This window comes from Podarcis tiliguerta (assembly GCF_965153285.1).
Source record: "Podarcis tiliguerta genome assembly, chromosome: 11".
NCBI lineage: Eukaryota > Metazoa > Chordata > Lepidosauria > Squamata > Lacertidae > Podarcis > Podarcis tiliguerta.
Window position 1 is genome coordinate 42,361,209 of NC_139544.1, and position 72,089 is coordinate 42,433,297.

Here is a 72,089-nt window from a genome sequence, read left to right on the forward strand (position 1 = left end):
CAATCTTCTTTGGTTGCGACTGCTTCCTCTTTCCACCTATACGCAAGATCCTTCTAAAGCGTGTTCTCCAATAAATGAGAGCACGTGTTGCGGTGTGGGCCACCGGGCCAGGCCTCTTGTTGCCAGGCTGGTTAATAGTTATTGCCTGGCATTTGTGATTGGAAACCCGGGTTGCTGGGGCAAATTATATGTTGCAAATTGGGTGGGTGGGACCATAGTCTTTAAATATTGGTGCACTCTGGTTTCTCTTTCTCTTTGCAGAGTGCATCGGATCAGGAGCAATCTTCTCATTGTCTGGTTACATTTCTTTATTCTCCCCCTTCTTTTTAATCCTCTCTAGTCCCTTAATTAATTTAATTCCCCTCTCTAGTCCCTTAATTAATTTAATTCTCCTTTTTTCCTGTTTGATTTCTCACCCCACCCCTTTCCCTGCCCTTTGGGAAGATTCTCCCTGTACCTGTGAGCGCTGCCTGTGCATAATCCTCCTGGGCTTGCCTTTCCCAATAGGGAGAGAGCCCCCATTAGGGGCTTTCTTTTGCAAAGAGGTTTCCCCCATTTTTGCCTGTTTAATTGTGGGGCTAGTCAGGGCTGTTCCCAGCCTAGCTAGAATCACTTCGTTTATAGTATCCCCAGAGGTTGGCTTTATTTTGGTTGCATGCAGTGCTGTTGGCCAAGTTTTAATTTAGCCTTGGGCAGGAGCACTATATTGAGTTCCTTTAATATTGCAATGAGACAAAAAAGGCAGAGAGCAGAAGCAGGGAGGCCTTCACGGCCTTCTCGGCCTGCACATATCATTCAAGCCTAAGCCTGCTACAGTTAGCAGTACAGCAATTGTTAAGTCTCTGTGGCATGTGACTCACTTTCTCTATAAGAATTTATCTGTTTGCAGGCTCACTTTTTGCTAATGTATATCTTAGGCAGACAGAGTGGAACCAGAGGCTCTCTGTGCCTCCAGTGAGCACTCTGTGTATGCTCTTTAACTATGCTGTTTCTGAACAAGTTTATTTTCTTCAAGTTTGTTTGCCCTGATAGTGGCAACTGCCATTTTAGAGACGAGCCATTGTGGCTTAGTGGCTAGAGCGCAGGACTAGGACCTGGGAGACAGGGTTCATATCCCCCACTTAGCCATTGTTATCACATAACAAAACAAGCTGCTCCTTTTGGACTATTCTGTTGCTTGGTAGTTCGGCCCACTTGTGATATTGCTCCCAAAAAGAAGTTCGGGTTTCTTGAGGGCGTGCTTCCCTCTAAAGGGCAAACAGGTGTACCTGGACAGGTGGTGGGCTGCCTCGAGTTTGTTAAGTCATTGGAAACATTTATGTCTGGCCTAGCAGGTGATCTTAAGGCTTGGCCCGCTTGGCCCTAGAATTTGATGGCCTCTGGCAGTGTTTCCGGCCTGAATAGCTTCCCCATGTGGTGCACAAAGCATTGGTTTCACCAGTTCCTCTCATTTAGTTTTTTGCAGACTATGACAGAGCCTTTGCAGATGCCTCCAGAGTTTGCTTCTCCTGCAGAGGTTGACTTGCTGATGGCCTAGGTGCCTTATTCCAGAAGGAAGCATCTTCAGAGACGGCGATCCAGGAGCAGGGAAAAGGGGAGCAGGGATGATGCTTACACCTCCTTGCAGGTACGTCAACATCAGATGTCTACTACCAGACTTTTAGAAGACATCTAAGGCAGCCCTGTTTAGGGAAGCCTTTAATGTTTGCTGCATTACTGTATTTTAATCTGTTGTTGGAAGCTGCCCAGAGTGGCTGAGCAAGCCCAGCCAGATGGGCGGGGTACAAATACATCATCATCATCATCATTATTATTAATTATTATTATTATTATTATTATTATTATTATTATTATTATTATTATATTGTGGGAGAGTGGACTAGATCATCCTCAGGGTCCCTTCCACCCCACTATTCTTTAAGTTGCATTTCACTATGGGAACGTTAGATGCAGGGCTGCCATTATCCCCTCAGCTTGCTAGGATCACAGGGACGGGGACATGTGGACCACTTGCGCAGCTCCACATTTCAAATGGAAATTCCCTGAGCAATAGAATCTTAAGCTGTATGCAGGAAGCTGGCCCGGCAGCAGCTTTGTTGGGACTTTTTAGGGTTTCTGGCCGGCGTAGGCCCTGTAAATTTACACATCATGGTGGCAACTCAAGGCAGGGCATTCTGCCCAAGTGGGGGCTGGGGACTAGCAAGCAATAACTTGATACCTCTCACCCATATTTCCATAAAAATATCTTCCTTGAAAGCCTGGCTAAAAGGTTATCTAGATGGGTCAGTGGTTTTGTGCTTGTGAGAAGGGTTTTTCCCAAGGTTTGGGATTCCTCTGGCTTTTCAGCCAGTGGCTCAGAACACAGCAACTCAAAGCCAGTCAGAGAGCTACCTGTGGTAGCAAGTAAGAAGGTTAGGAAGCAGCTTTCATTGGGACGTATGGAGGTATCCCCTTGATTCTCCTGCTATTCCTATTTTCATTTATCCCCTTTGGGGATCGTCCCTAAGAAAGCCCCATATAATCCCCCTTATAATTTATCGCATCCCATAGGCACCTCAGTGAATGACTCTCTGGAATTGTTCCGTGAAATATGCATCTTTGGATCAGGCAGTTGAGCTTACCAACAAATTGGATGAGGGCCTGGTTGGCATTATGCGATATTGAATTGGCTGTTAGGCTGCTGCCGGTTCACCCTCTAGATTATATGCAGTTGGGCTTTAATTGGATGGTCCTTGCATTTATAAGGCGATGCCAATGGGTTGCACTATAGGCTGTGCAGCTCTCGAGTCCTTTAGCATCTTTCTGGATTGAACATTGCGAGTCAAGACTCGTTTAACTGGGGGTACCATTATTTGGATTATCTTACTGGCTGGTTCATGTGACATCAGCCTCTGCTAAGGCTTACTGTAGGCCCCTTTTATTCCCTGAGGAGCTGGGTGTTCCCAGTGGTTAGGACAGTGGCTCCACTGCCCCTTTAACGTATTTGGGGGCTAGCTGGATACCGTTGCTCATACCTCTGCTTGCCTGTGGAAAAACTGTTTGCCGTGAAGGACGTTATTCTTGTAATACTTCCTCTGATAGCAAATGTTGCTTTGTCAGATTCTATCATTGCTAGGTCAGTTTTAAAAAATAAAATAAAAATGGCATGCAGGGTGGTTGTTCCAGGCTGCCCCTTCCATTCCTGCTTGGCCAGGTGGTCTCATGGCCCTGGGTCCCTTCATCATCCTGTACAGTGGCCTTGAGCCTGGCAGGGCAAGGCAATCACATGTGACCTAACTTTTCTTGAGTTTTCCCCATTGTAGTGTCAGCGCACATCTGGACTGAGGAGTGCAGGGACCGTCGGGTCTGTCTTGGTCTGATAACCAGTCAGTGTGAGGGTCCTGGCAAAATGGTCCTCATGCTTCGGCAGTCTCCGCCCCCCTTTTATGTGCTTTCCAGCTGCACTGCTTAAGGTTTAATATTGCGTTTCTGCTCGCTTTATTACGGGATCATCTATTGTTTTCGCTGTCACGATATCCCGTTTTCAGTTGGAGAGCTTCAGATCCTGGGCTCTGGACGCCCAGCTATAGCCGGATTTTCTGGAGCTCCTGTGGCGCTTTGGCAACAATTGATAATTAAGAGGAGGAGTAGCTTACATTTCCCCTTCTGCTTTCAGGTCTTATGAGAAGGCCTGGACTGATTTCTTAGCGTTTAGCTGGCAGTCCTCGGCCATTCAGAGGAACTTGCCTCCATTCTCTGAGCAGGACCTGCAGTAATTCGCCCACCTGCTGCAGATCAGATGCACTGTTAAAACTATCAGAATTCAGTCCGCTGCAATGTCTGCTGGAGTAAAGCTTTAATTTTTCAGAGACCCTTCTAAAAGTGTGTCGTGCGCAGGGTCTCGGAAAGTTGGTAAAGGCTCCAGCCTTCACAGGACTGCAGGCAGGAAGCCGGTCAATCTTGACCTATGCAGTATCCGCAACAAGTTAATACTTGTCTCCTAGTTCTAGTTCTAGACGAGACTTCTTTCAGTATTCCATTGTAATTTTGGTGTACTGAGGGTTGGGGAAATTGTGTTGGAGCCAGCACGGGGCTGAGAGTTTGGAGGCTTATTGCCTCTGGATGTTTCCTTATCTGCTTTGGAGCTTGTCATAAGTGTCTGGAGCTCTAAGTCAAACCTAGTGGGCAGGGTTGCCATCATCGGGCTTCCAGTCACAGGTAAGGTGGGCCCTTGCCCTGTTATTGTATTCTAGAAATATTTGGCTTTTCGTTCCCCTGGGGGCTGGCCCGATTCTAGAAGTTGCTGGTTCTCGTGAGTTGCTGCTTCGGGATATATGTGTTTCCCTTTTGGAGTTGAGACTTGTAGTGCACAACTCCAAAAACTGACCAGCTGGGTCGGGGGGAGGTTTTCCGCCTCCCAGTGACTGGGGAGGTGGGCCCGTTCCCGGTCAAGGATGTAAGGAAGTACTTGGCCTTGAGACCTCCTGGGGACAGCCCCCTACTCATGCAATAAAATGGTCACCCTTTGGCACGACACCAGTTCACATAAGTCATACGTAAGGCCATCTCTGCTTGGGGATCTCGGCCTCTGGTTTCGCTCCTCATTCCTTTCGCATAGGTGCAGCGACTATGGCAGCCCATTGGGGCTTCTCAGCCGCCAGGATCAAGGATTTGGGGAGATGGAAATCGTATGCTTTCAAGGGTTATGTGCGAAACAAAATGCTGAGTTTGGTACTAATGCTTGTTGTTTCAACCCTTGTAGATCCCACGCTGGTCCGCGTCTGGATAGTGGGACACAGCATCGTTCATTGGGCTGGCAGCAGAGCGAGGCAGTCTGCAAGGGGAGCGTGTCTCAGCCTCCCACAGCACGTGCAAGTGTCATGGTTTTCCAGACGCGGAATGTCATGGGGAGAGTTTATGCCGCTGATTGGTCACCGGCTGCTATCGTCCAATCCCTGTCATGGGACCAGGGCCGCCCAATCCCTGTCATGGGAATCCTTGTCATAGGACCGGGCAATCCTTGTCATAGGAAGGCCATAGTGGTGCAGCTGGGAAAAAATGATGTGGCAACTATTGATTGCCTTGCTTTGCGCACCTCAATCCAAGGGATTTGGAGGCATTGGCAGCCTTATTACCTTCAGTGAGAATAATTTGGTCTCACCGGTTGCAGAGGCAAACCTGGCGCGGTGTTCCCGCCCGGAGGCCGCTGTAAGGGCCAGGAAGCGCATTAACTCTGCTGTTTGAGTGAAGGTATTGGAGCTGGGTGGTTTGGTGATTTCACACCCAGACATTAATTTTAAGGCTGAGGCCCTTTACCGGGCAGATGGAGTGCACCTCTCCAATTTGGGGAATGATGTTTGGCTGGATGTGGTGGCTAGTAAATTGGGTTCATGGTTGGGTTTGTGAGTGGTTGGCGGCGAGCGTTAGAGCTCGTGTGGCGGTTAGGCATTGGTTATAATATGCTGGTGGTGGAGGGGTCTGAACAGGCGGTGCCTGCCCCTCCTACTGCGCTGAAGGGAATTCTGTTAAAGGAATCCTGGGGCTTGCCATGTTTTCGTCCAATCCCTGTCATGGGACCAGGGCCGCCCAATCCCTGTCATGGGAATCCTTGTCATAGGACCGGGCAATCCTTGTCATAGGATTATGGCAAGCTTTCGGGGAGCTGCTGGGGAGAGCGGCGTGGGTCCGACGCTTAGCTCAGGTGACCCCCCAGTTTGACTTTCTCTTCTACTGGCTACCGATCGGACCTCGGGATGCCAGTTCTGTCCCAGGCGGGGGGACAGATAGTCATAACCAATGTCTAAACAACCACTCACTGATTTTGTATTTTAATAAAGTTGTGGCCAAAATAGTGCCCAAAAACCAAAACTAAATTACGTGTTATGTGTGAAGTTATTTGAGGGGTGGCCTGGGGACCTACACGCGCAAAGCGTGTTCTCCAATAAATGAGAGCACGTGTTGCGGTGTGGGCCACCGGGCCAGGCCTCTTGTTGCCAGGCTGGTTAATAGTTATTGCCTGGCATTTGTGATTGGAAACCCGGGTTGCTGGGGCAAATTATATGTTGCAAATTGGGTGGGTGGGACCATAGTCTTTAAATATTGGTGCACTCTGGTTTCTCTTTCTCTTTGCAGAGTGCATCGGATCACCCGCCCACCCGCCCTCTTTTCCGGTTGACCTTGCTTTGCCTGTCATGGGGGTCGTCTGCCTTGGCGCAGGGGCCTAGTAGGAATTTTGCCATTTGGTGATTGGCTGTGCCATTTGGTTTTTGCCTACTACTCTGCAATTCGTCACAACTTGTAAGGTTGCGGTTAGGCATTGGTTATAATATGCTGGTGGTGGAGGGGTCTGAACAGGCGGTGCCTGCCCCTCCTACTGCGCTGAAGGGAATTCTGTTAAAGGAATCCTGGGGCTTGCCATGTTTTCGTCCAATCCCTGTCATGGGACCAGGGCCGCCCAATCCCTGTCATGGGAATCCTTGTCATAGGACCGGGCAATCCTTGTCATAGGATTATGGCAAGCTTTCGGGGAGCTGCTGGGGAGAGCGGCGTGGGTCCGACGCTTAGCTCAGGTGACCCCCCAGTTTGACTTTCTCTTCTACTGGCTACCGATCGGACCTCGGGATGCCAGTTCTGTCCCAGGCGGGGGGACAGATAGTCATAACCAATGTCTAAACAACCACTCACTGATTTTGTATTTTAATAAAGTTGTGGCCAAAATAGTGCCCAAAAACCAAAACTAAATTACGTGTTATGTGTGAAGTTATTTGAGGGGTGGCCTGGGGACCTACACGCGCAACGGCATTTTTTCATCTCCACCAAGCTAAGCAGTTGGCCCCTTATCTCTCTTGCCCTGACCTAGCCACTGTGATCCACGCGACGGTCACCTCCAGACTGGATTATTGTAACTCGCTCTACGTGGGGCTGCCCTTGAGACTGACCCAGAAACTCCAGCAGGTGCAGAATGCCACGGCGAGACTCCTTATGGGGTCTTCTCTGCGAGATCACATTCATCCGGTACTATACCAGCTGCACTGGCTCCTGGTGGAGTACAGGATCAGGTTTAAGGTGCTGGTTTTAACCTTTAAAGCCCTATACGGCCTAGGACCCTCGTACCTACGGGACCGCCTCTCCTGGTATGCCCCACAGAGAAACCTACGCTCGTCAAATAAAAACATCCTGAAGGTCCCAGGCCTCAGAGAGGTTAGGCTGGCCTCAACTAGAGCCAGGGCTTTCTCAGCTGCGGCTCCAATCTGGTGGAACGCTCTGTCACAAGAGACTAGGGTCCTGCGGGACCTGACATCTTTCCGCAGGGCCTGCAAGACAGAGTTGTTCCACCAGGCCTTTGGTCAGGGCGCAGTCTGACTCCCTCCTCTGGCAACCTGCACAGAATTTTGCTTAACGGTTGCCATTAATTTGATTTTAATTAATTTTTATAATGAAATGTTATTAGAATGTTGGATTATTTGATTGTTTGATTATTTGATTGTTGTTAGCCGCCCTGAGCCCGGATTCGGCTGGGGAGGGTGGGATATAAATAAAATTTATTATTATTATTATTATTATTATTATTATTATTATTATTATTAACCCATTGGATCTAGCAAGTATAAAGTTATATAAGCCAGGCCAGCTTCCTGTGTTGAGGGGATAGCCTGGGTGATGGGTCATTAAGGGAAACAAATGAAAGAAACTCTGTGTGAGATTGCAAATGGGTGAGGCCCCCAGTTTGCACTTAGTTAGTGTCAGAGCAATGTTTGATTTAATTCCAAGGCTGCGGCTATGCCGCCGAGACCGCATAACACCGGTCTTGAAAGACCTACACTGCCTCCCAGTACGTTTCTAGCACAATTCAAAGTATTGGTGCTGACATTTAAAGCCCTAAATGGCCTCGGTCCAGTATACCTGAAGGAACATCACCACCCCCATCGTTCTGCCCGGACACTGAGGTCCAGTGCCGAGGGCCTTCTGGCAGTTCCCTCGCTGCGAGAAGCCAAGTTACAGGAAACCAGGCAGAGGGCCTTCTCGATAGTGGCACCCACCCTGTGGAACGCCCTCCCGCCAGATGTCAAAGAGAAAAACAACTACCAGACTTTTAGAAGACATCTGAAGGCAGCTCTGTTTAGGGAAGCTTTTAATGTTTAATAGACTATTGTATTTTAATATCCCCCAGAGTGGCTGGGGAAATAAATAATAATAATAATTTATTATTTATACCCCACCCATCTGGTTGGGCTTCCCCAGCCACTCTGGGCGGCTTCCAAAAAAATATTAAAATACTGTGATACATCAAACATTAAAAGCTTCCCTAAACAGGGCTGCCTTCAGATGTCTTCTAAAAGTCTGGTAGTTAGACTTGCTGTTGTTGTTGTTGTTGTTGTTGTTGTTGTTGTTGTTAGACCCTTTTGGGATATTAATGTTGTTATCCCCCTCCATTGTAGGCTCAGGTTGTATATATGTGCAAATAAACCATATATCATAAAGACACCACATTCTCCACGGTGCCTCATTCCCAAGGGGCCTTTGGGACCTCTGGAATCTCACACCACTTGAAGATTGGGATGACGTGCAACAACACATAAGCCTCTGTTGCCAAGGAAACATCTTTCTTTCTATATATTCTGAATGGCAGTTGAGTGCCAGTCAAGGCATCTCACAGTGTGGTCTTGATTTTTTTTTTTTTTTTTATTAAAGCTGAACAAAGAGGGAAAATACTTATAGGGAGGTCAAGAAGAGCTACCAGCACTAGAAGGAACAGCGATTGCTGGGGGACGCAGCGCTTCGAGGACTTGTCAACATGCACACCGAAATGTGTCTCAGTACATAAGGCTAAGTGCATCCAATGTGCTGTTTAAATCAAATTAAAGTCTGGTATCCAAAGATTCCAACTAGAGCACAATAGCACTTTGTGCAAAGGCCTTGGGCGTAGGTGAAAATCATTTCAAGGAAGAAATTGGTCAAAAATGCCAGCACACACTTATTGGGGTGTTCAGATGTTATATTCAACAAGTCTACAGTATGTTGTACAGAGACAGCTGAGCTGTGCCCTTGTACTGGTGCTGACCTTTAAAGCCCTAAACTGCCTCGCCCCAGTGTACCTGAAGGAGCGTCTCCACCCCCATCATTCAGCCCAGACACTGAGGTCCAGGGCTGAGGGTCTTCTGGCAGTTCCCTCACTGCAATAAATGAGGTTACAGGGAACCAGGCAGATGGCCTTCTCGGTGGTGGTGCCTGCCCTGTGGAACGCCCTCCCATCTGATGTCAAGGAAATAAACAACTACAGTGGTACCTCAGGTTACAGATGCTTCAGCTTACAGGCGCTTCAGGTTACAGACTCCGCTAACCCAGAAATAGTACCTCGGGTTAAGAACTCTGCTTCAGGATGAGAACAGAAATCTAATGACGGTGGCACAACGGCAGCAGGAGGCCTCATTAGCTAAAGTGGTACCTCAGGTTAAGAACAGTTTCAGGTTAAGAACAGACCTCCGGAACGAATTAAGTTCTTAACCCGAGGTACCACTGTATCTGACTTTTAGAAGACATCTGAAGGCAGCCCTGTTTAGGGAAGTTTTTAAAATTTGCTGTTTTATAGTGTTTTTAATATTCTGTTGGAAGCCGCCCAAAGTGGCTGGAGAAACCCAGCCAGATGGGCGGGGTATAAATAATAAATTATTATTATTACTACTACTACTGCTATTCACACGTAACATTCAACGAGTTTACAGTGCGTGCAGAATAGCTGAGATGTGCAAATCCACAAATCCACCACCTTTCACATGAACACTTTTACACTTGTTGAGGCAGCTTGCACCCATGTCCAGTGTAATGTATGAACAAGCCTTCTGTGTCCATTTTGCACTGCTTTGTTCTTAGGGGCAATTGCTGAATTGTATCTTACACATGCACTGCTGGGGAAGTGAACAGGTTATTCAAAGAGGAAATGTATGGTTGATACATCGCTGGTCCAATTAAAATGGAGGGAAATTCCTGCAGGAAACTTCTGGTCAATACTGTACTTCAGTGCCAAATTCCAGGAACATAGGAAGCTGCCTTGTATTGAGTCAGGCCACCTTCCCAGTCAGCTCAGTATTGCCTACACGGACTGGCAGCACTCCCGCCATCCTGCCACACCAGTTCAGTCTGTACATTTGTAAACGTCATTTTATTAACAAATTAATTCCTTTTTTAAAAAAATAATAATTTTTATTCATTTTAAAATATATTAATTGTCGTAAATACCACAAAATTTCACATCTTATACAATCTTTTGGACTTCCATCAGGACCTCTGATGATTCCCCCATTTTTATGATTTCTTCTGCATTTCTTAAATTCATATTGCCTTTAATTATCTTAACTAACGTCTTCCTTTTCATCCAATTATTCAATAATTCAAATTATTCACCTCACAAAACTTCTTGCAAACCTACAAATGTAATCTGATCATCACAATTACTTTTCAGATAGTCTGTAAATTTACGCCAATCTTCTGTGAATCTCTGGTCCCGCCAGCTTCAAATTCTTCCTGTTAGTTTATCTAATTCTGCATAGTCCATCAATTTCACCCTCCAATCTTCTTCCGTTGGTAATTCTTCTTGCTTCCATTTTTCTGCCAATAATATTCTTGCTGCCGTCATTGCGTATAAAAACAAATTAATTCAGAAGCATTTCTAAACTGCTAAGTGTTTAAAATTCTCTTATGCTTCATAAAAAGTACAACATAAAAACAGTAAATCGGTATCATAAAAACAAAGACACAAACGTAAAACCAATAAAGTTATTATGAAAGCAGACATTCAGTAATAACAAGGCTTAGCCTTGTGGGTCATGGAAAAGCCTGGGCAGAAAGATAGGTGAGGGCAATGTGAATGAAGGAAATGACACATGATTCTTCAGGTATGGTAGAGGGAAAGACATTCCAGAGTATAGGGGCAATGTCAGAAATGCCCATTTAAAGGTCCCAAGCTACGAATAAAATTTCCCCAGATGAAGGGGAAATTCAGGCGGTCTTCCAGGTCCCATATAGGGGTGGGCAGTAGAGATGAGTTATTCAATTCAATTCAGTGTGCACTTCACAAAACAATCTGCAAACCAGAATTTCCTTTGGAAATCTGCAGCTCTACAAATTCTTCAGTACAGTTCTCCAGCAAGTTATATGTACAGAAATGCATATACAGTGGTGCCTCGCAAGACGAAATTAATTCGTTCTGTGAGTTTTTTCGTCTTGTGAATTTTTTGTCTTGCGAAGCACGGTTTCCCATAGGAAATGCATTGACGGTTTCCCATAGGAATGCATTGACGGTTTCCCATAGGAAATGCATTGACGGTTTCCCATAGGAATGCATTGACGGTTTTAAGAAAAAGGCGCAAGACGCTTTCGTCTTGCGAAGCAAGCCCATAGGGAAATTCGTCTTGCGAAGCAACTCAAAAAACAAAAAACTCTTTCGTCTTGCGAGTTTTTCGTCTAGCGAGGTACCACTGTACTAGGGGAGATGGTGCATAAAAATTCATGTATTTGTGAAAATAGCATACCCTAATGCATTATATTGGGGGGAAATTGCCTTGCATGAAAGGTGTATGTTGGGGGGGGGGAAGTATACTAAAAATGTGTACTTAGGAGAAGTTTGCGCTAAAATGCTTATGAATTTTCACAAGGACTTTTTAAAAAAAGAATAAAATAAATCAACAAACTGATGCGGAATTATGGAGAACTGAATTTAGGACTGGAAAAATAAGAAAGCGAAACTGACAGAAGGCTATACAGAGAGGCCTCTGACCCCAGAGCCTGTCTTTGCCCATTGATGATCTAGCAGGACCAATCTACACCCTCATATGAAAAGCGTGTAGGCTTTTCCTTCCAAGTCAAATCTCTCACCAGCCCTGAACTGCACCTTCCTTGAATGGCTTTTGCCTGGCTGGAACCTCTTGTTGAACTCTGATTGTGCTTTTCGCTTGCTGGATGGAGGAACAGAGATGGATGGGTGAGTGGAAACAAAGGCAAAATCCCTATTCATTGTTCTACTCGCTATTGCATTTTGCCCTGCTCACCCCCGGCATGTGGCCCCCAGAAGGGAATGTGGACCTCAGCCTGAAAAAGATACCACAGCTCTGCCTTAGATGCCTCTCAGATGCCACTGATTATATCTTGGGCATGGAAAATGAAGGAGGAAGGACCACCAGCCCTGATCTAAACAGACAACCTCCACCATGTTGTTGTTGTTTGGTCGTTTAGTCGTGTCCGACTCTTCGTGACCCCATGGACCAGAGCACGTCAGGCACTTCTGTCTTCCACTGCCTCCTGCAGTTTGGTCAAACTCATGCTGGTAGCTTCGAGAACACTGTCCAACCATCTCGTCCTTTGTCATCCCCTTCTCCTTGTGCCCTCCATCTTTCCCAACATCAGGGTCTTTTCCAGGGAGTCTTCTCTTCACATGAGGTGGCCAAAGTATTGGAGCCTCAGCTTCAGGATCTGTCCTTCCAATGAGCACTCAGGGCTGATTTCCTTCAGAATGGATCGGTTTGATCTTCTTGCAGTCCATGGGACTCTCAAGAGTGTCCTCCAGCACCATAATTCAAAAGCATCAATTCTTCGGCAATCAGCCTTCTTTATGGTCCAGCTCTCACTTCCATACATCACTACTGGGAAAACCATAGCTTTTACTATACGGACCATGTTAGGCACTGCCTAACATTTGATCACCTCCGCAAACAGGAGCCTCATTCAGAAGCCCCACACAGTGGTGCAATGTTATTTCCCCCCCTGTCTGTTGCACTCCTGAGCCAAGAGTCAATCCAACTTCCATTGGATCAGGGTGAGTGTTAATCCAAAATGCAATCTGATATCTTTTTTTTTTACGATATAAGTGTAGCTCCATCTGCATGTTTGGAGTGCTATGGAGTAGCTTGCATATATAACTGGGTAATTTTTGTTTATAGGTACTGCAGGAGAGAGGTACTTCAGAAATGGTATAAAGTGTACGGCTGCTTTTTAATGGTACATTTCTTCATAATAATGCACTATAAATAAGCCGTCCTGTAAAACATCGTTGCTCTTTGAAAAACCCCAAGCACTTAAAAGCACTCTCACATATTCCGCTTCTGGGGAGGAGAGAGAGAGAAAAAAAGCACCACACCACCTAGCTATTAATATTTATATATTTGCAGTGGCGTACAATACGTGTAAAATCCAGAGCTTAAATGCTAGCTCTTCCACTCAGGTCAAAAAGGAACTTTTAGATCTGTCTCAGAGGATTTCTTGCTATTACCAATATGAAACCAGGATATTTAAAAATGAAAAAAAGAAGCAGCAGCAGCAAATTTAATAACACTGGGGGAGGGGGCAAGTTGTGAGAGGGGCTGCTCAGCTTGATGGCTCCAGAGAATGGAAGGAGATTGTGTTAAGGTCTAAATGGAGCTTTAACATTTTTAAATCCAGAAGGTCTAATCTAATCTAATTCTTTTCAATCCAATTTTTTAAATGCAGCCTAGACATCAGATTAAAGAAGCTAGGCTTTGCTCTTCGTCTTCTTCCTCCTCCTCTTTTAAAAAATTCTGTTTTAAGCAGACTCAGCATCTGTGCAGCCTTTCCCCCTTATTCAACATTTTGGTTAAAAAAAAGATAAAAGAATCTTAGGCATAGTGAAAGTATAATAGCAAAAACTGACAGAAAATAAAGCTAGTCCCATTAGGTCACAAATTGTCATGGGTAGGCAAACTAAGGCCTGGGGGCCGGATCTGGCCCAAACGCCTTCTAAATCCAGCCCGCGGACAGTCCGGGAATCAGCGTGTTTTTACGAGTAGAATATGTCCTTTTATTTAAAACGCATCTCTGTGTTATTTGTGGGGCCTGCCTGGTGTTTTTGCATGAGTAGAATGTGTCCTTTTATTTAAAGTGCATCTCTGGGTTATTTGTGGGGCATAGGAATTTGTTCATCCCCCCCCCCCCCAAAAAAAATAGTCTGGCCTCCCGCAAGGTCTGAGGGACAGTGGACTGGCCCCCTGCTGAAAAAGTCTGCTGATCCTTGGGTCACATCTTCCTGTTCAGAAATCAGGATCCCCAACATTTTGCAGATAAAAATGGGGACATGCTCTTTACATATACTACATTGTTGGGATTCCATTCCACTTTTTGCTGCAGACATGGGATTCTTGCATGTCACATTTCTGTTTACATTCCAGCACAGATTGCTGGCGTAAGCGGAACTTCCGCTCTGTATAGCTGTTGTTTTTAGCTCTCTCCCCGAGAAGATGGCAAGGAGAGACGACATGTTTCTTTGTCCTGATTTATGTTTAATAAATGCGTAGCTTAGTATGTATCTACAGCCTCAAGCCTCTACTGTTGCACAGTATACAGTGGTACCTCAGGTTAAGTACTTAATTCGTTCCAGAGGTCCGTTCTTAACCTGAAACTGTTCTTTACCTAATGCACCACTTTAGCTAATGGGGCCTCCCGCTGCCGCCGCACCACTGGAGCACAATTTCTGTTCTCATCCTGAAGCAAAGTTCTTAACCTGAAGCACTATTTCTGGGTTAGTCTGTAACCTGAAGTGTATGTAACCTGAAGCATATGTAACCCGAGGTACCACTGTACACTGCTAAGTAAAGTGTGCTCAAGTCTGCAAGCTTGAGTCGCTGATGTACGTTGGAGCAGAGGTCGAGGAAACCTTCGCAGCAGCAAGGCTAAGAGCGAGACGTTCCAGCTGGGCCGAGCCAGCTGGCCTATCGACCCTGAGATGCCAACATGGAATACAAGGCCTATTCCCCAACTCCAGCCTCCAATCATATTTGAAGTCAGAGGTGGCTCCACGTTTGAGGGGGTTAATATTACTTAGGCTCATGGACTCTCTCAAGCTTACTTAGAGTGATGGTGGTAGCACAACATGGAGGGAGGTGCCATTTAAATTTTCCACAGTGCTTGGGTATGCCTGCTGTAGTGCCACTCCAGGGCATTATGGGAAATGACAATGGAGGTTTGCATACACAGCTACTTGATGAGATGGGCCTGGAGCAAATATCAGGGCTGACTGCTGCCCTAGAATGCCAGGTGCTGATGCCAAACTCTACTGATGCCAAAGTCTCTACTCCACCTGTTCTTCGCCATATTATTGTACTCTGCAGAAGAGTTTAAAAACGAAGAGGTTGCTTGTTCTTTTGGCTAAGGATGTTCTGGGGTGGGGGGATGCATCATTGTCTGGTTCAGAGTATACTTCAGCACCTTCAGTTTGCAAAATGGCTGACTGTGCCCTGTGCCCTGTCTCTGTGTGCTTCATGCATATGCATTTATATGCACCTGGACAATTATCCTGTTGTCTCCCCTCCACCCCAGCAGCTTCCAGCAGAGCTTCTCTGCTTGTGTTGCAATTATGAACCAAGAAATGGGAAAGCACTTACTTGCACGATGCAATATCAATTTATTAAATTTGGGGCCAGAAGGTGTGGAGATGACTACTAGCTTAACTGGTCTGAAAGGTGATTAGATACTCCCCATGAGTTTTTTCTCAACAGAAGCTAGTTGTGACCCCTCCATCTTAGTAAGATTTGGTTATCGAATGTTACTGGTCCTGATGGCTATATTGAACTTTAAGATTCAGAGGATCTGGCTGAAGAGCAGCTTCTGGGGAGCAATTGTGGAAGACACCTATTGCCTTCCTGCCCTGCTTAAATGCTTCCCAGAGGTCTTTGAAACAATATTCTGACTGCCATTACTTGCTCACTGGAGCAATCTCTTCCATCCTTTTTCTGTATGTTTTTTTTAAAAAGGACATACCTGAATAAATCCTTTAAAAAACTGCACATACTGTAATTTATCCAGCAGAACTTCTTAAGGGGTATTATAAGGAACTTCCAGCTTGCTATTACCGCCTCTTCAAAGTGCATAGTTATAGCTAAATGTCCTTCTGAATGCAAAGGTTTTCCTGTTGGGGCTTTTTAAATGTTAAAAGTTCCATTTAGACATTAAATATTCTCTGGACCATGTAGCAGCAAAGTTTGGTTGGTTACCTCTCATGCAGCTGGCATTGCATAATTCTATCCCTTTTTCCCCTAGGTGGTAAGGTCTGCATTCTTTTTGTTTTTACTCCTGTGGATTCTCTTTTTACTCCTGGATGGTTTGACAGCTTTCACTTTTTGCTTTTTCACACCTGTCCATCCCAATGCCCATTTCCTTGAGATCTTTGCTACAGGGTGGCCTGCAGATAAACAGATAAGGAACAGATGGTTTCGTAAAGGTACATTTCTGGTGCTGGTCCCCAAGAATCCAAAACCTACCTAAACTACCTGCCACATTAGCTACTGTTTCTTTTTCAAATTGGATTATTTCCTGATAATTTCCATACTTTATGTGATTATGCACATGATGCAAAAGCTACTGCTGGAAATCTAGTGGAAGTTTAGTGCTCATTTCTTTGTTAATTGTGTGTGTGTGTGTGTGTGTGTGTATATATATATATGTTGTTAACTCAGAAAAACTTGGGAGTTTTGCATTATAATTTCATGTGACGACATTTGAGGCAATATCCTTGTATACAGTTCTTTCCCACCACTTGAAATTTAGAGTGAAATGACGACATATAAATCAAAAAGCCACAGTTTAATAATGCAACAGGTTCTGCAGTTTTAAAGGAATGTTAGAAATTGGGACAGAAGCGCTAGCATTTTAAACAGTAAGACTAACACAATAAGACCACATCTGTGCCTGCAGAGGACAGCTTTTTATCTCTTTTTGCTATCTCCATTCATCTTGGGTGTCCCTAGCTTCCTAGATTTATGTTTTTCCCTTGATGACACTATTTCACCAGTTCCTTGTCCTTGCTGTTCCAGACAGGAGAAGCAAATTTGATCTTTGAGTACTACAATATATCAAAAACATTGGGAGAAATTGGAAGTATCTCAAAAGAGAAGATAGACAGGGACTGGAAGGTGTTTAAAGGAAACTTGCAAAACCATATCGAAAAATCCTATTAGAATAAACAAGTTCCGTTTTAAATACTGAAATACTAAATAAGATGGATACCAATGTGTAATAGAAAAAGAAGCATGAAATTAGGTTAAAGGTGTGTGAAAGAAAGTAATAGAAGTGGAAAGAAATTGCAATTGAGTAGATTGGAAGGCTAACACAAAGGTGGGGTGAGAGGTGGTGGATGGTGAAGGGAAAAGGAATTATCTGTGGGATTGAGTGTAGGTATGTTTGAACATTTTTAAGGATTGTATGAAATGTATGTATGTTTTATGCTTGTATATTCACAATATGTGTGTATTAATGCTGAATTATTTTAACAATAAAAACTTTTCACACAAAAAATGGATCTTCTAACGCGCCATGGTCACATTCACACAATACACTTAAAGCACTAAGACACCACTTTAAACAGTCCTGACTTCCCCAAAAGGATTTTGGGAGAGTTGCTAGGAGACCCCTATTCCTCCCAAATAGATACAATTCCCAGGGTGGTTTAACAATCTCTCTTCAAAGGGAATTCTGGGAATTGTAGCTCTGTGAGTGGCCTCTTTGCAATCTCAGCACTCTTAACAAACTACTGCTCCCAGAATTCTTTGAGAGGAAATTCTTGGTCAATCCTTCTCTACGTGCGAAGCTTCACATCCATTTATTCTGTGTACTGTAAGCTTTAAACCTCATGTAAATATGGCTTGTGTTAGTCCCCTATCAGCTGATAGGCACTGACTTTAAACCTGCTGGGAATTCTGACATCAAGTACAATGGGGAATTCTGTAGCTCAGCCATCTTCTACTGGGAACTCAGTCACACTACAAAGGGAAAATGGGACTGTGGACACCAGGTGAGTGACAGATAGTTGGCCCTATCCCCATGTCAAAGAAACTTGCTAGGGGTGGAGGATCTGGGGATCCTGGGATCTGGCCCACCAGCTGAAACAGTTTGCTCATCCTCTAATATAGTTAATCAAAAACTGATTTCTCAACCATAGATGCTCTTTTAGTCCTATGTGGGTTGGCTGCTAAGAGAATGACTGACGATCAGAATAATTTACCCACTTCTTAAGAAAGAGTAAAGAGGTCCCTGTGAGTGAGCTCACAGGCTTGCATTATGGCCGCATCTTTCTACAGACTAGAAACTGCAAGCTGTGACACAGAAAGCTGCCCAAAGGAGATCGATAATTGCCCGTTGCTGGCTTAGGAGAGGGAGATGGCACATTTCAGATAGAGCTGCCTTCGTCCTTTGCCAAAGGCTGACCTTTTCCCGTTAATGATCTCCAGTATGACTGAAGTCTAATTAACAGAGTCTGGTTATTCCACGAGACGGCAACGTTTCTAGTCCATAAAAGAAGGGTGCATTCCACCCGCCTTGCTTCAGGAATAGATAAAGTCAGGAAAAGGTCACATCCCAAATGGGCATGGCTTCTGCTCTTTATCAGCCCTATCATGCTGCGTCCGGAGTAGACTTCAATATCCATCTCTTAAACCTGCCCACAACTATAAGAAAAAGAACGGCTCAAGAAATGTCAGCATGCCCTCTGTCACAGGTTTTTTCTCTCCTTTTCCAACCATAAAGCAAAGCAAAGACAGCTCAGGACATTCAATATTATGATTGATTTTTCTCAGGGTTGGCAGCCCTGTGCTGGCACTCAGTTGTTCTTCTTAAAGGTGTTGTTTTGATAGATGGCAGCAGCTGACACCAGAGAAAAAGAGAGCTCACAGTGGCGAGCGCAAGTGAGAAGAATCAAGTCCTAGGAGAGGCTGGCGCTTGCGTGTAGCTTTGGGACGAGGTCATTGCGGGTTTAATTTTTATGTGCTTGTTATGCGCCAGTTTGAGGCTGAAGTGGATGTATGCAACCAAAAATGTGTTCAAGACTGGTGCAAGTTCAGGGAGGTAAATCAATAGTGGGGTACATTTGAGTATGGGATTAAATTCTGAGAGCACAGGATGGGGAACATTTCATAGAACTGTAAATAATAATAATAATAATAATAATAATAATAATAATAATAATAATAATTTATTTACACCCCGTCCATCTGGCTGGGTTTCCCCAGCCACTCTGGGCGGCTTCCAACAAAACACTAAAATACAATAACCTATTAAACATTAAAAGCTTCCATAAACAGGGCTGCCTTCAGATATCTTCTAAAAGTTTGGTAGTTATTTTTCTCTTTGACATCTGGTGGGAGGGCATTTCACAGGGCGGGTGCCACTACCGAGAAGGCCCGCTGCCTGGTTCCCTGGATCCTGGCTTCTCGCAGCGAGGGAAGTGCCAGAAGGCCCTCGACGCTGGACCTCAGTGTCCGGGCAGTTGGAAAGGAGCCTGAGGGCCGTCTGGTCCAACCCTCTGCAATGTGGGAACCTCAACTAAAGCATCCATGACAGATGGTCACCCAACCTCTGCTTAAAAACCTCCAAGGAAGGAGAGTCCACAATCTCCCAAGGGAGTCCACTCCACTTTTGAACAGCTATTACTGTCAGAAAGTTCTTCTTGATGTTTAGTTGGAATCTCCTTTCTTGCAACTTGAACCCATTGGAGCTGGAGTAAACAAGCTTGCTTCATCTTCCATGTGACAGCACTTGTGATATTTGAAGACAGCTATCATAACTCCTCACAGTCGTCTCTTACCCAGGCTAAACAGACCCAACTCCCTCATAAGGCTTGGTTTCCAGACCCTTGATCATCTTGGTCACCCTCCTATGCACACATTGCAGCTTGTCAATACAATCAGTGCTAATTTTATAGAAAGAGAGGTGCCAGAACTCACCATGAAGGTCTGCTCTCCCAACAAGGAGATATTTAGAATTTGCTTCTTTGTTTTGCTTTTTGGATTGCAGAGGTACAAATTCTAATGTAAGACCAATTATTTCCTCTGCAATAGTGCCACTAAGAAGTACCAAAAGCAAAGTAAGGGACTTCTTAATTTCATCCTCTGAAGGGCGGGGAAAATGAAATAGCTTTCTTCCTTCCCCTATGTTGACTGGTGGCAATGATTAGGGTGGAATAAACAGAATCAAGGCACATTTATTTTATTTTAACAACCACCATCATCCCTGATCATTGGCTATGCTGTCCAGGGCTGATGGGAATTGCAATCTAAAATATCCTGAGGACGCCAGGTTGAAGAATATTGCCCTTGAGACATGGTGCCTTGGGTGAAATAAGTACTGTTGGATGAGCTGTTTCCCATTGTGTCATGCTAATACTATGCAAGGACAGCCTACTATATCCCCAAACTTCCTTCTCCCAAGTCAGACCATTCATACATCTTATTCAGTATTGCCAACACGGACTGACAGTAGCTCTCTGTGGTTCATCTCTCTACCTAGAGATGTCGGGGATTAATCTGAGATCTGCTTCATATAAGGAAGATGCTCTACCACTGAGCTATGGACCTTTCTCAACAGCCTGTAACAATTTGGGTGCTATAGGCTGGCCCATGTATCTCCCAAGTATTCTGTAGTCTTGATAATACATTAATCAGACCTTGCTCGGTGGGCGACTAGCTGTGGAGCTAATTTTATAACACCTGTGAGATCATAGTTAGTGTTAAATGGAGACAAATGCCAATAGAGTTTTTCCTTTTCATTCAAAGTGTTTTCTTCCTCCTTGCACAAAGAAGTGTAAATAGGAAGGAGTACCATGCAAATAAATTTGGGATTTAATCACAGAATGAAAAACAAACAAACAAACAAACAAAGAACCAGTTAACAAAAGAGGTCAAACACTCTAATTGGGAGGAAGCAGAAAGTTTGCAATGGGGACTCTTTTCCCACCTCCTCTTTCATGACTTTCTGATGACATTGGTGTTGCTTCACCCTTCCAGCCTCCCACACATATTGATTACTTCTCAACCTGATGCCTTTTCACCCGACACGCCTTGGTATCTAGCTCTGTGAATAACACACTCCCCCCCCCCCCAGACTGTGGGCAAAATTATCCCTGGTGAATTTGCACTGACTTTACATTAGAGGGGGGTGGGGAGAGACTAAGTTGCACTATCTTAACTTCCCAATTGAGATTTAAGAACTAAAGAAAGGAAAGGTGGGTGGGGAACAATCCAATGGATAACTAGAGCACTGAATACTCAGGCAAAAGTTCTCTGAGCTTAGGTTAACATTCCATCAGGCACTGTAGAAAGAGGGACAAACTTGGGGTGATTCTTTTTGTTTGGTGGGGAGCCAATTTCTCCCCAAAGTTGGGGGCTTTTACCTATTGTATCATAGTGGTGGTCCTTTATCTTTTCTTTATATTTTGTGTTGTCTCCTGGGCAGGTAAAAAATTTCCCCTGCAGAAGTCCATGGGTATCTCATGGGTGCTTCCATAGTGTTGCTATTTGGGGGTGGGATTCAATCGTTTACTAGCAAATTCAGGTTGCGCAGTTAGAAGGGGTCTTGTGCAAGAAAACTGCCCTCCTCCTCAGACTTCCTGCAATAATACGGAAAGTGAATGGGAAGTGCCCCAGAAAATGTGGGAGAATTATTGCTTTGTACACATAACCTCTCTGCAAATAAACCAGAATGGATGCTCAGTAAATAGCTGACGTCCAAACATCCCCACAAACTTGGTGCAAACAGATCAGAATGAATGAAATCAGTTCCATTGGGTACATGGCAGGTGCCAGGACAGGGGAGCAAGAAGACTATGAGGTGCAGTGTTGGAAAGCTATGTAATCCAGGGGGTCCCAAACAACCCCAAAGACAGCAAAGTGGGATCACAGCATCGAAGAGCAGCATATGGCACAATCAAACAGGGTTCCAGCTGTCTGTTTTAATTTAAATCATTTCTGACCCCAGGGGAAGAGTAGAAGTGAGCATCATCATCATCATCAGTTTATTTGTATGCCGCCTTTCCACAGTTAAAACAATGCTCAAGGCGGCTTACAATATGAAAAGATTTACATAGTTACAAACATAGCAAAGTAGTCATAAAGATAAATGTTGTTGTTGTTTAGTCGTTTAGTCGTGTCCAGCTCTTCGTGACCCCAGAGCACGCCAGGCACTCCTGTCTTCCACTGCCTCGCGCAGTTTGGTCAGACTCATGCTGGTAGCTTTGAGAACACTGTCCAGCCATCTCGTCCTCTGTCGTCCCCTTCTCCTTGTGCCCTCCATCTTTCCCAACATCAGGGTCTTGTCCAGGGAGTCTTCTCTTCTCATGAGGTGGCCAAAGTATTGGAGCCTCAGCTTCAGGATCTGTCCTTCCAGTGAGCACTCAGGGCTGATTTCCTTAAGAATGGAGAGGTTTGATCTTCTTGCAGTCCATGGGATAAATAAAACACATCAAAAACTGCATAACCAAACTGAACAATTACCACATAAAAATAAAGATACAAAAAAATTAATATCAATAACAGCAAAAACTCCAGACAAAACTTTCCCCAAAATACCCCAGTCCTTGCTGAGGGGCAGCAGCAGCAGTTCTCATGAAGCCTATCAGGCCCTGCCCTGAGCCAGGTGGAGGCAAGAAGGGTGATGATTTGGGTTTGTTGAGCACAGCCAATCAGGCATCATCTTCAGGAGTAGGTCACACCTCAGTGGAGAAATGCCCATGAGGGGAAAAATATTTAGGGGCACCTTTGAATTTTACTGGTCCTCTAATTTTGCAATCCCAAACGTGTGCCACCATAGGAAGCCATTTAGTTGGCCAAGTTGGTAAACAAGCTCTGCCCAGATGGCATCTCGTCAAACCTGGGAGTGGAACCTTCTTCTGCTACTGAAACACAACAGACAAGAGCCCCTACCTTTGGGGCAAGTTTTGCCTGCCCTCCTGAAAAATCAGCAAAATCTTTGCAAAATGTCATGGTGAAATGGAGTGATGCCTTTTCAGTACAGTATATCTCTTGGGCTTGTCGCCACCAGAATCATAACTTCTAGGACTTAAACGATGCTCTCATCTGAAATCTGAAATCCTTGATGAAGGAGAGTAGGTGAGGGGCAAGACATTAAGGGGTGCACATACACAGAGAAATGTGCTTCAGATCAGACCTGGCTTGAAACATTTTAAAAGAGCACATGATGAGATGTCCTCATGAGCTAATACAAACTCCGAAGGCACATGGAGGGTGTGTGTGTGTTAGGCAGTCTTCTCCCAGAGGCATAAGCTTTACACACGAAAAAATATTTTTGTGTGAGGGTGTTTCCAAATGTGCAATCCCCCACATACATTCTTCAGTTGTGTTGGTCCGTGAGGACTTGCCAAATGCTCTTTTAGCAGTACCTCTGCGGTTGAGGAAGGATTTCTTTTCAGATGAAAAACTACGCAGTTGACCTTTTAAGTGTACCATATTTTTCTGTCTATAGGACGCCCCCATATTTAAGACACCCCCTATTTTGGGGGCAACAACCAATTGCCAGTCCACCCTCGGCACTATCCATGTATATTTCTGACATTTTTTTGGGGGGGGGACCCTAGTCTTATACATGGAAAAATACAGTATTTCCCTCTTTTTATTCTTTGTCAATAATTTAGCAGAGCCAGTGTGGCATAGTGGTAATAATGTTGTGAGACTGGGGTTCAAATTCCCACTCAATCATCAAGCTCACTGGGTGACCTTGGGCCATTTGCTGTCTTTCAGCCTGACCTACCACACAGGGTTGTGGTGAGGGGGAAATGGGGAGGGGCAAAACAATGTAAGTCACCTAGATCACCTCGGGGGCAAGGAGCTTTTTATACGTAATAATAAATTAAAAGCAGAAGGACGGAGTAGTAGATAACATGTTCAGAAACCCCCTCCACATGATGGAAAACATTTCCCATGAGCAGACTGAGCCCTGACTTTTACATCCTCTCATGAAAGAAGGGAGTATGGAAGAAGATTGCCATAGCACTGAGATTCCTCTCTAGGTGCTTGTTATCGTCTTGTCAGACACACTATTGATTTGCTAGACTGGTCAACATTTTGAAAGGGAAGGAAAAAAGGGGGTTTCGTTTTGTAGCTCTTTCATCCACATCTTCCCAAACAATATTTCTGTCCCTAAAGCAATCCACAATACACTCTTGTAAACACACACATTCGAAAACATTAAAATACATTTTAGCACATAGCCGAAGTTCAAGTCCTCTCCACAGTGAACTATCCAGGGTTCTGGAATGTAAGAAACGAAATAAGTTGAGTTCCCCTTAAATGATCCTGTCTCCTTTTTGTCAGACTGAATGTTCTGAATGTTCGCTGTCAGAATCAGACAACACAACAACATACCTTGGTCTAATGACATCTGTAGTGGAATTCTTAGCCTAGCTTCATTTTCCACCAGTGTAGCCTGCTGCCTATATAACAAATGCCTGGTCTGGAAATGGAAGCCGCGTGTTGGAAAAGAAGAAGGAAAAATTACCTTTGCTTTAAGCACAACACTTTACCTTTGAAGGTTTGAGTTTGGTGCTGCACTTACATGCGGGCTCAAGCTACAGTGACCACGTGGCAGAAAGAGTACAGACAACAATTTACTAATTAGGGATGAAGGGTGTCATCTACCGCTGAGCTAAAAAGTCCCCATACTTCTGCAGGCTACAAAAGGGGAGATAGAGATAGAGAGAGAGAGAGATAGAGAGAGAGAGAGAGAGAGAGAGAGAGAGAGTTTGGGACTGTTGAGGGAAGGAGCAGGAGAAATTCTAGTTTCAAATCTGACTATTGTCTGAATTAGTTCCCATCTCCTTTAAACATAGCTTGGCCCCTGCTACAAACATCAACTGACTTCCTATTAGCAGGAAAGTTCACCTGGCATTTTCATTATACACCTTTAGATGCCAGGCAAAAACATTTCTATTTAACCAGGCCTTTGGCTGATCTACATCCTATGCCCTTTTATAATATGTTTTTTTTTTGGGGGGGGGGCTATTGGGTTTTTGTTTTTGTTTTTATTATGTATTTTGTGGTTTTATATCTTGATTGAGACCCCCAGTTATAGGTTGGTATATAAATTTAATAAATAAGAATAATAAATAACCTGAGGCCTGTATGTGTTCCTCCAATCCCCCACAATGTCTCATTTGAAATGCCATGCTGCAGCATCATCCCCAAGGCATCGTGGGGGAATAGAGTAGGCTATATGGACCAGTGGGAGCCTACTCACCGCTAGTCAAATATCTTTGGGACATGGCTTCCTTAAGACAAATCAGTATTCCATATAAAGCAATTGTCGGGGAACCTGTGAAGAGGGATTGATTGTTAAACTACAGCTCTGTGAATCTCCTAAGAACTCCCAGCACCCTTAATGAGCTACAAATCCCAAAATTCTTTGTGGAAAGCACCATAATGTTGGTACCATAATGATATAAATGTGTGGTGTGAATATGGCTATACGATCCCTACTGAATGCAGTCACATTTGCCCTGTGCAGGTTAAGGGGTGTCAATGTGTGCACCTTGCTGTTGATGTGTGGGGAGTTTCATACAGATAAAAAGAAGCTCCAAATCACATCTCCCAAGCCCCCCCACCTGGTCTCATCTCCAGTTCTCCTCTTAATCCCCGCGAGAGGCCTGCCAGCAACCTGTTTGTCTCTTCAGAACCACTCATCTCCTTTTGTTTGTTCTCACTAATGTGTGGTAAATGTGGCATGGTCAAAAGCACACAGCACCTAAAATATAGGATGGAGACCTTATCAACCTCTCACTGCAGTCACCCATGAATGCGTGAGCCAAGATTTGTTAAATGCGGTTAACAATTAACTGCAAACTCTCCACATCTTGGATGCCGAAATTTGTGCCTTTTTAATTTTATTACTGCAAAGTGATCAGCCACCTTGAAGGAAGCAAATGGGACGCATTTGGTGTGGGAGAACATGCAAGTTATAAATCACTCCAATTAATCACCTGGACTACCCATTTCAGGAGGCGAAAGAAATGTGGGGAAAGCACTCCGGAAATAAAACCAGATGGTATAATCATGTCAGATCTGTTTAGATAAGGTGTTTGCCCAGAGACAGCAACGGTGTAATGCCAGATTTCCATAAACTGAATCAATATTTGTGCATTTGACCAGCTGTTTTTCAAGATGCCATTAAGGGGCAGGGGCACTCAGAGAAGGCTGCCTTGCCCTTCGCTGCCACACTCGCATTCCTCAGTTTCTAGTTTCCATTGGATCGAGAAGAACTGGGACAGATTGCTGCTACCCTGCCTGGCTTCTTCATCGAGTGTTTTATACATTTAGTGCCAGCAATAATCAATTCAATGAGCTGCATGTTTATTTGCATGAGGTCGCCTGTTCTAGAGGCGGTAAGAGCTCACCCAGTTTTTTTCCATCTCCAGTTCTTGCATCGCTTTGTAACTAGGCTAAGCGACCATTGATTTAGTTGAATGTTGATAAACATCCAACACTGCCATTAGTGCCTCGTTTGACTTAAGCTTAGTGACCATACTCATGTTGTGCTCCTGATAAAGATGGGGTGGGGGGGGGGTCAGTCAGTGGGCTTTTGCAATGATTTAGTCCCACTGAAATTAACCCTGTGGCCCAAATTCAGATTATGGACGGGTTAGCTATTCACAAAATATCAGCACCATTGGGTTGGATTCAGAGATCCCATGAGGGGAGATCTGCTCATAGAAATCTTCTTTCTCTACAGTCTCCTGCATCCCCCCCTCAAAAAAAAAAAAAATCTTCTCTGGAGGTTTCGTGCATGTTCTTATTTATGCAATCGATGGTCTTTATTTTGAAATTATAGGAATTATCTCCAGATTTGCAACTATGTGACTTTTTAAGTGGAGATCTTTATCCCAGTCTGTGTTGGTGTTGGAATTGTTTTTATCTATGAAATTGTTTTTGATGGGATGCGGGTGGCGCTGTGGTCTAAAACACTGAGACTAGGGCTTGCTGATCAGAAGGTCGGTGGTTCGAATCCTCATAACGTGGTGAGCTCCTGTTGCTCGGTCCCTACTCCTGCCCACCTAGGAGTTTGAAAACACGTCAAAGTGCAAGTAGATAAATAGGTACTGCTCCAACGGGAAGGTAAACGGTGTTTCCGTGCGCTGCTCTGGTTCACCAGAAGAGGCTTAGTCATGCTGGCCACATGACCCAGAAGTTGTACGCCAGCTCCCTTGGCCAGTAAAGCAAGATGAGCACCACAACCCCAGAGTTGTCCGTGACTGGACCTAATGGTCAGGGGTCCCTTTACCTTTATGAAATTGTTTTAAATTATATTTATATATGGAATTATTTTAAATTGTTCTTATTGCTGCTGCTTTTGCGGTGAAATCACTTTGAGATATTTTATGGGAAGCAATTTGTAAATGGAGTCGAAAAATAAATATAACGTATGCACAAATTGTATGCAAATCTGTCTCCTATTTTGTCCTATTTTTGGGTGCTGCATTTTCTCTTTAAGAAGATGCATATGTGGTTATCCTGCACCTGCTACAGTAGCACGGCAGTGGTTACCCTGGCCGCAGATTTCTCAGGTGACTTCAGCAATAAGATGTGCTTGTTGAATGCTTGTGGAGGGGTGTATTTTTTGGGCACACCAAGTGTCAAATTGAAATGAGGCCTCCATATACACTAAATCTTGTGATGCACTTTGACAATGGTTCACTTTCATCTTTGACAAACATCAATGGACTGAATTTCTGTGTTTTGATTTTGGGGCATATCCTTGCTAGGCAACAATAATAAACAAGTGTCTTTACCTTGCTTCTTCCTGTCCCTAATGGCTGAGATAATTGCCAAGATTTCCCACAGGCAACATATTATAAAGTAGCCAAGGTAAACAGAAACTCCTTTAATGGACCAAAATGTTGGCAGTTGAAACCACGGTCCCTGAGAACACATCAATCATAGGTTCCTGACCCTTCCTATGCTACAATGATGCTATTGATTAATACGTGCAGCTAAAATAATTACTTCCATTTTTTATTTTTTTTTGTAAAAATAAAATAACATGGTGACCTGGTTTCAGTGATGAAGGTATGATTGAAGGAAATGAAGAATCAATTTGATGGCTACAGTTCGAGATACATAATCAGCTGGCTTGGTTTCAAGAAATGAAGATGAGAAATGCTTGTTGCTACAAATAAGTAGTAATATTAAGTGCAGTATCTAACATGATTATTCCTCAAATTACTTTTTGAATCTGCTGTGTTGTGTTTGGTTAAGTACAGTAATTAGCCCCACTGAAATAAATATATTTATTTATAAAAATATTTATACAACACTAACTCGTTTTAAAAAATCAAAGTGGGTCACAGCAGCTGTACATAAAAACAAATAATAAAAACAACATTTAAAAAGTTGAAATCAGAAATCAGATAACTATTGCGGAAAGATATATTCTTAATTGCCCTCCTAAGCCTTACGGAGCAGAAAAGTTTTCAGCAGGTGCTTCAAAAGCAGGGGCAGAATGAGGGCAACGAATTTTGTGAGCTGTGTGTTAGCTTTGTTGTACCAATGTCTGCTGACCAGATGAGAAAGCGCTCTGGCAGAGATGGGGCAACTCAGGCCTGGAGCTGGAATGCAGACCTCTGAATCTCTTTACCTGGCCCTTAGAACTCTCCCCAGGTTGCACTCCTTAAAGGTCCTTCTTCATATCCTGAGGGCATTTGCCTGGTAGAATGAGTTGTTGAACTCTGATCATTCCCCCTGCTTGTCCGGATGGAGGATGTAGGAAGATGTGCAAATGTGTGTAGAAACTAGTCCACACACACATCACATATGATGCTCTATCCATGGCCTCTGGATTGTTGTCCAGAAGGCACTTGGACTGAAAAATGTCTCCTACCCAGTCTAGAGGGTTAGAAAAATACAGGGACCATTTGTAGTGGGAAGGGAGAGGTTATGGCCAATTGAACCCAAGAGAACACAAAGAGTTGCAGAGCAAGGCTTCACCCCAACTTATTTGAAGGTTTGTAGCTCATCTCTGCTCTTGCCAGATGATGAGTCTACTTGCGTTATATTGTGAAACTTTTATAAAACTATGGAAGGTACGTTGGTCTTCAACACAAGGAGACTCCAGAGAAGAATACTGAGAAGACTCATCACCAGGCTGAGTTGATGAATCAGTGACCGAACAGCTTGATTCAGTGCTTGGCAGGGAAGATTAAGCAAAACTCCATGGTTGATAAAAATTCAATAATATTGTACAAAGAAGATGGAGGAGACTTGGCCACTTGCCTTTGGATCATGAGCAGCCTGAGAAATAGTCTTGCGTGTTGAGACTCCAAAACCACCCTCTTGTTGATGAATAAGACATAAGGAGATGGATATTAGGTTAATGTTATTGGGCAAATTTAGGCCACAGCTTTATTGGTTACAGAATGTGAGCGGTATTGGCTTGGGCATTGGAATTGACCCGACTATATCTGACTCCTGCCCGTCACGCAGGGAGTCCTGTAAGGGTCAACCACTGATAGGGGGAGCCTCGTCAATGCAAACCAACTCGAGCTCCCCCAGGGTTCCTGAAATATACTCAGAGTCAAGAGTGGATTTCATGCTCTTTATTCAGCTCATAGTGGTGAGGAGGAATGAAAGTTCCCCCAAAGTATCTGCTTTATATACATTATTTACACAATGGGCTGCACGTGACTGGCTAATTCCGGAATTCTCTTGTAGGCCATTCAGGTTGTGGATCCACTTCCATCTGGAGCTGGATTGGGTGGCTCCTGCAGACCAATCATACTGTTGCATTGTTCTAGGACCAATCAGACTGCTGCATTTTGGATCCTATTCAACTCAGTACATAACAGTTCCCGAAGGGGTCGTGGCATGGCCCTAGCCCCGCCCCGGGCTTTGGACAAGATCCACACCCCCAGATTTCTTTAATGGAATACCCTTAAGCTTGGAGGGGCAGGTGATGGCCACACCTCCCCTCCCCCAACATATGATCAACCAATGCCTAACCGCCAAACCTTACAAAGTTGTGACGGTTGCTACGAAGTAGGTGAAAACCAAATGGCCCATGCCAATTTGCCAAGTGGAAACATTCCTACCAGGCCCTTCAACAGCGACCAACTGAGGTCCATAGCAATGGAAATGTCGAAACCTGAAAATTAGGGAGGGCGGGTGGGAGATTGAGGAAGCGAGCCAAGAGGAAGCTCTCCAGCTTGTGCCTCAGTTTAAATGGGGCCCGGCCATGCCTCCCCAGCCAGCGGATTGGCTGGCTGGACAATGACGTGGCCAGGAACCTCCTGGTGACACGGGACTTCACCCCCTTCCCCCAGAGGGGAGTGGCTGGCCACGTGGTCGACCGCAACTCCTCCCCACTGTGAAGTGGAGCGGATTTGCCAGGTATAAGGCAGCTTCTAGTGTCCTAGCAGAAGACAACTTCAAGGGAAGTAATAGTGCCACTGTATTCTGCTCTGGTCAGACCTCACCTGGAGTACTGTGTCCAGTTCTGGGCACCACAGTTCAAGAAGGACACTGACAAACTGGAACGTGTCCAGAAGAGGGCAACCAAAATGGTCAAAGGCCTGGAAACGATGCCTTATGAGGAACGGCTAAGGGAGCTGGGCATGTTTAGCCTGGAGAAGAGGAGGTTAAGGGGTGATATGATAGCCATGTTCAAATATATAAAAGGATGTCACATAGAGGAGGGAGAAAGGTTGTTTTCTGCTGCTCCAGAGAAGCGGACACGGAGCAATGGATCCAAACTACAAGAAAGAAGATTCCACCTAAACATTAGGAAGAACTTCCTGACAGTAAGAGCTGTTCGACAGTGGAATTTGCTGCCAAGGAGTGTGGTGGAGTCTCCTTCTTTGGAGGTCTTTAAGCAGAGGCTTGACAACCATATGTCAGGAGTGCTCTGATGGTGTTTCCTGCTTGGCAGGGGGTTGGACTCGATGGCCCTTGTGGTCTCTTCCAACTCTATGATTCTATGATGCTATGATTCTATGATTCTAAAACTGATTATGACGTCAGTGTTTGTGTCCTGGAGCAGCAGCATGACCCTAATGCTTGATCTCCCGGGCTGCTGCCAAAATATGTCATAATATGATCTATTGGTTAGATTCTTTGATCCAACTTGAATTACTTTCCCTGTCTTGTTCTTCACTGTTCCCAAGAAGTAAGTGAATGCCACTGAGTTAAAAAAAAAATTACATTGCCAATGTGAACTGACAGATTATTCCCTCCGCCTTAAATACCCTGCATCAGGCTGACCACATTTTCCATTTCCTTTTTCAATTGAGTCTTAAATATGTGTCCTATGGCAGCAAGCAGTTACATGGATCGTATCACTAAATAGAGGCATCACAGAAAAAAAACTATAAACATCATTTAGACACTACAGATTTCCCAGTCCAATGATTTTGATGTTGATAGAGAGAGACTTCCTTTGCAAGTGCAATGATCTGCACACGTTTTGATCAATGTCTTTGGGGCAGTCTAATATTATTTCACTTTGGGGGAATACTAACAAATCTTTGTAGGGTGGTTTGATTCTTTTTTATTTTTTACTGCGTCTCTATATATATTTGGGTAGAGTCTTTGCTCATGTATCTCATCTGCTAGATGGATTAATATATGTTGTGCTAATGATCCGTGACTCTTCCTGCATGTAAACTAGATGAAGGTGTGTTGACAAATACCCAGGGGGAAATATGGTTCCTTTTTGTTGCTAGCAAGACAATTCACCCCCAAAGGTACCACAAGAATATGTACTGTAGCTCTGCATGTAGAAAGGCATTCATGTTGGAACTGTGGCTTCTAATATTCACCCCAGGAAAAAGGTTAGGAGGTTAACTGGCTAAAAGCAGGAGGCCACTGTGTATAACTTCATGCTAAGTTCTAGTGTGTTTCCCACTGACATTTATGGATGTAGTATCTGGACTGCTTACTAGGAGAGAGAGAGAGAGAGAGAGAGAGAGAGAGAGAGAAAGAAAGAAGACTTTGTCCTTGAAACTTGCAAGGATGATATTTTTAGGGTATGGAAATGCCAAACCCATCACGAATACTTTGCATTTTGTGTATGCATTAATGATTTTACTGCTTTCCTTCCAGTATTTACAAGTTCTCAACTGCAAGCCTTTGGTGTTTTTACATTTGTACGTCACTCACATTTACATTTGTACTTCATTCACTCACAAACTATGGGTTTTATAGTTTGAAGGCCGTATAAGCAGCATTCTTGTCTATTATACTAAGATACTAGGATAATACTGAATCTCTACTGTCACTCAAACCAGCAGAGCACTGCCTGGATCAATCCTGCAAAGCTGTGCATAAATCCTGGCAAATTTGCATATCATTTCAGAACATGATTCTGTCTGAAGGGATCTTAAAATGTGTAGAAATTCAGAAGGAACCCTAATTTCATTTGGAATGAAATGATCCAAGCTAATATTAATGGACTGAGTCATATAATCGCATCCATGATTACTGCAGCTGCTAAATGATGTCTTAAGTTATGCAACTATGATGAAAGACACTACTTATAAAAGGAGTGAATTTTGTCAAGTAATACACAAATGTATTGCCACAAATGAGTGTAATTCAACCCAAATGAATGACTCTCAGCAATCTCACTTGGAGGGCACTCCTTCTCCATTAAAGTGAATGGGGATGAGCCTTTATGAATGCAAGAATACCATCACATCTGCTGTACCCAGAAGAAACCACTGGATTGCAATGACTGGCTGAAAAACAGCAAGACTTGTATTATGTATTGGCTTGTTAAAATTATATGCTGCCTTTCCACTAAATCAGGCATAGGCAAACTTGTCCCTCCAGATGTTTTGAGACTACAATCCCCATCACCCCTGACCACTGGTTCTGTTAGCTAGGGGTGATGGGAGTTGTAGTCCCAAAACATCTGGAGGGACGAGTTTGCCTATGCCTGCATTAAATGGTGCTCAAGAAGACAACACAGATATAATGGGAAACAATAAAACAGCAATAAAATGTAAAATAAACAAACCTTAAAAATGAGGCAGGTAGAATAAAAAAATATACATCAATAATAATTAAAAAGAACAACCCAACCACCTAAAGCCAATTACAATTTATGTCTAAGTCAGTATATGGACCAAAGGCATGTCTAAATGAAAACATCTTTGCCCGTCTATGGGAAGTCAGATGCGGCCAAGTGAGCCTTTCTTAGCAAGGCATTCCAGAGCCCAGAAGCCATCAAGCCATCTTTGAGTTCTTACTAATGTGCTTTGCGCAAAATATGGTCTGAAGCTCAACATAAAAAAACAACAACCCCAAGATCATGGCCACTGGACCCATCACCTCCTGGCAAATAGAAGGGGAAGAAATGGAGGCAGTGAGAGACTTTACTTTCTTGGGCTCCATGATCACTGCAGATGGTGACAGTAGTCACGAGATTAAAAGACAAACCTAGACAGCATCTTAAAAAGCAGAGACATCACCTTGCCAACAAAGGTCCGTATAGTTAAAGCTATGGTTTTCCCAGTAGTGATGTATGGAAGTGAGAGCTGGACCATAAAGAAGGCTGATTGCCGAAGAATTGATGCTTTTGAATTGTGGTGCTGGAGGAGACTCTTGAGAGTCCCATGGACTGCAAGAAGATCAAACCTATCCATTCTTAAGGAAATCAGCCCTGAGTACTCACTGGAAGGACAGATCGTGAAGCTGAGGCTCCAATACTTTGGCCACCTCATGAGAAGAGAAGACTCCCTGGAAAAGACCCTGATGTTGGGAAAGATTGAGGGCACAAGGAGAAGGGGACGACAGAGGACGAGATGGCTGGACAGTGTTCTCAAAGCTACCAGCATGAGTTTGACCAAACTGCGGGAGGCAGTGGAAGACACGAGTGCCTGGCGTGCTTTGGTCCATGGGGTCACGAAGAGTCGGACATGACTAAACGACTAAACGACAACAAATGTGCTTCAGATATTGGTAGCCAGCTAGAAGGGCTTCTTCAAAGGATCTAAAAACCCACTGGCTGGATTTAGGTTTCATGAGGCCCCAAGCTACTGAAGGTAATGGGGCCCTTTATATATCCAGCTGTCCTTTGTCAACAACAAATTGTCACTGTTTTTTGTGTTGAATATATGCTATATGGTAATTTATGGACCTAATAGGTATCTAAAGCCATTTGCACATAACAAATAGGAGCCTACACAACACAAAACAAAACACTGTTGCTGTATGTAGGTTTTATTTTTATTTTTATCTTATACTGTATTTTGGAAATGTACATCCAGTTTTTTCCCCTTTACATTTTTTAGGGGCCCCCAAGAGAGTGGGGCCCTAAGCTATAGCTTGTTTAGCTTATACATAAATCTGGCACTGGGTGGGGAGCACGCGGAGGGAGCGGAAAGTCAGGAGGGTGGGGGGCACAGGGAGGGAGGAGAGAGGGGAAAGAGGGGGGCGGGCGGGCTGAGCCAACACTGCTAAGAGAGAGGGATAGTATTAATTCTACCTCTTCCCTTAATCCCCTTTGGATTTAAAAATTAGCTTGCATTGGAAGAAGAATGAGCTGTATTCAACTACCGGTAAATCATTGTATTAGCTAGTGCGAGGGTTTTCACTAGTGCAACCAGAGTTAATACTATCCCTCTCTCTTAGCAGTGTTGGCTCTCCCAGGGCTCACCCAGACTTTCATTTGTTGTTCTGTTCAGAACAAATGTCAGTCTACAGAAAACCGAACTGACGTTTGTTTCGATTCTAGGATAAACAGCTAGTTTCCTTGGGGAAAACATGGGACAAAACAAAAACACCCATTGCTAGGATCCATGCCTGGAAAGCATGGACCTTTGCCTACAAATTGCAGCACAAATAGAAAATTTGAGTGAGCCCCCATAATTTATATATTACAGCCTCCTGCACTGTTGTCAGAACTGCAGGTCCGTTTTCTTAAATCATTAAACCGAGAGCCTCATTCATCCAACTTGTGTATCTTGTCTCCTTATGTCCCTGTATGGTCACAATAGGCAGACAGATATATATGGGGGCGGGGGAGGAGGTAAAAAATAATAATAATCCAACAGTAAAACACATATTAGCAGAATTATATGCAACCTCATTTGCAAATGACTCTATAAAGACTTTTAATATTGTTTAGTGCATTGCTAGGTTTGTGACTCTTTGGCATAATAATTAAATAGCACCTCTTCATCCCCCAAGAAGTCACCAACCTTTTGTCATCATTAGACAAAATCAGGCAGAGTGTAAACACCGTCTCGTTTCCTCCACATTTCTGTATTTGTATGCAGCAATTGTCAGCATGTTGGCAGTGGACGGTGATAAAGTGCATTTTTCTGCTTGGGTGGTTAGCCCTTTCATTTTTACAAGTGACAAAATAAAAATCTGCTGAAGAGTGAACATGCTGCTTTCACTGTGGCATCTCAGCCCTGCGGGTCATTTTATTATAAAAATGTAAAAATCCAGTCAATTTTATTTAATCAGCTGAAAAGGAAAAGTGTTTCCAGGTCATTAATCAAGTGCTCCCTCTCTGTGGGGCTTGTCTCTTCAAAAACTGCCATCTGAATCATTAATAAAGCTGAAAAGATTTGGTGCCAGCAAGCAAGTTCCCCCAAAGCCTAGATGTTATCAATATAACAGAAGGAAAGTAATTTGAGGTCAACAAATAAAGCTCGCTAGTACTCATCACTTAAAAAAACACCACATCTGGGCTTTAAAAAAAGGGAGGGAGAGACTGAGCTGGATTTTTTTCTTTTCTTTTAACATAATCAACAACAAAAAAGACCAAACATTTAATTGTTCAGATTGTTGGAAAACATTCTGCGGTTGTGATTGTATTTGATTATACATTCCATAATTACATGTTTTCTGGAATGTTCCCTAACCTTATATTTACATGAAACCTTTATTATGTGAATTGATCAAAACATAATGAGACAGTATGAAGAGATAATTGCTACTGGATCTATATAATAATGATAGTAATTAAACGGCAGAAAGAAAACGGCATTCATACCACCACATTGAGCTGGTGACTTAGGCTCATAGAAGCAAAGAAAGGAACGGGGGACATTTATTACAGGGACCCCTACTGTTTGTGCGTGCCTAGGAGTAGTGGCACATAACTGAGACTGTAGCAGAAGGGGGAGAAAGACATACTGGTTGCTGTCAGGCTACCTCATGGAGGAAGAGTCATAGCCTCTGCTTTGAATGCAGAAGGTCCCAATTTCAACCTCTGGCATCTCAAGGTAGGGCTGCAACCCCCCCCCCCCAAAACCCCAGGAAGCAACTACCAATCAGTATTGACAATGCAAAGCTAGAAGGCCCAATGGGGTATAAGACAGCTTTCTGTGTTCCTATACGGCTTTCTGCACACAGAGAGAGCCCTAAGGGGCCTTCGAGTGGAAGCTGTTGCTGAAATGAATTGTAGCAGGGAAGAGAGACATTTAGGCTACTATAAGGCAGATGCTGAAGGTACTATCCCATTTAGTCCTGGTAAAGGTAAAGGGACCCCTGACCATTAGGTCCAGTCGAGACCGACTCTGGAGTTGCGGCGCTCATCTCGCTTTATTGGCCGAGGGAGCCGGCGTACAGCTTCCGGGTCATGTGGCCAGCATGACTAAGCCACTTCTGGCAAACCAGAGCAGTGCACGGAAACGCCGTTTACCTTCCCGCCGGAGCGGTACCTATTTATCTACTTGCACTTTGATGTGCTTTCAAACTGCTAGGTTGGCAGGAGCAGGGACCGAGCAATGGGAGCTCACCCCATCGAGGGGGTTCGAACCACCGACCTTCTGATCAGCAAGTCCTAGGCCCTGTGGTTAACCCATAGCGCCACCCACGTCCCTGGAGGAGAGGGTTAATTGGTTATTTTGAAAATGCACCTGGTTTGAGGGTGGGGGGCACAGTGCATACCCCTAGTGAATCTGATGCACACCCCTGCTCAAGAGAACCTTACCTGAATGAAGCATTTGTACCACTTCCTACAGGCCATTTGTCCCAGAATGCCTTAGGGGTCAATGCAATGCAATGCAGCACTGCTCCCAAGGCATATAATCTGGTATACACCTTGAAGCAAAGTGTGGAGAGAGCTCTACACTATTTTGAAGGGTGTGGAATTGTTTTGTATAGTTAAGAGGGATAATATATGGGGGGGGGGGCGCATCCCTACATATTGTTAGTTTCCAGTATTTATAGATCAGTTTTCACCATGGATGGTCACAAAGTAGTTTATAGGACAGTCAGTAAAACAATTCCTCAGTTAAAGAATCTGACAAACAAAATCCAAAGTTATCTGAACCATTTACCGTATTTTTCGCTTTATAAGACGCACCAGACCACAAGACGCACCTAGTTTTTGGAGGAGGAAAACAAGAAAAAAAATATTCTGAAGCTCAGAAGCCAGAACAGCAAGAGGGATCGCTGCACAGTGAAAGCAGCAATCCCTCTTGCTGCTCTGGCTTCTGGAATAGCTTCGCAGCCTTCATTCGCTCCATAAGACGCACACACATTTCCCCTTACTTTTTAGGAGGGAAAAAGTGAGTCTTATAGAGCAAAAAATACGGTATATCTGCGCAATCAGCAATGACTTTTTTTAGGCTCTCTATATATTTGATATCAGATTCAGATTCAGTGCAGCTTTCATACAAATGGTTTTAAGTTTCTTTTGCTCATTAGAAGTACCTCATTTTCTGTGTTCCTAGATAAATCTATACACAGTCCTGGGCAGTTTCCCATATATCCCATGTTGTATATCCTGGACCTCAGCTGCTATACAAACATGCATAGTCCACTAGGTTTCTTTCATTCCCTTTTGAAACCTTGCAGCATATACCTAAATTGCTGGTTCTAGGTCACCTGGTTTGTAATTTATTTCCATCCAAATTGTCTAGACAGCTGATCCCTAAAAAGGGATGTGACACATTCTTTTCCTGATCAGTTTCTTCTCACCTGTCCTGGGTAACTATTAGACTCCACAAGAAACTCAGGCACACTTAGAATTTGGAAACTGTCTCATTTTTAGTTTCCTTGTTCTATTGTTCCCCTTAAATAAATTTCGATAAAGAACAATTTATCGAAAAGGGTTTTGCCTTTGAGGTTCACATTAGTTGCTTACCACCAAGTTCAAGGCTACCTAAATCTTCATTTGTGATGATGGGATTGGAAAATCTAGATTAGTCATGTTTATGACCACAAGTAACACTGCCAACTCAAAAGTGAAGGTGCTAACTAATAGGATGGTGCTGTTAGTTGTCTCCGCCCCCACCACCCATAAGTTATTTCATACTATATAGTCCACAGGCAATTGAACAAACCCAGGAGTAGCTAATTCCTGACTTTATTCATAGCATATATCTTCAGGTACAACGTATTACATTTATCTGGTTTGTGTATATGTTAAACAGTGATCAGTGGGGCAAAGAGCCAACAGTTACCATTGACATGAAAAAAAATGATTGTTTGCCAGGACAAAAGAGACTACCTCCGAATTTGCTCCACTTGACCCGGCAGTCATTGGATGGTAATGACTTTTTGGCCTGAGCAAACTGCGTTGACTTCAGAACAGCAAGTTCTCAGAAAAATGGTTCTATAGCCCACTTATGAATCCCCAAGACCAAATGGCTCAGGAGACTACTAATGGGTTAGGAAGCACAAAGCTACAGTGCTAGATATGCATCTATATCAAAAACAATTGCATGAACAGTCCAGTTAGCTTGAGATGGAAGCATCCCTATACCTGCTGTGATAATATAGGTCTTAGCAGACTTCTGTAATTCAAGGCAAAGAGTTTTTGTTGTTGTTTTCCTTCCTTCCCATTCTGATCCATGTTTTCATGTATAATAGTGTGCTGAAGATTCTTTGTTCTTATTGCAGGCTTATTTATGTCTATTCTGTATATAGGTTGTGTGTGCATGTGTGTGTAGAATCAACCTCATTAAATACTTGTATTGTTCTTATATCACTATTATCATTAAAATATTTCAAAACATCTAGGACATTTGACTTTAAGATAAACGAATATACAGATGTAGGTTATATATAGATGTCTAATGCTATGTCACCAGCTTTCTAAGGTCTTCATTTAGTACAATAAGAATGAGGATAATAGAATCATAGAGTTGGAAGGGACCCTGAGGGTCATCTAGTCCAACCCCCCTGCAATGCAGGAATCTCAACTAAAGCATCCATGACAGTTGGATGCTTAAAAACATCCAATGAAGGAGAGTCCACAACCTCCGGAGGAAGTCTGTTCTTCTGTTGAACTGCAATGTCAGAAAGTTCTTCCTCACTTAGTTGGAATTTCCTTTCTAATAACTTGAAGCCACTGGCTTGAGTCCTACCCTCCAGAGCAGGAGGAAACAAGTTTGCTCCATTGTCTATGTGGCAGCCCTTTAGATATTTGAAAACGGCTGTCATATCTCCTCTCAGTCTCCTCTTTTCCAGGCTAAACATATAGGTAAAGGTAAAGGTACCCCTGCCCGTACGGGCCAGTCTTGACAGACTCTAGGGTTGTGCGCCCATCTCACTTAAAGAGGCCGAGGGCCAGCGCTGTCCGAAGACACTTCCGGGTCACATGGCCAGCGTGACATCGCTGCTCTGGCAAGCCAGAGCCACACACGGAAACGCTGTTTACCTTCCCGCCAGTAAGCGGTCCCTATTTATCTACTTGCACCCAGGGGTGCTTTCGAACTGCTAGGTTGGCAGGCGCTGGGACCGAACAACGGGAGCGCACCCCGCTGCAGGGATTCGAACCGCCAACCTTTCGATCGGCAAGCCCTAGGCGCTGAGGCTTTTACCCACAGCGCCACCCGCATCCCTAAACATATACAGCTCCTTCAACTGTTTCTCATAAGGCTTGCTTTCTAGACCTTTGATCATCTTGGTTGCCTGCCAGAGACCAAGCTGAGGTGTACTGCTCTGATGAGGAATGGTAGGAGCCTCCTTCTCCCCTTGCTCCTGACCAGGATCCTGAATCTTCCCAGGCACAGTGGAGCCGCATAGATTTGGAACAGTGGTTTGCAGAGGGGCATAGTTCTGAAGACAAAAGTTGGGACGAACTGGGAGGTGAACAGCAAAGTGAAGAGGAACTGGAAGAAAGAGAGCTAACAGACTCTCTTCTCACTGGAAAGTGTCCAGCCTATCAATCCAAGGTCACAAAGAGCAGATAAGGTGGCTACATAAAAAACACAGCGCTTGCAAGATCAGGTTGCAAGTGACGCTTTTCGCTTTGTCCTGCTTATCTACAGCCAAAGGGGAGGAGGAAGCAGAGTCCCTGCTTTGCTGAAACCTGACATTGCCCTCCTCTGCACACATCCCAGATTGTCAACATCCTTCTTAAATTGTGGTGCCCAGACACAGTATTGTTATAACAATATTATTTTTTTTAAAAAAGAATCTGACTCCTAGATTCATGTAACATGCATTTGAAAGTCAAATAAGGGATTCAGCATTTTATGGCAAATTCCCCCCCCCCCCCCAAAAAAAATCATTCCAAAACCAGACTTCTCCAACCTGGTATTCTCCAGATGTTGTTGGATTACAACTCTCATCAGCCCTAGCTGGCATGACCAATAATGAGGGATAACAGGAGTTGAAGTCTAACAAAATCTGAAAGACACTAGGCTGCAGAAGGCAATTTTAAATGTAAGCACCCATCAGTACACTTTTAAAAACACTCTAAGACTGAGTTACAACATTGAACCACTTATGCATTCAATATATTACATTTACAATTGCTTTTCATGAGTGGCTTCACTGGCATCCCTATCAAGTTTTGAAGTTCCTTCAACAGAGAACCCATGAGCCACTTAATAGTCTACTTACAACAAAGATCCTGATATCTGGAAATTTTGACAACAATTTGACATATTCATTATCCCTGGACTCGAGGTGGCATTCTATTAATTAGAACAGGGAGAGAAAATTCGGGGCTTTTCAGATTGGGGTAGTAGGTAACACTGTGCCCTCCAGATGTTGTACTGAAATATTTTATGAATCACATTCAGAACGTGCCTGTGGGTCACAAATCTCTACAGTGAGATAGCCTGACTGTCAATAGTCATATATTAGTAGCAGGCAATGAATTCTAGGAACAATCTATATATTTGCACTACTGACTCTAAGAGTAGCTCTGTTCCTAATACATAATGTGATGGTAGAATTCTGGCCTACAGGCCTACAGAATTGGAGGGATATGTCCTATTTTTGAATGTTTACCCAATGTAAAATAAAAACTCCTTGTACATAATAAGTGCACCACAGAGAGGTTGCTCCTAAACCTTGCAATCTAGTGGCACACTCCATAATTCTGTTAGCTTACTTCATTCCGTACTACATTTGAAGGTTGGCTTTAATATTGGTCAATGCAATCCAATACACAGCCATTGAAATGTTCACTCAGATCTTAGTGCAGAGGGTTTTTGGTTTGGTCTATATGGAGGCCAGAGGGGTTTGCTAGATACCAGTGCAAAAAGTTTTCTAGTAAGTACCCTTGTCTACTACGATTGCCGGAATGAACCTCAGGCAGCCCTTTTCCTCACCAGAGGAAACAGTGTGTCAAGATATGGAAGAGATCATCTGCTATGATCTAAGTGGGTTGTGGGATAATGTATTAGGAACACTAATATCAGATGAAAACATATCCTGGGAGACAGGCTGGGAAATGGAGTTTATCAGTGCTCTGGCAGCACAGACTCAACTCATTCTGCGATTGGTCTTGTTTCAGGAGGTGCAGGGATATTGTGGCTCCCAACTGAGCATCATGGAATCAAAGTCTGTAATGCTGTGGCTTTTGCAAAATATGTGCCCATGTCTTAGTGCTTTTTAGGAGTTCTAAAAGCTCTGAGCATCCATGACGAATTCAACCACATCCTTAAACACATGATCCCTGAAATGAGTTGAACATGGTTTCTGAGATACATTAGACATAATGGCAACAGGTTCAACAGCAAGGGAATGCCCCCGTTCATTTATCTTTTTCTTTACTACTGCAAAGACCCTAATTTCATTTCAGACTCCCTTGGTCCTTACCTTTACGGTAAAAAGCACTTTGCAGAAGATGTACTATATCAGTGATGGATTCCGAGGGCTCTCTAAATGTTGGCAGGTCTCTTTTAAGAATTAGCTCTGAGAGCTTGGAACTGACCCAAGTGGCAAGCACTCTTATCTTATAAGAGATGAGGCAGATTAAGACATGCTGAGTTCCTAAGCTATGTCAAGCTTTAACATGCCCCAAAGAAGAACCTCACCAAATATGTATTAGTCTAACAGAAAGCACAGTGAAAATAGAAATTGTAAAGTTTTGTGCTTGCATATCTATCTATCTATATCTGTCATCTATCAATCATCTATCTATCATCTGTCTATCATCTATCTATATCTGTCTATCTATTTATCTATCTCTATATCTATCTATCTATCATCTATCTATCTATCTATCTATCTATCATCTATCTATGTATCTATCTATATCTATCATCTATATCTATCTATCTATCATCTATCTATCTACCTATCTATCTATCATCTATCTATCTATCATCTATCTATCATCTATCTATCTATCTATCTATCTATCATCTATCATCTATCATCTATCATCTATCTATCTATCATCTATCTATCTATCATTTATCATCTATATCTATCTATCATCTATCTATCTATTATCTATCATCTATCTATATCTATCTATCTATATCTATCTATCATCTATCTATCTATCTATCTATCTATCTATATCATCTATCATCTATCATCTATATCTATCATCTATCTATCTATCTATCTATCATCTATATCTATCTATCATCTCTCTCTCTTTCTCTCTCTCTCTCTCCTTACATAGGTAAGGATGAAAACTTAAGATTTAAGATTCAAATATGTATCTTGCAATAAGCCTATGAAATAGTTTTGAATTAAAATATTATATGATTTCCTATTCAGCATATATGAACACTTTTGGTGTATGTTTCAAAATCTTTTTCTTGTTTCTTTTATTTTTTAACCAACCATGTAAAACTTGACATTATAAAATAGCCATCAGGGTAAGCAGCTGTTTGTAGCCTTATCCTCCAGGCTGCCTAATCCTCTTTTAAAGCCTTCCAAGTTGGGGGCCAGATCTGCCTCTTAACACCACAGATTTGTAGAGTTGGAAGGGACCCTGAGGGTCGTATAGTCCAACTCCCTGAAATGCAGGAATCTCAACTAAAGCATTCAGGACAGATGGCCATCCAACGTCTGCTTGAAAACCTCCAAGGAAGGAGTCCACCACCTTCCAAGGGAGTCTGTTCCACTGTTGAACAGCTCTTATTGTCTGTTCTTCAACCTTCCAACAGTCAGCTTCAGTGTGTGCACTTCTAGAATGTTGTCTCTACTCACATTTTTCCTAAATTTAAAAAAAGCCCTAAATGTTGTAACTTCTTGTGCCGGAGAGTTCAATATAGCAGGTGCCACTACATAAAACCCCGTCCCACACAAACATAGTTGAGCACCCCTGCTTCTCATTCTCATGCCCCTCTAAAGTAAGCTGAAGTTTAAAGATCAGTCATAGGAAAAGAAACAGAAATATAACGGCTAAATTGGTTATTACAGAAATGGATACTGGAAGATAAGCAGTCAAACTCCTTGCAAGCATCATGGTAAAGCCAATGTACACTCCCCCTCCCCCTTCAAACCCATCTTTTGTTGTTTGTTTCTTTTCTTTTCTTTCTTTCTTCTTCTTTTTTTAAAAAATAACTCATTAGTCAGACTCTTAATATTAGCAGCTCTTAACACTGATTATTCGTGAACACCTTAGGATGTCAACCACCCTCTTAGGCAGCCTGATGGGTAGCCGGGGAGCCAAGAGGAAATACCTTGATTATAAAGTTAACCAGATTATTTGCAAATAATTACATGAAAACAGGAAGAATGCATTCTAAATTTGGGGTGAAGGGGAGGGAGAACACCCTGTTGTTCCTATGATTTGCGGAGATGCTGTGCCTATTATTTTCGAATTGCCTGTTGTTCTCAGATTTCTGGTTCTTTGTTTTAATTCCTTGATAGCAGCTATTTTGCGTCTTTCTTTCTTTCTTTCTTTCTTTCTTTCTTTCTTCCTTCCTTCCTTCCTTTCTTCCTTTCCTTTCCTTTCCTTTCCTATTGACTGAGATGCACTTGCTACACACACACAGGAAATGCATTACGCTTATGTGTAAGTCCATCCCTTTTCCTCTTGAACCCAAGTTCAAGAAGAAAATAAGTGCATATGTTTTAGAAGAGGTGTCACATCCTGTTGACTGCTTGGCCCTATCAACAATCTAGCTACTGCATTCTGCCCCAGATGGAACATCTGGACCAGGCCTAAGGGAATCCCCACAACTGAATGCAACTCAAAGGCCTTCTGTACAATTATACACAAGGCTCACATGCTACATTGTATAGCTAAGATGGAGGCTTGAAGACAGAAATTGGTAGTGAGGAGGATTGCAGGGCATAAGTGGGCGGTTGCTGGTGATCCCTGCTTTCCCTTCTTGTAGCTCTCTGTCTTTTGAAAGGACATGGTCTGAACATCCCTTCAAACAAAGGACTGTTTTATGTAAAGTAGACATGGCCACTATGCTCAGACCACAGCAGCAACAACAACAACAACAAGTTACTTATATACTCCACCCATTTGACTGGGTTGCCCCAACCACTCTGGGCAGCTTCCAACATAATACACAGCAAAACATCAAACATTTAAAACTTCCTGATACAGGGCTGCCTTCAGATGTCTTCTAAAAGTTGTGTAGTACCTTAGCTCCTTGACATCTGAGAGGAGATCTTTCCACAGGGAGGACACCACTACTGAGAAGACCCTCTGCCTGGTTCCTTGCAATTTCACTTCTCACAGTGCTGGACCTCAGTGTCCAGGCTGAACAATGGATGTGGAGATGCTACTTCAGGTATACAGGGCCGAGGCCATTTAGGGCTTTAAAGGTCAGCACCAACACTTTGAATTGTGCTCGGAAACATACTGGGAGCCATTGGAGGTCTTATATGGTGTTATATGGTTGCGGCGGCCGTTCCCAGGAACCAGCCTAGCAGTCACATTCTGGATTAGTTGTAGTTTCTGAGTCACCTTCAAAGGCAGTCCCATGTAGTGTGCATTGAAGTATCCAGCATTGTAGGATTTAGCTCTAGCTGACATAACTCAGTAGTGCAGCATATGCTTTATATACACAAAGTCCCAATTTGTCCTGTTCAGTTAACAGGATCTTAGGCAGCAAAGCTTTAAAAGAGTCAATATTTGAGGCCAGGGAGAGTCACTGCCAGTTGGACTTGCCAACTACTAGAAGGGCTTAATGTCTCCCATTAAGCCCTAAGTGCACAAAAGGAGGAAAAGGTGATTTCCCCCAAACTGTTCATACAGAAATAAGGTCCTTCACTGTGGAGAGTCAAGGTCAGTGAGTTTCTCACACATTGACTAACATCACCTCCCACTTTGAGGACCACAGATAAACATTAATATTGTCGCTTACTATATATATATATATATATATAGTCGTACAAGACAGGACGGCATGTGTATGAGATAGAGACAGTGGTGATGGAGGAACTCTTACATTAAAAGGTAGTTGTTAGGGGCAGCCCGGTGTCATCGAAAGTTCCAATCCAGATTGCAGGGTTCACTTAAAAGGGATCTTGCATTTGTGTATGAAGGTAGCCAAAAATCCAAATGCTTTGGGGGGATTTCACAAGAAGGTCAGGTGCACTGAGTGTGTAATAAGTAGGAGGCAATGCTGCAGCCATTATCTTCCCTCTGACAAGGGAGCGGCTCACTGACCTGGCATGCTGACAAATGGAGAGGAAAACGCTGCGGCGAGATGTAAATTCCCCGCGCAGGTCCCTCATGAATATCTTGTCTCCAAGATTCAGGCTGGTGACCTGGAAAACAAGGTTTCTCCCCAATCAGAATGACAGGCAGAGCTGGTTTCCTGTTAGGAAGACTACTAGGTGTGTAAAAAAATTATGATTTCCGAAGGAAAAAAATGAGATGTCACACAGCGCAAAATATTACTTTCAAATGGTCTCTCTGTAGCCCCTTTGAGTGACAGCTGTTAAGAATTCAATTGTGTGTGAGAGACACACTGGAAGGCAGGATGGAGGTTGGGCTGGGGTGGAGGAGGGGAAGTCAAGAGAATAGGGATTTTCAATTCAAATGCTCATTTGAGAACAAACTGAATATATCTGTCATTCTTTCTAGCCTAGAGGTTAATTCTTAGAAATGAATTTCCATTAGTAACACAAATTATAACCTTGTCAAATCCTCTTATGTAAGGTAGCCAGTGTTGAAAGACGTCGATGGCAGAGCTACTCTGGCAAAATGCATAACCTTGATTCTTAGAGAATATATGCTTACAGATATTTCATTGATTTATCAGTTATGGATTTAAGAGGGCATTTTCTAAAAAGAAAATGTGTGTGCATTTTTCTTAGTGGGTTATGGGAAAAAACTATTTTCAAGTTTTATTGTGAAATAACAGGATTGCAGCCTATGTATTCTTAATATTTCAAAAGTTAAGTGGCTAGTTGGATGTTATTGTAGCCACAGAAGGAAGGCAATTGTTGGAAGATCTACCCCCGCAACTCCTTGAGAACCAATTTCCATCTCTACATTCATACAGAGTTAACACTCATTAAAGTGTCTGCCATTTTGATGTTGTAGGTTTTCATTAAAATTAGGCCATGCAAACATAACATATTTGAATCCTGAATCTGTTAATCTATTCACATCCCTATGGTTTATTTTTAATAGTTACTTTTAAGGCTAAAAAAATGCCACTGTAGGAAATTAAAATGGCAGCCCCCATTCATCAGTGACACTGCTGAGACACTGCTGTTCCAGCAACTTCCCGAAGATGTCAGATGCTAGTATCAGCCTGGCTGTGGCACATTTGGGCGAGGAAGATTTTTCCTTTCACTTCAATGACTCCTCTTCCCCTTGACTTAAATATCAAGGACTGCTTCAATACCCAAACACTACATCTGCCCCAAGTTACAAGGCACAACTCCTACTTTCTGATACCCATCGCTGGTAAATCACTGTTCCTCTTTTTGCCTTTTAGGTTTCCTTGTTAACTTGTTGTCGATGTGAGTTACTCGAGGCATTCTTCTCCAATGTTTTCTAGAAACCAGATGTTAATTCTCTGAGGGGACAATTGGAAACATCGTGCCTCCAAGGTATGTGCATGTTTGGGCACATACACAAAAAATTAGGGACCAGAGAGATCACAGCCTGCATTTCACATACTCCATCAGCTGGGATATATCCTGAACAGTGGAGAACATATGGTGAAACATCATGCTGACATCAATATGCAGCACTATGGAGTAGATGCTTTATAACAATAGGATAAAATGTAGTTAGAAATGTGCACATTGAGACACTATTAAAATTAGTTTTTTGTGATAAAATATGTATTTATCAGATTGTTTCAATTCACAGATTAAAATGAAAACAGGATAAAACAGACACGTGCAAGATTGACATGAACAATGTAAGCATTTCAGCGCATATTACTCTGGTGTAATGTGAGTTGCATGAACTTCCCATTTGTTTCTGGGAACAATTCAAAGGGCTGGTAATGTCAGGTGTCAAGAGGATCCAGCCCCCACGGTAGGTTGTCAGGAACGGATAAGACAAGGAAGTTCTTACCAACTGCTTTTCATTCAATATTCACAGAAAGAGGCTTAGGAAGGTAGCCTCCTGGAATACAGTGATACCTCGAGTTACAGGCGCTTCAGGTTGCAGACGCTTCAGGTTATAGACTCCACTAACCCAGAAATAGTACCTTGGGTTAAGAACTTTGCTTCAGGATGAGAACAGAAATCGTGCGGTGGCAGTGGGAGGCCCCATTAGCTAAAGCAGTACCTCAGATTAAGAACAGTGTTAGGTTAAGAACGGACCTCCAGAACGAATTAAGTTCTTAACGCGAGGTACCACTTTAATGTTGTTGCCCCCAAGTAAATCTCCTCTCCTCTTCTCTCCCACTTCCTCATTCGTCATCCCTTCTATGGGTGGTGCTGAGGGCCCTTTCCTTCTGAGTCCTTTGCTCTCCTACTTTTAAGGCTTGCTGGGTTCTGGGAGATGGTGGGTCTGGAATGTTTTCTAGTGAAAACATGCCAGCCAGCTGCTCCAGCTCTGCCTCATCTTCATCTCCCATTACTTCCCAACTTTCCCCCTCATCATCCTCTGAGCTGTGGTCTCCCTCAAACCCCTGTTGTAATTCTGAACTGTCTGCTTCTTCTCTGGAAGGGTCAGGCTGGGGAGGCAGTCTCCACCATTCCTCCTCTGCCCAGTCCCTGACAGTTATTATCTATAAATCTCTGAATGGCTTTGGATTAAGCTATAACCATCTTTTCACCTATGAAAGGGGAAGGTTAGGCAGAGTACCTATTTTTCTTCAGAAGCTACCAGTTTTAATCTCCACTTATGGCTGGATATGTCTCCTGTCTAAAACCTTGGAATGGGCATCCTGGGGACATCTAGGTGAGCACTGTGGAAAACAGGATGCTGGACCACATGGGCATCTGGTCTGATCCAGCAGGGCTCTTCTAAATTTTCTCAAATCCTTGTGAGCAGCTCATATAAACCCAAGTTATTTGCAGAAGCCAATTGAGCTATTGCCATTGGTACTGGATTCCATATTCAGTTTCCACGTCGGCTGCCAATTGACTCCCATGTTGAAAGTCCACTAAATGCTCTCACAAGTGATACTTCATGCAGCTCAGTGCCACTGCGAAGTGCAAAGGTAGACAGATCTTGTGAAGCCACCACCGATTAGCGCTGTAGCACTTACTCCTGTCAAGCACACTTGTCCAGGGAGAGTATGGGCAAATAATCTTGATTTGTTCATGTGTTCAGTACTTTAAGCAGACATGCAAGAAATACATATAGTATAGCAACTGAGCTTCCCAATAGATGGTAGAAAGTGTAAACAAGCGAAAAGTTTTATGAGAAGGTTATTTATTTTACTTTATTGAAAGTATTTTTAGGCCATTTTCCCGGTCAATCACCTGTCCAGGCAAAAGAAAGAAGATAAAAAGAGTACAGAATTTAAAACAGTACAAAATCTTAAATTTTAAAATTTAACACTGTAAATAATTATTATCTTTTATACCGCTTATATGCCAAATCAGCTTCTAAGCTGTATACAAGTATAAAGTCAGTTATAAAATACCCACGCATAGTTAAAATGCATGATCAAACAATTCTACCAAAACATTTAAGGTGTCCATAATTATATATATGTGTTTGTGTCTGTCTGTCTGTCTCCCAACAGAGGTAATCATACTGTTTTCAAAGCCTGTCTTATCACCATTTTATATACTTTATGAATAGTATGAATATCTCCTACTGTTTTATCTAAACTGCTTACACTCACCCCCTCCCTTCCATTAACCAGTAATTAAATCCTGTTAAATAATAATAATAATAATAAAGTTAACTTAAAAGATTGTATCTTTCACATTCCAGTCTCTTGGGCCATAATTTTAGGAAGTTTGCAGCAGCGAATGTAAAACACTGAGGAGGCAATCCTATGCCAAGATGTGCCAGAATGATCTGCTTAGGATGTGACAGATCTCCAGATCAGCTGGCATTAAGAAGAAGAAGAAGAAGAAGAAGAAGAAGAAGAGTTTGGATTTGATATCCCGCCTTTCACTCCCTTTAAGGAGTCTCAAAGCGGCTAGCATTCTCCGTTCCCTTCCTCCCCCACAACAAACACTCTGTGAGGTGAGTGGGGCTGAGAGACTTCAGAGAAGTGTGACTGGCCCAAGGTCACCCAGCAGCTGCATGTGGAGGAGCGGGGAAGTGAACCCGGTCCCCCAGATTACGAGACTACCGCTCTTAGCCACTACACCACACTGGCTCCCCAAACTTTGCTCAGTTGAAAGTACACTGGCAAAACTTGTTCATCGTGCCTCAGCTGAGCTCAGTTGAGTTGAGGCCAGTGTAAGTCCCCACAAAGGTGCATGATGGAGATGGGGATGGGTAGGGGTGACTTCACCTGGATCCTGGCTGTTCATAAGACCTGTCAAAAAGGGTGAGACATTAGCCTTGCTCCTGAATGTTGCAGTATCTAAGATGTACCCAAGAAGCTTGCCACAGGCTTGATGGAGTCACCATGCTCCCAAAGGATCTCAAATGATGAGCTACAGAGGTTGGTTCTAAGGCACCATATCAAAATATACAAAGATAAATAAAATCTGGCTGACACCACAAAATTGCCATGCTTTGCTTTAAAAACAAGCAAACAATGACTTTAAGAAACATTTTTTTAAAAACAAAAAAATCAGTACACCAAAATTACATTAAAAATTGCACGCTTACTCCCAACTGCCTCTAAAGTCACTTGTCCAGAATCTGATATTTACTTATTATAATTTCTACTAATAAGAAGAAAATTATCTGGGTCAGTTCTTTTGCAAGCGCTTTTCTGGAAAATAATATATACCTTGCCATCTCACTCTGAATATCCCCTCTCCCCAGCATCCTTGTGCTAGTTGTTTTAAAAGGCTTATATTCCTAAAAGAGAACCATCATTTCTCATACATTTATTATTATTCTTGTTGGAATATTGCAGGCACCTGTGTGGCTAATTTATTCCTTTATGTATTCATTCACCCATTAGAGAAATGCTATCGTTTAGAATGATGAGAAAGAGGTGCAGTAATTGACCAAGGCTGTCGTCCTAAAACTACTTACCTGGAGTATTTCTCCTTGAAGTCAGTGGGATTTACTTCTGAGTAGACTGGACTGTGCTGTAAGCTTTTCTTTATGTTTCGGGGATCCATTTGCTTCGTCTGGTGGAACCCTACAGCATGGATGATTTTGCTGAACACAAGGGGGCACAGTCTCTCTTTGAGGAGTCCTTGCAATTATTTCCAAGGTAATTTATGGGTTAGATGCACAGGAAATAAAAGACTGGAAAAAGTACACAAGGCTTTGCAGCTAGCTCTATGCACCATTCAGTAACACAGCATTTCAAGATCATACACTATGGAAGGAAAGTGTGGTTTTAGAAGGGCACAATTTTGTTTTCAGCTCTTCCTCAACAAAACATTAATTTGATACCTTTATTTCCCTGAAGAAGAACTGCCCAATTTTCACATTTCCATATTTCTTTGTGCTTGTTAGGCTTCCGCTACCAATAATGCAGAATGTGATGGTAGGCTCTTGTGGACTGTACCATTTCAAATTCCAGGTGGCGGTGACTGGGACTGCCATTTTTATATGTCCCCTCACGTAAAACACACACAGAGTAAAATTCTACCATACCAGGGAGAAAGATTAGTACTGGATCTGCTTCCTGCTGATTTTATTTACAAGGATTATTAATTTATTTTTACATCAGGGAGCATTCAACAATGAGATTCCTTACCTGCAGTCTGGAGTGACACTGTTAATTCCATCACAGGACAAGACTGAAATGTGATGGGATGTCTAAGGTGCATGAATGACCCTAAATACTTCTACCAATCTCTCTGTCTCATTAACCTGTAGATGTGTCACATGCAGGGCTATATTGTGTGGATGGGGTGGGGAGAGAAGGATTTTGTCTAGGGATGCAGAAATAATCCATTTCCAATGGGTATATTCAGAGAATTTGACATTTCTGACCTGGTAGAGCTTTGCTTGCCTCAGAGAACCTCCTGTTTTGAGCACCCACTTAATGTTTGAGCCAGGATTGCATTGTCAGATTGTTTTTTTAAAAAAAAATTAATGCAACTATTGAGATGCAAAATTATAGTTATAATATGTATAGGTATAATATTCTTCAAAAAGAGTCAAGCCTCATGCTGTAACAGATTTTAGCAAAATAATTTCACAACTACATTAAGACACACATGTTTTATACAGTTATTTACATGGTTGTGTGTATCTGTTTATGTATCGATTACTTTTAAGAAACCTGGATTATATATGCATTTAATATGTGTATAATATCATACAGAGAATATTGCATCTAATACGTGAGAATCGCTCCTATTTTTAGGGGAACTGGGAATGGGAACTCACTTCTCACTGAGATTAAGGAGCAAGATGGAAATTCGAAAAGAAAATCCTTGCGTATAAATTTGATGCTGACATTTTCAGAAAAATTAATCCCTAATTGCACCTAGTGGCGCAGACCCCATCCCTATATGAACACAGTTTCAGATGAACATATAGATGGCGTGAGACCCAGCAAATTCAACCCCATTTCTCCCTTCAAGCACGGTATTGTATCCCAATGTATTGTGTTATGTCCCTTCCCAAGAGCCAGTTGTCTCTGTGTCTCTCTCTATCACAGATATTAAATCCCCCCCTTTTTTAATGCTGGGTACTAATGACACAAGCTCACACATTAATAATGCACCCTAATGCATGTAAAGCATAATCTGGCATCATAAAGCACTTTCAATCAAGGAATTATTTTCCATGCCCATTAGGAATGTTTGCTTTTTGCTTGGGCTTTATAAGAAACACCACAATCCTTTACATAGATGCATTGTTGTACACATTGGTTGCAGAGGACGCGGGTGGCACTGTGGTCTAAACCACAGAGCCTACGGCTTGCCGATCAGAAGGTTAGCAGTTTGAATCTCCGCGACAGGGTGACTTCCCGTTGCTTGGTCCCTGCTGCTGCCAACGTAGCAGATCGAAAGCATGTCAAAGTGCAAATAGATAAATAGGTACCACTCCAGCGGGAAGGTAAACGGTGTTTCCGTGTGCTGCTCTGGTTCGTCAGTAGTGGCTTTGTCATGCTGGCCACATGACCTGGAAGCTGTCTGCGGACAAACGGCGGCTCGCTTGGCCAGTAAAGCGAGATGAGCGCCGCAACCCCAGAGTCATCCGCGACTGGACTTAAGGGTCAGGGGTCCCTTTACCTTTACACATTGTTTGCAGAACTGAAAACGTTGATTTGAGAAGTGTGTAGTTTCTCATTAAAATGCAAAACAACCCCAACAAATTTCTCCCACATCCCTTGTTATGCAACATGCTTTCTGAATGTTTATTTTTTTATTATTCTGTATTTCTTGTGTATCACACTTCCTTATACAGAACCTAGAATGGCCAGCACCATTTTAAAAAATGCAACATTAAAAATAAAGTTAAAACACAATTTGCCATATAAATATGATAACAGCCAGTGTATTATGCTCAGCAAAACAAATAGGGCCAGAGACAGTCAGTTCCATAAATGGGATGCCACCACTAAGACGTTCCCATTGGTGTTGTGGCCTGCTGGACCATACTCAACAAGAGGATTACAAGCAGCTCCTGCCCAGAAATCTGAAAATGTTGGTTGTCTGCTGCTGAAGAGGGAACCCCATCCATCAGGTACCTGGTTCCTAAGCAAATCAGAGCTTTGTACACTAGTACTAATGCTTTTCATTGGGCCCAGTAGCTTACTGGCAGCCAGTGGAGAGTATTTTATCAGTTCTGTGTAATGTTACTTTTAGTTTAAGCTACAAACATTCTGTGCTCAAATTACTTCTTTTGCGATATCCCCCGCTTAGAGTTTTTAGAAGCCCATTTCATAACTCATGGTTTGGAGCTGCCTTGTTTTGAGACAGACCATAGAGACAAACCATGATAATCCAAGTTCAGAAGAAACAGTAAGCTGTGGTTTACTAAAATGGAAATGTACTCCTTTTACTAGTCATATGGTGAGAGGAGCAGAGGGGATGCACATGAGCCTTTGGTTTACTGTGACCCATGTACATCATGATAAATCATGGTTTATTATAATACGTAAACATGATTGGTGGGTGCTCCACTGTGTAAAAGATGAGTTGGTTGTGTATCTTGGCCAAAATTAAATTATTATGCTAAATTCTTCTGTTTAAAGTTAACATGGGATTATGCTACTCTATTTCTACAACCCAAAATATCAAGGGTTTGTCATATTGCTGTGAAGAATATCATTCGCAACAATAGCAAGTATGAACAAAAAATTGAGAGGTGGGGGAGAGAAATAGAATCCTCTCTGATAGCTGGCAGAAAAGGTAAATAGGATTGCAGCACTGAAGAGTTAAAGTAGTTAATATGTAGATAGAGCACTCTTGCTGAATGAGTTTGGCTGCTGTTCAACTCAGTGCAATATCAATATTAAATTTCCATTTAAATCTCTGGATCGGATGAGTAAAGGGGGGATTAACATATTTTCTAGGTTTTTTTTAATTATATATCCTAATTCATTATTTCCAACCTCTACTGAAAACAGAATGCCAAATTACATCACAAATAGATATCTTCAGGAGCCTAACATATTCCACTGTAATGTTCACAGAAATAAAAACAAAAATGCAGGGTTTCTGTGCAGCTACATCAAGAGGGTCTCTAGGCAATTTACAAAGCACTGTAGAATTTTGCAGTTGCCACCAAGAACCCCAGTTCTGATCCTTTATGTCCTGTACTCTGCCTCCACCCAGAAATGAACACAGGTGTCCTACAGGGAGCTCATAATACTCCTTAGCTCTTGTCTCTCCAAACTGGCATCATTCTCAGGGTTTAACATCCCTTTGACCAAGTTCAGCTTCAGATCTAATCACATTTATAGGGTGAACTGGAAACTGAGCCAACAACTTCTGTAAACAAACTAACCAGGGCCTTTTTTGCCCCTTTCTTCTTCATCCTTACCTGGTGCACACGAGCAGAAAATGATCAAATGAAGAGAGAAGCAGGACCATCTCCAGGTCTGAGTCCCCACCACCACCAATGGGCTTCTCTTCAGTTGAACTGGACCATCTTTCTGGAAACAGGTTATCTAGGACCCTACTGGAGGAAAAGAAACTGGGAAGGTTGGGGCAGTTGCAGAATTGTAGAGTTGGAAGGGACTCCAAGGGCCATCTAGTCCAATCACGTGCAGTGCAGGAATAACAGCTACAGAATCCCTGACAGATGGCCACCCAACCTCTGTTCAGAAACAGCCAAGGAAGGAGAGCCATCACAACATGCTTGCTTGCCAACCTCCCTCTTGCTCTCAAGTGGCAAGCCTGGGATCTGAGGAGCCTGCAATATCAGGCCAATGGTCCAGCTAGTCCAGTATCCTTTTTTTCAGATCACCTGCAAGCAAGTTTCAAACACAAGAGCACTCTCTTATCCTGTGGTTTCTCGCAACTGTTATTCAGAAACATTACTGCCTCAGGAAGGAGGAATTACCCTCTTCTTGAACAGATTTTCTGCGAAGTTTCATTAGGCCCTTCAACTTCAAAAAAGACACAGAAAGGCAGGAAGAGATCCTTGCAACTACAATTCGTAGTAAGGCAGGCAAGGAGGGTCTGTAGGAGGGTCTCAGCTCAGTGTTTATTTATTTGGATTTTTAAAGAAGTTAAATCACTCTTATTTATTAAGTTAAAAAAAAACACTGACTGAAACCACTGATCAGACATTTCATTGAGGTCTAAGCTCTTTCTCCATCACAAACTCAAATCTGGTTGCAATTTTTGAAAAGGATCTTGACTTTCTTTTATAAAGGGATTCAGCATTTAGGGAATTCCAAGATGCAGGATAGGGACACATTCAGGGCGGGCTAAAGACCTCAAGGGACCCCACTCTGACATTTGGCAGATCTCTCCTCTCCTAGGGTTCCCTTCTTGCTAGCCTAAGAGGAGCAGGGGTGGCTGCTTCAGCGATGGGACAGAAGGTGCCCAAGGGGGTGGGCTGGGGGTGTAAAGGAACTACTTTGCCTGCAGAAGGTCCCAGGTTCAGCATTTCCAGGTAGGATCCCTGCTTGAAACTCTGGAGAGCTGTTGCCAGTCAGTGTCATAGCCTCCAAGTGTCCTGGTTTTCCAGACACAGTCCCGGAATTACAAAAGCCACCCCGGTTTCTGATTTGATCACATAATGTCCCTATTTCCCCACCCAGTGCTGCCGCCGCTGAGCTTGAAGAAGAGGACAAGCCAGGATGATGTCCCAAGTGTCAGTGGCTGTGAAGGAGCATCCCGTTGCCTCTACATATCCTCTCCATGGCTGCTGCTGCTGGCCTCCTCCCTTGGGCAACTCGTAGCAGCTGCTGCAAAGCGTGCAAGGAGGAGGAAAGGCTGCTGTTAAGGTCCAGCGCTATGTGACATGCTGGGTCTGAGGGGCAGGCAGAGGGCATAGGGCATAGGGCATAGGGCAGAGCCATCTTGGGGAGGAAGAAAGGGGGCATGGAGTGGAGTGGAAGGAATCTAGATTATTATTATTATTATTATTATTATTATTATTATTATTATTATTAAAAAAACACTTTTTGGATCTGTCAGGGAACTGCCATCGGCAGCACCGGAGGTGCCAAGGCTCTCTGAGGTAAAGGGAGACGTAACACCTGAAGAAGGAACCAGTAGGGGGCGAACAGGAATGTCAAGGGAAGGAGAGTCGGAGGAATGGCTCAGAGATGCTTCCAGTGAAAATAGTGGGGATGTCTCAGAACCTCCTATAGGGACACCCGTTCTTCGCCGGAAACTGTCACGTAGAGAGGCCAGAAGACGTGTTTCCGTTAAGGAGCTTTTATGTTGGAAACGTTTCCGAAAGCAACCACTTTCGGATTCTGCTAGCGACTGACGCAGCCATGCTGGAGGGGCTCCGTCACAGGCAGAGGTTTGAGAAGCTGTTCAAACTCTGAGGGATTGCAATTTACACACAAGCAGCTCTTCATCCCATCACAGCAATCCGAAAGTCTTCGACAGCTAGCTTGTGCCAGGGAGAGGCATCATGAGCGAACCAGCAGGAACCGGAGGGGCAGCTGGAGGAGGTCCAAGCCTGGAGGAAAGGTATAGGACGTTGGAAATCCAGCTTGCCTTGCAGACGGCGAGGCTGGAAGAAAGGAGGGCTCAGGATGCAGAGAGGGGGAGGGAGAAAGCCACCCCACTCAACAGAAAGATGCCAGGATTGGTGCAGAAATTTGGGGGGGACCCCAGGAACTACCATGCCTTTAGGACAGAGATGCAATATGCTCTCAATCTGCAATTTGATGACTTCCCTGATGAGGAATCGCGAGTGGCTTTTGTAATTAGCCATCTCGAATCAGGGGCGAAGGACTGGGTTAGACCCTTGATGGCAGCAAATAATGAGATCCTAAAGGACGCGATGAAGTTTTTTCGTGCCATGGACCTGATGTTTTCCAGTGACATTGAGCAGGGAGGGGTGCGAAGGCAGTTAATGGCTTGCAAACAGGGAAACAGGACTGTCCGTGAGTACTGGACTGAGTTCACTATGTTGATTCATAGATTGGGGTGGGACTTATCGACTGAGCCCATTTGGATGCTTTTCGAAGAAGGTCTGTCTTCATCCGTGAAAGATGAACTGTCCCGGAACCCCAGAGCGGAGTCTATGGACCAGCTGACTAAAGCCGCGCTAGCCATAGGAGCGCGCCAGGAAGCGCGGGCTTTGGAGAAGAGGGAGGGGAAAGGAGAACGTTGGAGGGAGCTCCGCATTCCAGACATTCCAGAGCAGCCTTTCCCGCCGGCAGAGCCGATGGAAGTGGGAACAGCGCGTGCGCGCACAGTTTCAAACATCGGTGAAGGGCGGAAGAAGGAGGGAAAGGGCGGGAAGAAATGCTATCTCTGCCAACAGCCAGGACACTTTGCCAGAGTCTGTCCACGGAGAAAGGAATGGCAAGGCATGGCAGGAGCTGTTGGGGGAGAGGAGGAGGAAAGCACGGAGCAAGTAAAAGCCAACGCCTGGCTGCCGTCGGGGCACAGCAGCCAGGCTCAAAAGCAGTGAAAGTGCCCTCACCAGAACCTCCCAGACCTGCTCTAGTGATAGAGGTGTTGCTAGAGCTGCCAAACGGACACCCCCTACAGGTCAAGGCCCTTCTGGACTCAGGCAGCTCCTGTAATTTCATGAGTAAGGAGTTCGCAGCTGAGCACCAGATACAAACCCTCCCCTTAAGTAAACCCCTGCAGGTTACCACGATTGACGGCAGACAGTTGTTGGGAGGAGAAGTGAACCAACAGACAGTCCCCATGATAATGAGGGTGGCAAGGCACACCGAGAGGATAGCGTTTAATGTGGCCACCTTGGGAGGAGCTCCCATAATTTTGGGGATGAGCTGGCTGGCACTACACGATCCTTTAGTGGGCTGGCACCAGAGGGTGGTCTCCTTTGGGTCAGCGCATTGCCTGGAACACTGCAAGCAGGGGAAGGATCCAGGGGGAGCCAAGCTCACCCTAGCTGGGATGGAGGTAATGAAGCAAGGGGAGGTGCCTCCGCAATATGCAGATCTGAGCAACGTATTTAGCGAAAGGGAAGCGGACAAACTGCCGCCGCATAGACCCTTTGACTGTCAAATCAACCTACTCCCTGGGGCTCAACTCCCAGTGGGCAAGCTGTACGCCATGTCAGACAGGGAGATGCAGGAGCTGAGGGAGTTCACTGACAAAAACCTGAAGAGGGGTTTCATCAGAGAGTCCCGAGCGGTGGGGGGCAGCCCAGTGTTTTTTGTGGACAAAAAAAACACAGATAAGCCGAGACTTGTAGTGGATTTCAGGGCCCTAAACGCCGTGTCGGAACCCCTGGCCTTTCCTATGCCCCGAATTGATGACATTCTGACCAGGGTGAGGAAGGGGAAGATTTTTACAAAACTGGACCTGCGGGGGGCGTACAATCTGATACGAATAAGGAAGGGGGATGAATGGAAGACCACCATGTTCACCCCTTTGGGAGCATTTGAATACCTTGTAATGCCCTTCGGTCTCCAAGCCGGCTCCGCATGTTTTCAAAGTTTTATCAACCACGTCCTGGGGCCTTTGCTCTACAAGAATTGTGTGGCCTTTTTGGATGACGTGTTGGTGTATTCGGAAAATGAGGAGCAGCATGTGAGGGACGTGAGAGAAGTGTTGGGCCGGCTGCAAGCCAATCAGCTGTGGGTGAAACTGGAGAAGTGCCAGTTTCATGCCAAGGAGGTGGAATTCCTGGGGTACCGCCTGTCAGACCAAGGATTGGCCATGGATCCAGGCAAGGTCCAGGCGGTGCTGGAATGGAAGACACCGAAAACCAAGAAGGATGTGCAAAGATTCCTGGGATTTGGGAACTTTTATCGGAAGTTCATCAAGAATTTTGCACACTTGACGGCGCCCATCACCGACTGCCTCAGTAGCAAGAAGAAATTTGTTTGGACGGCGGAGGCGGAGAGAGCTTTTGAAGAATTGAAAAGGGCTTTCGCTTCGGAAGAACAACTTCTGCATGTGGACCTACAGAAGCCCATGAGAGTGGAGACAGACGCGTCAGACAGAGCGGTGGGGGCTGTGCTTCTTCAGCCGGGAAGAAATACGTCGGAGTGGAGACCGTGTGCCTTTTTCTCGAGGAAGCTGAATAAGTCCGAGCGGAACTACACGGTGTATGACAGGGAACTACTTGCCATTCACGAAGCGTTCCGGAGGTGGAGACATTTATTGATTGGGGCACAACACAAGGTGCAAGTGTGCACCGACCACAAGAATTTGGAGTATTGGAGAACAGCTCGAGTACTCAACCAACGACAAGTGAGATGGGCACAGGAATTTTCCAAATTCCACTTCGAGATTTGTTATGTACCAGGCCCAGAGAACGTCAGGGCGGACGCTCTCTCACGCAAACCAGAGTACTTGGAAGGGGAGGGGGCAAGCGAAGAAAGACATGTCATTCCTGAGGACCGCTGGGTGTGTGGGGCGGCGCTGGTGGGGAGACGAGAGCTGGTAGAAGAAACGGAAACTGACGAATATGCCCAAAATAAGCTCAGAGGCCTCAGGGGAGAGGGTGAGAGCCCGGAGGGTTTTGAAGAAAGAAATGGGGCATTGTATTACAAAGGGGCACTGTATATACCAGAAGGTGAATTGAGAGGGAGGGTACTCAAGCAGTTGCATGATAGTCCCACGGCGGGACATTTTGGACAACACAAGACCATGTGGATGGTCACCAGGGAGTTTTGGTGGCCCAAGGTGAGGGAAGATGTAAAGGAGTATGTAAGAGGGTGTGACCAATGCCAGAGGGCCAAGGGGGAAAGAAGGGCGCCGGCAGGGTTATTGGAACCACTACCCACGCCAGAACGGCCTTGGGAGGCGGTATCAATAGATTTTATGACGGATCTGCCCAAATCCAAAGGGAAGACGGCCATCATGGTAGTAGTGGACCTGTTAACTAAGATGTGCCACTTTGTAGCATGTTCACATGCAGTCACAGCGGAAGAAACAGCGAAGTTGTTTGTAGAACACATCTTCCGGCTGCATGGCGCCCCCTTGAGGGTTGTCTCGGACCGCGGGAAACAATTTACTTCCAGGTTCTGGAGGAAGCTCATGAGCTTGCTGCACGTGGAGGTCAATTTTTCGACGGCCCGGCATCCTGAAACCAACGGGCAGGCGGAAAGAGCAAATGGCATCCTCCAACAATATCTGAGGTGTTATGTCAATGACAGAGGGAATGATTGGGTCGAAAAGCTGGCGCTGGCAGAATTTGCCTACAACAATGCGGAGCATGTGTCCACAGGGATGAGTCCCTTTTTGGCCAATTACGGGTGTCACCCCAGGGCATTCCCGGGGGAGGGAGGCGAGAGATGGAGCGTCCCAGCGGCCGAACATTTTGTAGAAGAGATGGAAGCGATCCATCGTCAGCTTCAGCTCAACTTAGAAAGGGCCAAGGCTCAATATAAGAAGCAGGCAGACAAGAACAGGAGGGAAGGTGAAACCATAAGGGTGGGGGATCAGGTGTGGTTGTCCACCCAAGGGTTGCCGTTCAAAGGGGGTTGTAAGAAATTAAGACCCAAGAGATTGGGACCCTTTGAGGTCATTCAGCAGGTCAATCCAGTGGCTTTCAAACTCCGGTTACCCAACCACATGAAATTACATCCAGTGTTCCACAGGTCATTACTGTCACCGTACAAGGGGGGAGGTGAAGGGGAGCACACCAGGGGACCAGTCTTGGAAGAGAGGGAAAGCAGTAACCATGTAGCGGAAATCCTCGATTCCAGGTGGAAGGGCAATCAGGTGGAGTATTTAGTGGCGTGGGAAGGGGAACCGGAGTCAGAAAACACTTGGGTGACAGCAGAGGAGGTCAATGACGAGGTTTTAACAGAAACGTTCCACCAAAGATTCCCGAGGAAACCACAGCCGGCAGCAAGGTTTAGGAGGGAGTATTTCGGCACCACAGACGAGGAAGAGGAACTGGAAGGATTCGCGGAGTCGGAGTTGGAAGAAGGAACGGACTCAGACGACGAGGAGTACCGAGAGACTAGGAACCGCAACAAGTGGAGAAAGGTGTTCGAAACCTCAGACGATGAGGAAGGTTCATTCCGGGGTTTTACCCCCTCCCAAACTGTAGGGGAGGAGACGGGAGAGGGTGAAGGGGGCCCTGGAGGGGAGGTGGATGTCAGGGAACTGCCATCGGCAGCACCGGAGGTGCCAAGGCTCTCTGAGGTAAAGGGAGACGTAACACCTGAAGAAGGAACCAGTAGGGGGCGAACAGGAATGTCAAGGGAAGGAGAGTCGGAGGAATGGCTCAGAGATGCTTCCAGTGAAAATAGTGGGGATGTCTCAGAACCTCCTATAGGGACACCCGTTCTTCGCCGGAAACTGTCACGTAGAGAGGCCAGAAGACGTGTTTCCGTTAAGGAGCTTTTATGTTGGAAACGTTTCCGAAAGCAACCACTTTCGGATTCTGCTAGCGACTGACGCAGCCATGCTGGAGGGGCTCCGTCACAGGCAGAGGTTTGAGAAGCTGTTCAAACTCTGAGGGATTGCAATTTACACACAAGCAGCTCTTCATCCCATCACAGGATCCATGTCTAATCTTGCCCCTTTCTAAAATTTATTTATTGGCGGGTGTTTTTTGTGCGTGTGAATCTACCAAAGAATAAAACAACATAGGGCTTAAGGGGTTTCCTCAGGATGGTGGAGTATGTGTGTGCTGTGTCTCCTTTTGGTGTTTCGGTGGTGGCACTCACAGGGGCGGAGCTACCTGCCGCGGCTCCCAGAGTGGGGCAGGGCAAGCTGCCTGCATGGTGAGCATCCTAGCCACCTGCTGCCAATGCTGTGAGGGTTGGGAGGGGTGCCACTAACCGCCCATGCGACGAGCGCCGGGGTGTGCTGCTTGCCACCCACACCAAAATCATCCCTAGTGGCCCGCCACCCACACAGTGAGCGTCCAGGGGCGCTGCCTGCACTGCGAGCGGCGGCGGCGGTGACAATGTCACCTGCCCTCACGGCTGACACCCGGTGTGCACCGCACCCACCTTCCTCCGCCAGGGGGCACTCATCCTTCTGGTGATAGGAAATGCTCTGTGGGGGTGGCAAAAATGGGGTAGGGGAAGCAAGCAGGATCAATTGTGGGGGAGGGAGAAATGTCCATTTTGTTTTCATTTGAGGAATGTTGGGGGGCTATGAAGTTTAGATAATACTGAGCAGTGCTATTTGTCTAGAAAATGAGGTGCTTGAACTCATCGCAAACCCCTCCCTTGTTCTCTTTAAGGGCTGTGGGGCCCACCTGAGAGGTGCCGGAACTGAGTTCCTGTGAGTTCCCCCTGAAAGGAAAGCCATGGTACTGAGGTAGGTGGAGCTGCAGTCTGACTTGGTAGTGTCCCACATTCCAACGTGCTAAGGGGACGGCTGCAGCTCAGAGGGGAAAAACCCTGTCAGAAACCTTGGCAAGGCCTTGCCTTTCAGTGTAGATGGTACTTAGCTCTATAGTCCAATTTTTCTGACTCAGTATAAGGCTGCCACCGTTTCCTCTTGGTATTGTACAATCTGCCAAAACGCAACTGGCAGTGAGGGGGATGGGGAGCAGGGGGGGAGGAAGAGAGAGACAACAACACAAAACCCAACAAGCTCTTCCCAGGCCTCCTTCAGCCATCACAATGACAAAATAATTGCAGGACCACAGCAGATTAGTCAAACCACTGAGGAAGAGGGCAGGCAGTATGTGACAGAAGCTAGAAGGCTATTAGAGAAGTAGCCAAGTAGGGGCATGCTGTTCTGACACTGCTTTTGTTGCCAATGAATATAGAGTGATTTCGCCGAGTGAATGTCATGGCACCACAATTTGCATAATTGGAATATACCTTGGTGGCGTCGTCACAGGGCTGTATGGCGCCAAAGTGTAAGGTTCATTTGCAATTAGCAAATAGTAACGTTAGCAAAACCCCAGCCGACACTGAAGAGGCAGAGAAAAGGGATAGCCCTGCTTGCTGCATTGTTTGCAAGTTTTGATATTTCACAAGAAAGACTTTTTCCTTCCAGAAGGATATATGTTCATACAGTGGTCACTATTTCAGAATTAAAAGTTTTAAAAATGGATAAATCCCAAACAATTCTAAAATTAAGACTGCATAAATTATTGGATGGGGGAGTCGTGGTTTCAGCATAGAAAGTTAACAAACCACCTCGAAATGAGGAGTGCAGGAAATTACCAGCGAAAAAATATTCATACAATTATTGTTGGTGCAGCTTTGTGTTACTCTTGCCCCATAGTGGCTATGAAAGTGCTGCTGTGTATATACAGTATAGGGATGGGTGAATCTGTGAATTTCTTGCTTTTCCAATATTTGGCTGAGTTCTCTGCACATCTATACTAGTTTGCAGTGTTAAAAATAAAATAGGGCTCATGAAAAAAATCACATTTTAAGTGCACATTTCTCTTAATAAGCACATTTTTGCAAAACAATTTCCACAAATATAACAAAGTTTTGCATGTTATTTTCATGCATATAGGCATTCACATACAGGCTCAATGTGTGTGTTTTTCATACACGCCCCTTGGCTGCAGGACTGTATTTTAAAATCTGGGGAAGCATGGATTTCAAAGGGTGGAATTGTATAGGTTCATGTATTGTTTAGGAAACCATGGATTAGATAAGTTCACCTTTAAATATGAACTTAATCAAACAAATCAGACCTAGATGCTGAACAGACGGTCCTTATGACAAACTTGGACACTAGCACAACCAATTGTCCAGGAGGGGAGGTGTGTTGGCTGAGTACACCAGCATGGATTATCAGTGGAGCTAACTCAAAAGGACTTTATTATTTCTAAAGGAGAGAATACTTACTAATCTGATAAGAGTGAATTTCTAGGAGTGAGGGAGAACAAGGCCCTTCCCCTGCTTGATTATAGTGAATTATTTCAGAATAAGTTGATAACTTGCAAGCAATATTGGGTTTCACTGGAAAGCACGTTCCTTGGGACTTTTAATTTTTCCCCCCTTTCAGAAAGCTTTCAAAACTGCATCTGTGTAGGGCGATAATAAAATCTATTGTCTGCCTGGCCATTTATTGCCTACACATATCCGAGAAGTTACAACCCAGGCCATTAATCTGAGAGGGAATAAATTCTGTTAAAACAAATCTAAAAAGTAAAATGATACAAATGGAGGATGAATTAGAACATCCGATCAGTGCTAATGCAGGGCAATTTAATGCATGTGGTGGAACTTGGCTTTTAAGACAATTCCTGTTTTTTAAAAGTATTCACTCTAAAGTAAGGCATAGCTGTCAATTAGTGATGGGTAACTGCAAGCAGCTGTGTGGAATTCCTAAATTATAAAGATCCAACAGAATATGAAAGCACACCACACACACAACTTTAGATGGAATTTCATCAGTAGCCTCCAGAAGGCGGAAGGAAAGGAAAGTCATCTTTACTAGATGACTGCCTCCCTGCAGAAAATCAATCACAATAAAAGAAAAATTGACAGATTCTGGCCTGTCCTACCACATCTCCAGAGCTTATGCTGAGCTGTCGTTGCTTTGCAGAGCCAAATTCAGCTGCATCAGAAAATCCCAGCAAAGCGGTATCAGCTTAAATTTAACTCCTGGATCTAGGTCAGTCTTCCTCAGCCTGGTCCCTTCCAGATCTTTTTGGATTACAGCTCCATATACCAGCCTCAGCCAGCATGGCCAATGAGCAGGGATAATGGGAGCTGAAGTCCAAAACAACTGGAGGGCACTAGGTTAAACAAATGCTATAATGTTGTATATTGCTCATTTGCTTGTCCCTCTTATAGCGCTAGGGACACGGGTGGCGCTGTGGGTTAAACCACAGAGCCTAGGACTTGCCGATCAGAAGGTCGGTGGTTCGAATCCCCGCGGCGGAGTGAGCTCCCGTTGCTCAGTCCCTGCTTCTGCCAACCTAGCAGTTTGAAAGCACGTCAAAGTGCAAGTAGATAAATAGGTACCACTCCGGCAGGAAGGAAAACAGTGTTTCCGTGTGCTGCTCTGGTTCGCCAGAAGCAGCTTAGTCATGCTGGCCACAGAAGCTGTACGCTGGCTCCCTCGGCCAATAAAGTGAGATGAGCGCCGCAACCCCAGAGTCGGTCACGACTGGACCTAATGGTCAGGGGTCCCTTTTATAGCATTAAAATTTCTTACTTTCTCTTTTCTCTTTCAGTGATTGGCCTGGAGATATACATGGTGCCCATAAAGTTTAGGTTCAGCTCCAAATGAGCACCTATAATTTTTTTAAAAAGAACACTGCAGATTAGAAGATGACTGAACACTCTGGACTTATTTGAAATTTTTTTTTATTTCATGCCCTTGATAGTGCAGGGAATACTAGGGCTGCTCCCTAACTTGGGACCTCCCTTCCTAGAAAAGCTAGACTAGCTCCTTCATTGATGTCCTTCTGGTGGCTGGTGAAGACTGTTATATTCTGGCAGGCTTTGGGGAATTGACTGCTTTTAAGGAAGGGCTTTCATAGGGTCATGCTGTTTTTATTATCTGCATTAAAAAGGGAGCGGGTGGCACTGTGGTCTAAACCACTGAGCCTCTTGGGCTTGCTGATTGGAAGGTCAACTGTTTGAATCTGCTCGGCGGGGTGAGCTCCCATTGCTCTGTCTCAGCTCCTGCCAACCTAGAAGTTTGAAAGCACGCCAGTGCAAGTAGATAAATAGGTACCACTGTAACGAGAAGGTAAATGGCATTTCCGTGCTCTCTGGTTTCCATCATGGTGTTCCCTTGTGCCAGAAGTAGTTTAGGCATGACCCAGAAAGCTGTCTGTGGACAAATGCCGGCTACCTCAGCCTGAAGCGAGATGAGCTCCGCACCCCATAGCTGCCTTTGACTGGACTTGACCATCCATGGGTCCTTTATCTTTACCTTTTTACTATCTGCATTTCAAAAGATTTGTTTTTATATTGTTTTTAATTCTACTACCATTTAATTTTTAGCTACCTGCATTTTATTCATGGCCATTTTAATTTTTGTGGGTCCCGTTTTTTTAGGGAAGGCATGATGATGATGGTGGTGGTGGTGGTGATACTACCACTACAGTGGTACCTCGCAAGACGAAAAACTCACAAGACGAAAGAGTTTTTTTGTTTTTTGAGTTGCTTTACAAGACGAATTTCCCTATGGGCTTGCTTCGCAAGACGAAAACGTCTTGCGCCTTTTTTTTTTAAACCGTGAATGCATTCCTATGGGAAACCATCAATGCACAGTGGTGCTTCGCAAGACGAAAAAAATCACAAGACGAAAAAACTCGCAGAACGAATTAATTTCGTCTTGCGAGGCACCACTGTACTACTAATATACTTTGCATGCAGGTCCCAGATTCAATCCTGGCATCTTTAGGTAAGGCTGGCAGAGATCAGCATGGACAATACTGAGGCAGATGCACCGATGGTCTGAAACAGCAAAAGGCAGGTTCCTGTATTCCAGATTGAATTTTTAGCTGTTGAATCTTCATGTCATTAGACCACCATGTGGGCCATTTTGATTACTAGCATTTTAATTAAATTGATCTCCTAATTATTGACTTAGATTATTGTTTTCTGTAGCCAGCCTCTGGTCATTCTCATGTGCTTGATGTGCTGTAGACTACTGGAATAAATAAGTTTATCCAATATTAACTTTGAAATGTGTAGATGATATTATGATTATGATTATCATTATTATTACAGAGCTATCGCTACGCAAAACAGAGATTGTTTTATTTGTCATGTCCTGCTTGTTTTGGATTAAATCCTTGTCTGACTTTCCCATGACGCGAAAGTATGACCTGTAAGGTTAACCCTCCAAACGATAGAATTACAGCCCACCATCTGCCACAAGTATGATTCAGAAATGTTGTTCTGTTTAAAATGTCTAACAGGAAAAGAAAGTTTGCTTGTTTCTACTTGTTAGGTATGGAGACACTTTCAAGAGGATTGCTATAGGCATGACATGAAATCTCCAGGATGTATTATACTAAAGTAAAAAAACCACTTGTCTTTCATGCGTTTTTAAAATGAGTGGCCTTGACACGGCGACTAATTAAAAAAGATATTCCGGTTTGTAAAACAACAACAACACGGAGTATGTCATCTGCTTAGGCCATCTTTTCTTCTGTATTTCACCTTCTCCTATTTGATCCTGAAGTCATGATGCCAAGGCATAATATTTCAATCATATCCATGGCAACGGGACATGAATTAGTAAACACCAGGTTGTTTCTTCTCAGGAAGATCAGGAGAGAAGAACACTTGTATTCAGATAACACATTTCCAGCCTCGTTATAAATAAGGCTTAGTCCTTCTGGAAGGCCAGAATGGGAGGTTCTCTACTTGTCGTCCAGTAAATGCAAAGTTTAGAATACTTGCAGGAGGAGTTTTTGTTTTTTGAGACAGAAATCAGACGAGCTTAGGAGGAAGCATATAAAAGTGTTACTGTCTGTTTTAATGCAATGTGCTGTTGGGTTGGAGCATGGTCTTATTACAGGGCAGAACGGGCCATGCTTTTGTAGGGTCTTCAGAGGTCTCATATAGTGTCTGAGACCTCTTCCAACCAAAGAGGATGTGATGATTCGGACAGCAGAATATGCTGCCCGGCATGGTTCCCCCATGTCAATAATAGCCACTGTACATAGACATGTTTAAGAAATTGTTCTCCCCAAAACAAGCTTTAGGCCACCCCAAATCATATGTCTACAACTCCATTCCAATGTTTGCTTAGGCTGTGAAACACTGGCAATCTTGGTGCCCCATGTTGATAATCGCCAGTGTTTACAGAAATGAATAAAGGACTGGTGTGTGGGTGTGCTTTGGGTCAACACAAAATCAGCCACTCACACCTTCAGAAGAATGTCCTTTATGAGATGACATACAATTGTGCATGGCCCAGTGATTAAGACATTGTCAGGCATGGTGCATCTGTAATTGCCAATCTAACTCTATAGAAACAAAGAAGGGAATGGGGTTTGTGGGTACCCCACAATAAGCTTTGAGGCCAACTGAAATCATGCATCCATACCTCCTGTTGAGAGTTCTCAACAAGATAGGACAGAATTGTGTCTGGCCCAGTAAATGGTTGGGGTCACAAAAATTGCAAAGTATTTCAGGTGGCATAAAGTTCCTATTTAAATATTATATAAATAGATTATTTTGAATGTGTTTTCCAACAAAAGGCACATTGCTGAATGTATTGTATTCCCAAGCATACCTTTTAAATATATGTTGGTATATTTTATCCATTGCAAAATTTGGAAAAGTGTAAATTCTGAAGAACAGCAATGTTCCAGTTACGCATGATTTCATATCAGAATTTTCAAAGGGCACATTCCTCAAGCATTCCTAATCTGATCACCTGAAAACATGGGCATGTCAATCTGGGATTAAGTGTTCTTTCAGATAACTGAAACCCAAGTTGCTTAGGGTTGTAAGTTATAAGCACTGGCACTTGAACTGGGCTTGGAAGTGAACAGTTGGTGAAACACTTTCAGAGCTGGCAATGTAGGATAAGTTTGAGCAATGCCAGTCAAAATTGTTTTCTATACTCATTGAAGCTTCTGACCATCTTCAGAAGTTCCATATACTATGCACTCTTGTAATCCTAGTAGAAGAAAATGATTCTACCTTTATTTTACTGAGAGTTTCTTTTAAATTAAATTTGTTAACAAAGAATGCCGATTTCAATAGGTTAAATAGATGGTTTTATAATTGTGCTGTTGGGGTTTTCTTGCTTCTGCTGCTGCTGCTAAAGTCCGTATTTTTATAGTGGAAGTTTGAATGCGGGGTGGGGAGGATATTGGATGGTTGTTGACCTCTAATATAACGAGTGATTGAGGCATTTGTATTAGCATCATGTCAGTAATTGCAAACAGCAACTCTGTCAGCAGCCAATAAATGTAAAGAAGCCTAGACCCTTAATCCCTCCTCACTAGCCATTCTAGCAGGGGCTGATGGGAATTGGAGTCCAACAACATCTGGAGGGCCACATCTCATTAAGCTTGATCTAGTCATCAGCTGTAAGATGAGGATGCTGAATAACTCCATCAATTCTATTAGCAAGGAAACATGTATTTGACCGCAACTGGATTTATATGCTTTTTCAAAAACTTCATTGGGTTGTTTTGGCATTGTCTAGCTGATCTCCTTTAGCGTTCTCCTTTGTTGTTTTGCACTTGTGTGTCTGGTCTCTTAGCTTGTAGGCAGGATCTGTGCCTTTTAGTTTGATTTACATATAACACATTTTTAATCAAAGCAACCTTGAATAGAATAGAATGCTAACAATAGTGTAGGTTTCGTTGGTGTCGATGATAAGAAGGCAATTAAATACACTGGCTTTCATAATATTTCTGGAGCGTGTATAAGCATGCACTACATAGTTTGCCTAAATAAATGAACTTGTCGGCATCTGAAATATCTCTCTACACTTAGTGAAATCCCGCTTTCCTGTTGGAGAACGCCTGGCTGCTTAGTCGCTCTGCTAAAGCAGTATGCAGTTGGAAATGAAAGGAGCAAGGCATCCAATTTATGGTATGATTAGCACCAGTATGAAGAGAAACATGTGGCAGATTGACATAAATGCAAGGCAGTTGGTGTGATCTTTGTACTCTTGATAGTATCTTCAAGGGGACTTCTGTTGAGCTAAACTAAGTGAGTATCAATTTTCACCAACAGCGCCCGACAATAGATTGTGGGTAAGTCTGACAAGTCCCTTGGGATGGAATGCTGCCCTCTGCCACCATATGGCTTGAATGGGGTTTCATACCTGCTACAATGTCCTGAAAAGAAAGAATCCAGTGCTAAATCTGTGTATGCCTTTCTCCACCGAGACGGCATTAGGGGAAGGATTAAGATAATTCTTTAGTCTGCCCAGCAAACCTTAACATTATTGTTGACCCCAGCCATTGATTAGGAAACTTGTTGATATTTTTAGGGCAAGTTGGTCTATCAACTTACGTGATAAATCCCACATGTTGCTTAAGTGTTAAATGTTACAATAGCTTTTGTACATTTTTTTTAAAAAAAGCGAAGTTGCTGAAATATTGATCGTATATGCTCCCTCCATTTTTCTTGCGTAAAAGGGAAAGCTGTCATATTCTTCAGCAGCTGAAAATAAGATATTAAACAGCAGTCCCATATAGAATGGCATGGAGAAAGCGGACAGAGAGAACTTTTTCACTGTCTAGATCTAGAACTCATGGTCCTCCAATGAAGATGAATGTTGGAAGATTCAGAACGGATAAAAGAAACTACATATCCATGCAGCCCGTAATTAAACTATGGCACTGGCTCCCACAGGAGGCAGCGATGGGCCACTGGTTGGATCTTGCAAGCTCTTCTTAGGGTCTTATGAATGCACTGAAGTAGTGAATCCATGAGATTACAAAGTCATGTATGTCAGTTTAATGTGTATATATTGATTTGTCTTTAATAAATCACTATATTGACCTGCCAAACTTTTATTACATACACTTTACATACAGTTAGGAAGTACAAAAATGCTTATTTTGAATCCATGTCCATTTTCCAATATTCTCTCTTCCCCCCTTCCCCTTCTGTTCTTTCCCCATATCTTATTCCCCATATCTCTAGTGCCCTTCCCCCTCTGAATTAGTATTTAAATGCAGCCTTTCTCTTTAAATTCATAACTGAATGTGACGTGTCTCTCGAAATATTTATTTAAATCCCTTTTTGAAATTAGATATTTCAGAGACAACTCCAGTGGATAGCTAAATTTCAAATGGCATATTCTCTGAGGAGTGCATATCCTCTGAGGAGGATCTAATTTATCAAGCATCCTAAGGTGCAACTCAGAAAGGATTCTGTTTTCTCATGCTTATATTTAGTGGTTACTATGATATGACATCCCCATGAATTTCAGCTATAGAGGATGTAGATGGTGTCACTATATGAGGGAGAAGGGAAGCTAAAACCAAATGGGCCGAAATGAGGCAAATATACCAGGTGAGATGCAAAAGGTACTTATTCATCAAGGGTCAAAGCAGGATAGGGGTATGAACAGCACTACAGCACAACCAGAAAACTCTATCTGAAATTATCGACAATCCTGCCAACAGATGCTTCCAACAATCTTTTACTGGGACTACTGGGAAGCTGGAGCCAGGGAAGCTCAGATGAACCTGAATGAAGGGTGGAGCTGAAGAAGAGCAATTCCTGATAGCTCACTGCTCTATTATCTGAGCGATGCTTAAAATAGGTTCAGCCGACAGTATTTTGGAAGGGGATTGTAATGGTTCTAGGGGTTGCTCGTGTGTAAGCCGGTGCCGACACCTGGCTGGGTTGCCTGAGTGAACCTTTTCTGTCTGGACAGCCACTCACCCGTGGCTGTCTCAATCGCTGGCAGAATCCGTCAGTGGGCGTTTCTTAAACTTCTTCCAGCAAAGAAGCTCTTTGACGCCTAGTCTTCTCCTACTCTCCCTGCGCGGAAGCCTTCTGCGCAAGGAGGGCGTAGGCAGCGGAGGACCCTTACTCTCCCCGCTGGTCCCTGGCAAGGAGTCATGGGACCGCCTCATCGATTCCCCCATCTGCCCCCCTTCTCCCCTGGTGCTACACTGATTCTCTTCCCCAGAAGATGGGCTGCCTCTCCCAATCCCGGGACGCTCTCTGGAATCCCTCTGGAGCTTGCTCTCTCCCTCCGGCACTGATGGCAGTTCCCTGACAGGGATGGAGGGGAATGAAACTCTTTGACCCAGCTGTCTTGCTCACTCAATGCTAAAAGCTGGCTTGAGCACCACTTCACTCAGGCAAAAAGCTTCTTCTGTAGCTCTAACATGAATTCATAGCAGAGAAATATACGTTGTGAGTTGTGTATCATGTGGAGCAGGATTTAGGGGGATGTAGAGTGAAAAAACTAAAATTTATGCAGATTATTCCTTTGTTTTATCTCTCCCGAACTGGCAACATCAAAGGAGGTCAGCACATGTGGGTAGCTGCTATGAACAGCTAGCACTCAGAAGTAGCCAATCTCTGTTCCCTTTGCCATTTTGTAGTGCTGCAGTGGAGAACCTTAGACCCTTGTTTGAGTAGGCCCTTTTTGAATATCATTGCTGCTGCATGAATAACTAACCAGATATGCTGGAAACAGGAAAGGCACATTATTGCTAACCACCTTTTCCAGCCCATGCATAGGAATTAAAGAAAAGCCCTGATGGGTTCAGTTGAAAGGCCCATCTGGTCC

General features: G+C 43.8%; 1 long non-coding RNA gene across 1 annotated transcript; it reads left to right on the plus strand.

Annotated features, from left to right (window-relative positions):
* Positions 1-1,570: 1,570 nt before the first annotated feature.
* On the plus strand, positions 1,571-49,446 carry LOC310659632. The gene is made up of 3 exons (XR_014502887.1): positions 1,571-1,627; positions 4,742-4,826; positions 49,381-49,446. It is a non-coding gene; the product is annotated as an uncharacterized lncRNA (long non-coding RNA).
* The last annotated feature ends 22,643 nt before the right edge of the window (positions 49,447-72,089 follow it).